At 48.3% G+C, this 68,906-nt stretch overlaps 5 protein-coding genes across 6 annotated transcripts; 4 read left to right on the top strand and 1 right to left on the bottom strand.

The window, feature by feature from the left end:
- The first annotated feature begins 3,423 nt into the window (after positions 1-3,423).
- MGAT3 (beta-1,4-mannosyl-glycoprotein 4-beta-N-acetylglucosaminyltransferase) lies at positions 3,424-20,902 on the top strand. The gene is made up of 2 exons (XM_041481572.1): positions 3,424-3,447; positions 14,189-20,902. Exon 2 carries the CDS (start codon positions 14,190-14,192, stop codon positions 15,696-15,698), a length of 1,509 nt encoding a protein of 502 aa, XP_041337506.1. The 5' UTR covers positions 3,424-3,447; position 14,189; the 3' UTR covers positions 15,699-20,902.
- A 7,368-nt stretch (positions 20,903-28,270) lies between these two features.
- LOC121361101 (MIEF1 upstream open reading frame protein-like) lies at positions 28,271-28,691 on the top strand. The gene has a single exon (XM_041481481.1). It carries the CDS (start codon positions 28,479-28,481, stop codon positions 28,689-28,691), a length of 213 nt encoding a protein of 70 aa, XP_041337415.1. The 5' UTR covers positions 28,271-28,478.
- A 46-nt stretch (positions 28,692-28,737) lies between these two features.
- On the top strand, positions 28,738-38,349 carry MIEF1 (mitochondrial elongation factor 1). 2 transcript variants are annotated; one of them, XM_041481480.1, is made up of 5 exons: positions 28,738-28,872; positions 30,213-30,361; positions 30,482-30,662; positions 32,694-32,956; positions 34,048-38,349. In XM_041481480.1, exons 2-5 carry the CDS (start codon positions 30,218-30,220, stop codon positions 34,852-34,854), a joined length of 1,395 nt encoding a protein of 464 aa, XP_041337414.1. In that variant the 5' UTR covers positions 28,738-28,872; positions 30,213-30,217; the 3' UTR covers positions 34,855-38,349. The 2 variants fall into 2 exon arrangements, with proteins under 2 accessions (XP_041337414.1, XP_041337413.1); XM_041481479.1 differs by lacking the exon at positions 28,738-28,872 and adding an exon at positions 33,387-33,449 and having other exon boundaries at positions 30,117-30,361.
- Positions 38,350-48,488: 10,139 nt separating this feature from the next.
- ATF4 (activating transcription factor 4) lies at positions 48,489-51,554 on the top strand. The gene is made up of 3 exons (XM_041481485.1): positions 48,489-48,947; positions 49,784-50,098; positions 50,617-51,554. Exons 2-3 carry the CDS (start codon positions 49,882-49,884, stop codon positions 51,462-51,464), a joined length of 1,065 nt encoding a protein of 354 aa, XP_041337419.1. The 5' UTR covers positions 48,489-48,947; positions 49,784-49,881; the 3' UTR covers positions 51,465-51,554.
- Positions 51,555-59,552: 7,998 nt separating this feature from the next.
- RPS19BP1 (ribosomal protein S19 binding protein 1) lies at positions 59,553-62,016 on the bottom strand. The gene is made up of 4 exons (XM_041481688.1): positions 61,921-62,016; positions 61,697-61,837; positions 61,315-61,412; positions 59,553-60,215 (listed from the first exon to the last, which is right to left on the bottom strand). The coding sequence occupies exons 1-4, from the start codon at positions 61,967-61,969 to the stop codon at positions 60,081-60,083; spliced, it is 423 nt and encodes a 140-aa protein (XP_041337622.1). The 5' UTR covers positions 61,970-62,016; the 3' UTR covers positions 59,553-60,080.
- Positions 62,017-68,906: the final 6,890 nt, after the last annotated feature.

Here is a 68,906-nt window from a genome sequence, read left to right on the forward strand (position 1 = left end):
GTGCTAGGTGCTGCTGTGGCTCACCTCCATTGGAAGTGCTCTCCACACTCTTGTTTCCAAAGTGGTTTTGGTGGCTGAGTTGCCTGCCTGCTTTCCTCCCTCCCTGAAAATGCTGGTAAGATTGGAAAAAAGTTGCCTGTTCGGCACGCAGGGATTGTCTTAGCAAGGAGGTCAAGAAGAGCAGGTGGAAAATAGTGTACTTGCAGGAATGTTAGCTTCAGCAGATGCTCACAGCTATGCACTTACCTGGAGCGCTTGTGCCCAACGTGACACAGGGATAGCTGGTCTGGAGGCTTGCTGTGGCTGCATGGTGAGCACAGATCCTGTTGAACCTTGGCCAGGCACATGGCAGACGCAGATCCACTCGCTGTGTTTGCCTGAGGAGCGTACCTGTGAGGTTTGTGTACTTGTGGGCTTCCTGTGTGCCTTGTGTTTACCTTTCTCCTCCTTCTCCCACGCGCATCTGCCTAAGTGCAGTGTGACACTGGGGCTTGCCAGATTGGTGTAACATGCTTACTGCATGCCTTTGAGGGATGCTCGTGTGACAAATGTGGGTGGCTGCTTGCTGGGTGCGTGTAGCAATGCACATGGGTCCTGCTGGATGCACTTATCATGGAACGCAGGCACTTCTGCTGATTTTTATGGCGGCAATAAATGTAGGGCATGTTAGCAGCCATGGGTATGGCAGTTATTCAGGGCAGTGCACTTAGATGTTGTTGTGCAAGTTCAGTACATGAAGGGCACCTTAGGCCAGACAAGTTTCCCTCTGTCCCTCTCTTGCTTTGACCTGTCAGCAAACAGTGATAAACCCTGTCTCATGGAAGGGTTTATAGCTGAGTTTTCAGCTTGCTGTGTCTGAGCTTCCTCCTCTCTTGAGAACAGCATCTTTAAGGTGCACCTGCTATCACAAATTGACACCCCTACACCCCCCAGCCTCTGTGCTGGTTCATAAAGGTGGAGGAAGGAAGTGGGGGAGTTTGGTGATGGATAGATGGGCCAAGCTGGGCTAGCGTTCGTTCCTAACGGCCGATTAGGTTTTAGGTGGGGTTGGTTGCTCTAAAATGAGCCCTTTGTACATTGTTGGAGTCTGTGACCCAATCAGTGGGATGTAGCTGGAGGAGGTGGTGCTAACGAAGACTGGTACAGCTGTCAGTAACTCTGTCAGAGAGGAGGGCGTACTGGCTGGCACAAGAGATGCCTTCATGACTTTAGGTCAGTGGAGGTGCCTCAAAGGGCTGGTTCATGTTACCAGCCCTGACTACAGAAGCAGAAAAGTGTGGGTAGTTGTGCTACCAAGTGTTTTCTGCTACTGTCACCCATCAGTTCTGCACAAAAGGTCAGGCTGCACTTCACTAGCACAAAATGCCATCAGGACACTACAATGAAACATTACAGTGGGATCTGAAATTTGGGGAAGGTAGGCACATGGGGCAGTGCAATCTGGGGAGATGTAGGGAGAGTCTTAGGAGTGCCTGCTGTTCCCAGTCGTGGATGTGCTTGGAAAGGTGGTGACGTATCTGCAGTGCACACGTGAACCGTGCTGGCAAGTCAGTGATGCAGGCTGGCCTTGAGGAGCTGTGACAGAGCTGCGTCGAGGGGCCAAGACTGGCGTTGTGGGCAGTTCTGGGTTGGGTTTGGGGTGCTTTGATAGCATTGGGTGACTGGGCTGTGCCACAGCAGCAGGGCTGGGTGGGGTGCCAGGACCAGCTGCTTGTGCCAGGGGCCAGGGCAGAGTTGCTGTCACAGAGCTGGTGAGTTCCCCCTTCTCCGGGGGAAGGTGAAGAGAAATGCTATGTGCCGGAGCAGTGGTGTAGGATTTACAAAAGCACTCTATGCCTGCATCCCTGTGGAATAAACTCCAGCTAGCTGCATATCTGAGGAAGACAGAAACATTATTTGCTTCCCTTTCTTTTTACTTCTTTGTGTTCCTTGGCATGCAGACTATTTACTTCCCAAAGCTGTTCCTGAAGTACAACAGGTACCTCCTGCTCTTCAGACCTCTGAACACCTGTAGCAGGGTGGGTGTATTTTTGTGCTCAGAAACTTGCTCAGTAGAGCTGATAGGTGAAAGGGAGTGCAGCACTGCACTTCGAGGTTTCATCAGGCAGGCTGAAGGGAGCTGGCTGCCTTACGAAGGGCATGGGCTTGTTCTAGAGTTATTTTGGAAGTGATTATTACCTGTTTTAGAACAGCAAGAGTTATGTGGGCTGCTCGCTGCTGAGGCCTTGGCCTTTTGTACTGAGGTAACGCCCCTAGCTGAACAGGCAGCTTGATGACCGTAGCTAAGGTTCCTTGTTCCCCACCAAGGGGAGGTCCCAGGTCTGTATTGAAATACGCTTTTTCCAAAACATCAGCTGTGGCTCTGGGGTATGGCCACACTGAGCATTGCCAGAAGTCTTTTTCAGCCTGTAATGCTCAAATTACAAGCAGGAGGAGAGGTGAAGAGAGGTGGATGTGGCTGACCGGAAGAGAGAAAAGCAGAGGGGTCTTCTCTTTCTGGGGATCATCTCTGTCTTGCATTTTGGCAGAATTTCTCTCCAAAGACCTTGAAGCAACCTGTTAAGCTTTTAATTAGGTAAGCCCTTACCCAGAGTAGAAAAGTCTCTTGTATTTCCCACACAGGGAAACTGAGGCATGGAGCAAGGCTGTGCTGTGCCCAGTGGCAAACGCAGGGCTTGTCAGGAGAGCAGCAACCAAAGTGCCACGCTTCCTGTACTTGCTTTGCTGCTGGTTGTCTTGGAAATCCTGGAGAACAGCTGGGTGTGGGTGCTGAGCCAGAGGTTATTGATAGCTGCCTAGTCATCACTTGGGTTCTGCAGCCCTTTTCACCATAGACATCACCTCCTTGATCTGCTGCCTAATCTATAATCCCAGCTCCCTGCTGCCTTTCCCTCAGAGAATCGTTCTCCCCTTGCTGTGTAAATCTGTACAGGTTGGGCTGGGGTTAGCGGCCACACTCAAACTCCATGCTCCCTTCAAGGCTTCGGGGTAATTTTTATCTTGGGGTAGTGCTGCATGTCTCTTGCATGAGGGCAAAGCTGTGGCAGGCAGGTTTGGAGCACAGCTGAGAGCCTGATGCAAATCAGCCCCGCTGCAGAGCGGCTCGCAGCTGTGACACCTGCGAGCTGAGCACAGGTATCCCCTGGCTTGGCGTGCGGATGCGGAACGGGACAGAAAGCCAGGGACACAGCGTGCCAAGAGTCGTGAAAGGGAGTCTTTCTCCTAGATGCTGAGCCCTTTAAGAAGGGGAAGGTAGGCTAGAGCCCTGAGGTTTTAAGCTGGTTGTGCTGAGGCTGAAGAAAGGGCTACGGTAGTGCTTTCAGTTCTTCCTTCCTCTGACACAGACGCTTCTAGCTGGGCAGCAGGGAAAAGGAGGAGGATGGAGGCCTGTGCAGGCTGAGCACGTTGGGCACGGACAGATCTTGGAGGCTGCAGCAGCTAGGAAAGGTAGGGTTTGGAAGAAGGATTTGGCTGTAGGTGCTGAGAGTGCATGGTGCTCACTGCGTGTGAGGAAGCTGTGTTTTTGTGGAGCTTGTGGCGTGAGGGCTGGCTCTGAGGCAGAGCGAAGGGCAGGGTAAATGAGGAGAGCAGTGCCCTGGAGTGATCAGCGTGAGCTGCACTCTGTTGCTTAATGACCCCATTTCCAAGGGAAACTTTGGACGCCTTGATATTCAGGATCTCCCGAAGGCAGAAGATTGGGGCAGCAGAACTGACCGCATTTCTCTCTGCTTTCAGCTTGGCCTTCCTTGTGTGTTATTTGTGTTAGCAAAACTCTTCTTTCTTTACCACTCCAGAGCTGGTTTTTTTTTTGTTCCCTTTTCTCCTTCCCACCTGCCCCAGCAGTCCTTTCTTCCCTGCCTCACTGTGCCAATGCTGTCCAGCTGCAGCTTTTGCCAGCTAATCCGATCCATGGAGGCAAGACTTACTGAGCAGCCTTGCTTGAAGGGGACACGATTTTCTACATTTGCTCCTGGGGCCACGTGAGGTCTCTGGAGAAGAGGTGGATTAAAGGAGCTGCTGTTCCCCCATCAGCCCTGTGTCCCCAAGTAGCTCCTCTTGTGCTGTTGCTTGGTGCGGGCCTGGCTGTGAGCAAGTGGCTGGTGTGCTCTCAGTTATGTGCCATTGGCACAAGGCCTCTGTGGCCTCAGAATCCCTATCTAGCAGCAACTTCTGGAGAAGGGTTGACCACACCTGCATTCAGCTTGGCCGGGGGTACGATGGGATTGCTTTTGCATAATTTAGCAGTCTCTTGAATTATTTATAGTGCAGTGGTGCTCTGGAACAGAGTCTTCCCGCTTCCCGTGAGCACTGGGGGGGAGGGAAGGGGAGTTTGTCAGGCATCCAGAGTCTATCACTTAGTGATGAGGAAGTGCTGTGGGCTTCCTTTCTGCTTGTGTTTGTTTGCATATGGCTTTGTGCAGCTGAACTGCCCTGAAAATGCAATTCTGGTTTCTGTATCATTCAGGTGTGTGATACTGCTGAGCGTTTCTGTGGCTTGGGATTGTGCGAGAGGTTCCTGAGTTCAGAGCCTTGTCTTTGCAGTAAAGAGAATGTGTCGAGCTGGAGACAATGAATCTGGTGCTTGGATTTGGTCCCTCACTCAATTACAGTGCTGGAATCTTCTGGACTGTTCTCTAAAATATTTAGATGCTTGAAAGCATTTTTCTTCTTTCAAAGGGCCATCTTGTCTTGCCAAAGTGTTTTTTTAGATTTGTCATGACACGGTCCATTGGACTTTGCACAAGATCATCGGGACCTGAGCGCTGGGTAGACCAGGTGGTTGAGTAGCAAACCGTGCATCTGAAATTCCCATCACTTCTCAGTGATTAAACTCTGAAGAGAAGCTGACTGGGGCAGTTTGTTACAGGCTCTTGCAGCAGTGGAACATCATGAAGATGAGCTGGGTAGCCGAGCTGTGTATGAGCTTAAGGCCCTTTGTCCCTCTGCCTCACTGTGGCAGGTTGCTGCACCACACGGGTGGGCTCTCCTGCTTCTGCCCTGCCTGTCCTGTTGACTTCAGCGTGACCACAGCTCCCCTCCTGCACTGCACGTCCTTCTTGTTCATAACTGATTTTCATAATGTAGACAAATTCTGTCTTTCTCCTTTCCTTCCTTTTTTACCTGTTTGTCGCAGCTGATTTCTCAGAAACACAGTTCAATATAAATGTTTGTGTTAGACCTGAAAGGGGAGGAAGAGGGCTGAGGGTGGAGAAGGAAAGAAACTGTATTCAAGTGATTGTGGTAGTAAACTGCTCTGTCTGTTGTGCAGAAATGCTCAGCTTCTCTGTTTTTATTTGCACGGTGTTCTCTTGTGGCTTTTGCATTTGGGGCAAAGTTGGACAGGTAATCACTGTATGTTCCTTGAACAAGCTGTGCTGCCCCATCTTGCCCTGGCCTGGCCCTTGGTCTCATCAGCCTGAAAAGAGCCCATTCTTTCATCAGATGGTTTTACCTCTTGTCAGGGGCATCACCATCTGGCTAAAACCAAAATTCCTCCTCATCTTTCTTAAGAAATAAGGCAACCTAAAGGAAGGATGTGAAGACAAGTGATCCCCAAATCTGTGTGATGTCCAGGATGGCATTTTATTTTGCTGATGAAGACAAACTTTCTCCTTCTTTCCCAATAGACCCGTTCCTAGTTCTTTCTGCTTGGATTAGTCTGGAGATCAGGGTACTGCTTTGCTTAGTGAAAGGGAATGTTTGTGCAGAAGCAGAAAACATATTGTTGAGACCCAGGCCTGCTGCAATGCCTGTAAACAAGGTCCAGTTGTCTGTGGGAGGCAGAAGAGAGATTTATGTGACCCTGAGTTAAGTGCATTAGGAAGCTTTTGGTTTCATTCTGGGAAACTGCCCCTTTTCGTGGTACCATATGCCTGTTATCGGCATAGAGCTGTGACTGCAGAATTGATTCGTGGGGATTTAATCCAAGGGGCTGCAATGCTGCAGTCAGAAGGATAACATAAGCAGGAGGTTCTCTCTGCAAGCCAGAGCCCCTGAGCTCTTGCCCTTTGTCCGCTCCAGAGGTGGGAGTCTGGGCTGACTTACTCCTGCCTCGGGGCAAGGCACTGAAGAGCTCTCTGCCTATCAGCCCTTTCTTCCCGAAAATAATAACAAAGTGAAGTGGCAGCGGGGGATCCAGGCACAACTGTGTCGAGGTCTTGCTTAAGTCTTGAAAGAGGAAATGAGGAACAAAGGCAGAAGAGACAAATAAATAAGGGTCTGTTCGTGGTCCAAGAAAAATTCCCATGGGCTTGTGTAACATTCTCGGGAAGATGTGACACTCCCTGGGCTGGAGTTAGTTTTGAGAAATGAAACGAAAGGGGGGGAAAAAGGCGAGAGAGTGAGCAGCGGGGGTTGGGGAAGGGGAGGAGAGAAGGAGGGAGAGACATCCTAGAGAAACCTCTCTGCATGGAGTCAGGTTTCTGCGTTTGTTCCTGGTGAAGAGGGGTTAATGCTCTTTGCATGGGATTGGCTGGTCACCAGACATTCAGAGTAGAGGGCGATCCGGGGGCTGCCAAGCAGGACCCCTGTGGCCTGAAAAGGAGGGGAGGAGGGGAAGGAAGAGGCTCTTCCAAACAGTAATAGATCGGCTACTGTGGGAAAGTGAGCACACTGCCAAACCCCAAGTAGTTGGTGATGGATGGGGGAGGAAGGAGGGTGGGGATGGAGGGCCAGCTCTTCTCCTGGCCACTAGGATCTTGCTGCTATTCCGTGGCCTCTCTTTATTTATTGTCTTCCTGGGGTTTAATTATTCTGCTCCTTGATCCATCTTGGAGAGCCTTTATCCTGGGCATGCACAAACAACTGCCACCCACTTCAAAAATAGCCGGAGTTAATGTGGTTTCTCCTGCCTGCGTGGGTCTGTGCGCTTCACCCATCACCATGGCATCAAGTGTTTCTTGCCTCTTTCCTCTTTTAAGTACCTTGCTCTGGGCTGACAGGGCATCACTTCACCTTCCTCTGGGCTCTTCAACCTGCATCTCCCTGTTGCTTGGGCTGTCACACAGTCCCCGCTTTGCTTTGCGCAGGGTTTGTGTGCCTGATCTGGTGCGTCTGCCATGTGCTCTTCACCCATGGACCTGCAGGTCTGAGGGTAATCTGGACTGTTCATCTTGGAGCTGTTCTCAGGATTTGTGGCTTGTACTCTACTTGCCTGACCTGCATGGAGTGCCTGCCAGGATCTGCACTGAAAGCAGTTGCCTGCTGCTGCTGGTTCTTCCACTTCCTTCCTTGAGATGTGCTCCTTCTCTGATGCTGCTGGGAAGAATTAGTGAGCTCATGGTGGTTGAATGGGGGCCTTGTTGGAGATTTGGTTAGATGAACAGCACCTACAGTCCTGTAATTTTGAGTGTCTGAGGATGTATCTACATCTATGTATTTTGATCAAAAAGTGAACTGGTGAAATAATTTAGAAAGTTTCTGCTGGTCATCTGCTTGTTCCCATGCCTAGGCGTTTTCTTCAAGTTTATTTTTAACCCAGTTAGATCTGCTGCTGGTATGGCTGTAAAAGCAGACTTTCATGTGATTGACAACTTGAATTCATACAACTGACAACTGAGGGATGGGTAAGCTGCGATGGTGGTGTGTGAGGGGGGAGAACCTCTGGCACAAAAGCCTGTGTTGTCACATGCCTCACTTGAAGTCTGTGAAAGCATGATTTGGTTTTGACCTGTCCCTCTTTGCAAGGCACCAAAACTAGCAGGGAGGCCTTGCATACTTGTTTGATTACCCCATGGTCTGTCTGAAGACATAAACAGCTTTTTTGTGTAGTGTTGTCCCTTTTCCCTTTCCTGTTCCTCATGATGGAGTATGTAAGACAGCAGAAGACCTAACCAGCTCTGTTTTGCAGTGACTGACTGCTGTGCAGTTGCAGCAGTGAGCAGCAGCAGCCCCGTGTTTGTCTGGGAGAAGGGCCTGGCATCCTGGGGGAGTGCAATGAGCAGTGCCTCAGCTCGCCCTCTGATGTGCAGAGAGGCCCAGCCTTGGAGCCAAGTGGTGACGTGAGCTCCCAGGCCATCACAGCAGACCTTGTGGAAGCAGATGTTTTGAGGAGGCAATAAGCAGGGCTGAGGAAGAGTCCTTCCAGGATATCAGGCATAAGTGAGGGAGAGAGGTGCCGCTTCTTCTGCAGCGGAGAGAGCGCTCAGACTAGCGATGCTAAGAAATTGAAGGTGCAGCTTCTGAGAACCTCTGAAGGATTAGAGTGTGCAGAAGTATCTCTGAAGCAGTGGAAATTCCTATGGTGAGACTGGATTTAGCTGGAGAGAGAAGATTAGGTACCAGAGAGCCCAGCATATCTGAAGGATACTGAGAAGAATATTTGATTGATTCCAGTGGAGTTGGAAATCTAGCGTAGTTTCCTTTAGTATGCAGTACTGCACCCTTGTGACGTCCAAGTTCTTCTTGGATAAAATTAAATTGGTGTCTTGTAGGCCATTACTGGATTTCACTAGAGTTTTCTAGTCTTTTCTGAGATCTTCTTTTAAATTAGGGGTTGGAGAATTATATAATTATGCTGCTATTAGTAATATGGTAGCTACAGTAAGAACAGTCTGAGTGGAGGGTTTTATAATGGACTCTGAAGGTGTTCAGATGTTAGTCTGTTCTGCTGACTTCTGGAAGACCAGTCTTGAGACAAAATCCTTCTCCAGGTCCCATGTGTTCTGTGAGGAGGGCTAAGAGCTGCTTTGTCCCACAGTGTGCATCTGCCTTGCTGCGACTGGAGATGTAGCATCTGAAATAACCAAGGCTTAGTCCACTGAAGGGCAGGACAAGACACTTGAGAGAACAGTTGAAACAATGAAGGTCCATGGGAGGTGTGGATTCTGAACATACTGCTTGCAGAGGTGAAGAGGTGAGCAAATACAGCACTTAAAAAGCTGGAGGCTTTGTGTTGCATCCATCTTAGTTTCTGTGTGCAGCAGGTAGTAGCTGCTAGTGTGGAGCACTTGGGTCTCCTAGAGGAATGCATAAAAGAGATACTTGGTTTTTTGACTGTAGATGCTGCAGGTTTGTTGAGACTTTAGCAAGGTCTTGCACACAGTCTGGAGGCTTGTGATTGATGTGTACATCATGTGCCTGCCTTCCTGGGGAATAGGAAGGCAATGCCTTTTTGTGCTGTGCTGTCACCTTTCCCTGGCCAACCTCAAACCTTAGTTTTGTGTAGATTCACCCTTTAGCTCTCTGTTTTCCTCAGTCTGGTTTTCTTTCTGACTTGACGAGCCCTGTTAGTGGTGGGTGGGTGGCAGCTCTGGGAGGCAAATGGGAGTCATGGTGGCACGCTGTGGAGTGGTTACCTTACCACTCTTCTCACCTGTCTGCAGAAATGGAGGGAAGGTGCTTAGGACAGAGCCTTGCTGTCCCTCAGCCTGACCTTGCCTGGAGAGTGCCCGTGCTGGGTGGCTCGATCCAGCTGTTTGGGCTGGCACCAAGTCAGTGGCACCTTGTGGTCAGTTGCCTCGAGGCTGCAAAGGAAACACAGAGTGTGAGGTATTGCTGTTTTGCATTAGTGCTGTGGGCAGCAGCTCTTGATGAAGGACACAGAAGAATGTTTTATTCTGTCCTTGGAACTTGCAGGGAAGCTGATACAGACCTGCTTACATTGAAACCACCTTGTGCTCTGGCTGCCAGAGCTTCTTGCTGACATCCTTGTAGCTTGCAGTCCCTGAAAACACCGTGGCATCCTTCATGTGAGAGATGCTGAGCCCTAGCTAACTTCTGGTACATCCTGCTTCTCAGATTTTCCTGCAATGTAGGATAATCTTCTTTTCCTACCCTTAAGCAAAGTGCAGTCCTGCTGTGCCTGAGCTTGTTTTAGTTGTTGACAAATACTAAGTTGTATGGTTTCTTCTTCTGTGGATGTTTGCAGGACAAAAGTAACTTGAGATTTTTAGAGTGTTGAGGTACTGTGGCTCTGATGCCTGCTTGGTCCTATGCTTGAGGATGGCAAGTAGACCTAGTACTCCAGAAATTTGGAGCCTGTTCCATTTGTCTCTAGCTGGAGCAGGGAGTTGGGCCCTCTGTGTGGAGTGGGGGGTGGAAGTCATACTGAGTTTTTAATCTGCCATGTGAAAGTGATTCTAATTTGAATCGCTGCTTTGTGTTGAAGTGTCTGAGTGATCTGCAAAGATGTTACTACATGGGTGTTATCCCATAACTTTAGGCAGAGGAGATGAGCAATATGGTATCAGGGGAAAACCAGGAGCTTCTGCTCTGACTTGTTCTCCACAGCTGCGTTTTCCCTGTAACCATGGGAGAGGTCTAAGGAGTCTTGAGTCCCATGCCCTAACAAGATGGGGTAACAAGCCTATATCCAGCAGCCTGTTGTGTGGCCTCTTGCCAGTGTTCTCCAGAAGAGAACATTGGGGCTGGTGAACTGCCAGCTCTTATCGGTGCATATCTTTCTCTCTGGATTCTTGAAAAATAAGTATATTATTTCAGGACGGTATAAATCAACTGGTCACTAAAATGGTAACAGGTGCCTGGGGACAACTCACGTGCATAACACTTCTAGCCTTTCTCATTTTTTGAAAGCACTTGCCCTGCATGGTAGAGACAGAACTTCAAGCAAGGAAATATCAAAGGGATCCCTTACAAAAAGAAGCTTTCAGCTTGTCTCTCCAGGACTGTGTGTTGCTGAAGCAGTCTATAACTGTGCACTCCCTAAAGAGCTTTGTCTTAATGGAGCTGACTGTCCATACTACTTCAGGCTTTTTCTTCTACTTGAACATTAAAGCTCTTCTTGCTGCTGACAGCAACTTGATCACTCTCCCAGCGATCAAGTTGACTTTTTTCCCCCCTTCCTCAGTCAACACTGTCACAAGGGAAATACCTCTTCTTGCTGTTTTCTGTGTTCCTGGTCACTGATGGCTGCTTTGTGTTGGAGCAGCTGGGCTCTTCTGTGACAAACTGGGATGTCTCCCTGACTGGTGCCTCCTTTCTCATTTCCACCACATGTAAATGTTTTGGATGGGTAGGGTGGGGAATCCTCCCTCGCTGGCCTTTGTCTCCAACTAGCTTCCACCAGACGTGTCTTTCACTGCAGGGCTGATCAGAGGATATGGGAAGGGATACATGATTGATGGTATTTAGTGTCTTGGCTCACCCAAGGGTGCATGAGTGTTCTCCACTCCCTGGCAGAAGAATCCCTGGCATGTGAGAATGAAGGTGGTTCCCAGGGAAGAGATTTTGAAAAGGACACACCTTGCTTCTTTGCTTCCCCTCTTCCAGGAGGGGTTAGGAATGGGTTTATGTTCCCACTCCCTAACAAAACCAGCTGAGCAGTGAAAATTGCCTCCTGGGCCGTGGAGCAGCAGAGGGTACTGCAGGGCCAGCTGGCTTGGCAGAGCAGCCGGGGAGGGCTGTGCACACCAGCCCTGCCCGCAGTCTGTTGTGCCCATGGCTGAAGAGCTGCAGAGCCACATGCTGAGCCTGACAGATACTGATGTGTGCTAATGTCAAGTGAGGAAAATATGCTTTGCTTCCTAAAACCATGCGTCCTGCTATGTTGACATGGCGTGCTACGTCTCAGAAAGCAGAGCAGTTTGTTGAATGTCAAGAGTTACGGCTTTTTGTCTGGGATTTTACTGTGGCATGCAGAGCACCACAGCCATCTGAGAAGGTGATGTGCCTTGTGTGATTCCTTCAGCACTTGCCTTCAGCCCCGGGCTGGCCCAGAGGATGCTGGTTGCCCTGCATTTGTGTGTCCTGTAGGAACTGGAGCGAAATCAGCATTACCTGGCAGTCATTGGGATTGCTGTATTGGAGTATTGGAGCAGGTCAGCTGTTTATTGTGCCCCGGTTTCAGCATCTGAGGGAGCAGCCTGATGTCTGGAAGTAATGCCTTGGAGAGGTCACAGGACACCTGACTGGAGAAAGCTGTACTCATTTACCAGTGAGGGACACTTCCTACTGACAGTCAGTCACTGCTGATTTAGTAAGGATTTGGCTTCCTTGTGCTCTTCTCTTCCCCACACTTCAAGAAAGACTAAAAACTGGTGATGTGCAAGGAAAAGGCGCTGAATATTCCTCTGCTTTACGAGTGATCCTACTGATTCTGCAAGACATTAACAGAGCCTCAAGAAAAAAAGGATCATGGATAGAAACAGATGCTCATGGTGTTTTCTGCTGCCCCTTGTTTTGCCCCCTTGAAGAAAGCTTGACAGCAAGCCCCAAGATGATCTTTCATGGCTTTTAACAGAAGAATATCCAGTCCCTTACTGGCTGGGCCACTACAAAGATGATGTCCAGAGCCAGCACCCTGCCCTGCTGCTGACTTGTGTTGTGGCAAAGTATATCAAAACCCCTACTAAACATTAACCAATAGAATCAAGCTCTCTTTCCTTTTTCCTTGTTTATTTTTCTTTCAATTTTTTCCCCTCCCATGGCCATGCTGTAACTTTTCCACCAGCTTCAGGCTTGCAGTCCTTCAGTCAGAGCTTAATCCAGGACTCCTTGCCCTGCCACCTGAGCACTGGGGACAGTGTCAGGGGATGGTGACTTCCACTAAAAAAGTGACTGCCAAGTGTCCAGAAACGCTTTGTTGAGTTGTAAGGTACAACTGTGGGCAGCCCCTCTACCAAAGTCCATGTTGGAGCCATCTGTAGAAAGCCAGATAGGTTTTCCTTTGGGCAGTTGCCATCTGTCTAAATGCTTTATGGCTTTTCACTTTAGTATTGAATTGTCCTCAAGTTACTCAGTAAACACACTTCGCTGTATTTTACCTAATGGCCTCTGAAGTGGCGGGAGCTGGTTGGGTTCTTCTTCCCTCTGCCCCCACACCTGCCCACGTGTGGGGCAGCTCCCCCATGACTCCCAGGAGCAGGGACTGCCTCCAGTGAAGGCGTTGCTGGCGCCACTGTGAGCCAGGTGGAACCTTTATAACTGATGGTGCCACTCGGGAACTTTGGCCCTGGCAGGGAGACGGTGCCAGGGAGAGAACGACCAGAATGGAGCATGTGGAGGGGGTGAAGTGGTACGTGTCACATGTGTGGGGATCTCTGCCTCTTTGTCTGTCACTGCAGGAAGGGTGTCATGCCCCAGGACAGCCTCTGCCTTGAAAAGTACTGTTGGATGACCTTTCTCCCATGCCCCCTTTTGCCCTAACTTGCCTTTCCCTGAACAGCAGGTGGTGAACACCTTTTCTACTTTTCCTTGGTGAAGCACTGTGTGAGATTAGTTTTTTCTTTTTTTTTTTTTCCTTTGGTCCTTTTTCAGAATTGTAGTCTTCAATCACTTCTCTGCTTGACAGCAGCTCTATGTTCTCTGCCTGGGCTGGAGGAGGGGAGGTGGTGGAGGGGAGGATGAAGGCAATGTTTTATGTTGTTTGGAGGGAAGGGCTCTGCACCGCTGGCTTCTTCCTGGCCTGACGTGGATCCATCATGATGGCACAGTATTACCGGCAGAGACAGCTAGGCATTTATTTTTGTCACCTTGATCCAGATGTGGAAAAACCTCAGCATCTGGTCCACAGAAAGTGAAAAGCAAATGGCAACATATGGAGATACAGTGGACTTGAGAATCACAGGTGGGAGAAGAGTAAATGTGACAGGATCTTAATTTTATTTTTGTTTTCCTGTCCTCCATGTGAACTTGGGTAGTATTTCCTAAGAACAAAGGTGGTTTTTTAGGGTGTGTGTTGTACAAACACTGTAAAGATCTAGAGAGTGTAGGCTGCCTCTGGCAGTCTGACTAATGATCTCAGTCCTTTAAAACTGCCTCTCTTGCACTGGTCATGTTTCAACCATGCCCCCCCAACTCTCTCACCCTTCCTGCTCTTTTCATTTTCTCCCAGCCCTCTGGTGATGCACCTCTGAGGAGGTTTACATTCATTTAATTTCCATCAGTGAATAGGGGCAAATCTGCCAAGTGCGGTGAGTTCACTAGATCATGAATTCCTGTTATTCTGGATTTCCTGTCTTTCTACCCCATTGCCAGTGCCTTTCTTGTCTTTGTGGATTTATGAGACTGATCTAGCAGTGGTTCAGCTTGGTGTAACACAGCTGAAGCAAAAGGCCCACTGAAGATGGCAGGGGGTGGGGGTGTAATTCTTGCAGTCAAGTCTCTAAAGATGCATGCTGAATTTGGACCAGCATTCCTGCCTTCCCCAACCTGTTTTCCTAACAGTGGTAAATTGTCTGCACTTCAGTGACTATTGAATGTGACTTTCCTTTTCGTGGCTCTTCCACAGGATGAAGATGAGACGCCATAAACTCTTTCTGACTCTCTGCATGGCTGGTCTCTGCCTCATCTCCTTCTTGCACTTCCTCAAGGCCCTTTCCTATGTCACCTTCCCCAGGGAGCTGGCTTCGCTTAGTCCCAACCTCGTCTCCAGCTTCTTCTGGAACAATGCCCCCGTCACGCCTCAGGTCAGCCCTGAGCCAGGGGGTGCAGAGTTCCTCCGCACACCCCTGTACTCCCACTCCCCCTTGCTCCAGCCCCTGTCTCCCAGCAGAGCCAGCGAAGAGCTGCACAAGGTTGAGTTTGTGCTGCCAGAAGACTCAACGGAATACTTTGTCCGTACCAAAGCCGGTGGCGTTTGCTTTAAGCCAGGCACCAAGGTGTTGGAGAAGCCACCCGTGGGAGGTCGGCAGGAGGAGCGAGCGGATGGCGCAGCCTCGGGGCGGCCGGCTCGGAAGCCGCTGAGCGCCAGCGGAGCCAAGCGGCGCAAGTGGGTGGAATGTGTGTGTCTGCCGGGCTGGCACGGCCCCAGCTGTGGGGTCCCCACCGTGGTCCAGTACTCCAACCTGCCCACCAAGGACCGCCTCGTGCCGCGGGAGATCCCCCGGCGGGTAATCAATGCCATCAACGTCAACCACGAGTTTGACCTGCTGGATGTCCGCTTCCATGAGCTGGGAGACGTGGTGGATGCTTTCGTGGTGTGTGAGTCCAACTTCACGGCCTACGGAGAGCCGCGGCCCCTCAAGTTCCGCGAGATGCTCCTCAACGGCTCCTTTGACTACATCCGCCACAAGGTGCTCTACGTTTTCCTGGACCACTTCCCCCCTGGTGGCCGCCAGGACGGCTGGATTGCTGACGACTACCTGCGCACCTTCCTCACCCGGGATGGCATCTCCCGCCTCCGCAACCTGCGCCCGGACGACGTCTTCATCATCGATGATGCTGATGAGATCCCAGCCCGTGATGGCGTGCTCTTCCTCAAGCTCTACGACGGCTGGACAGAGCCCTTCGCCTTTCACATGCGCAAGTCGCTCTATGGCTTCTTCTGGAAGCAACCAGGCACCTTGGAGGTGGTCTCGGGCTGCACCATGGGGATGCTCCAGGCTGTCTATGCTACCGACGGGATACGCTTGCGGCGCCGTGAGTACTACACCATGCCTGGGTTTCGGCAGTATGAGAACAGCACAGGACACATCCTGGTGCAGTGGTCGCTGGGCAGCCCCCTCCACTTTGCTGGCTGGCACTGCTCCTGGTGTTTCACCCCAGAGGGGATCTACTTCAAACTGGTGTCAGCCCAGAACGGGGACTTTCCCCGCTGGGGTGACTATGAGGATAAACGAGACCTCAATTATATCCGGGAGCTGATCCGGACTGGTGGCTGGTTTGATGGTACTATGCAGGAGTATCCCCCTGCTGACCCCAAGGAGCAGATGTATGCTCCCAAGTACCTGCTCAAGAACTACCAGCGGTTCCGCTACTTGTTGGAGAACCCCTACCGAAAGGCGGAGGGTGCTGGGTGAGGCCACCGAGGCCCAGGTCTGGGTGGGAAATCAGAACTTCACCACAAAGGGAAAGAGTCGGGTGTTTTCGTCTGTTCTTTTTCTTCTTTTGTTTCCTTTGTTTATGGGCAGGGTGTGCTGTTTTTCTGAAGTCTCTGCCCTCCCTCACTTCCTGTTCTTCCCTTCATCCCAGGATGATGCCTGGGAACCCAAATTCCTCAGTCACAGGAAGGGAGGCCTGGACAGGAGGAAGAGAGATGTTGAGGACCTGCTCTTTAAGTAGCATAAAGACTTCCTTGCATCTTCTGAGCCTCTCCTGCTGGCTGCAGAGAATCTCTGCAGCCAGCTGGCAGATTTTTCCTCTGGGGGAGGCTGAGAGGATCCCATGGGGAGAGAGGGCAGCTGTTCCCATCCACCCTCATCCTTTGTGGATTGGAGCAAGCATAGATGCAAGCCTGGGCTATTCAGTGAGCATGTGAGTCAGCAGGCACAAACTCCTGTGAGTGGTTGTGTGTGCAGATGTGTGTCACTGGCATTTTTTGGATGAGTGAATGTGCAAAAGCATCTCAGTATGCTTTTTTTTTTTTTTTTTTTTTTTCCTTTGAATACTGCTATATTCAAAGGATATTTTGGGGAAGGGAAATCCTTTGCTTCCAAGCTGTCCTTCTCAAGATGCAGCCCCTTGCACAGGCTTAATGCATTCTGTCCTGGGTTGGATCTTGCCCCAGTACTCCACCTATCCTGGAGCAGATAGATAGGAAGCAGAGGAGAAAGCTGGGTTTGAGGGTTTTTTCTGCTCATTTTTCCCCCTGCCCCCACAACACTGCATGGACTTGTCCTACAAAGCCAAAGCATCTTCCCTGCAGTACATGCTTCTGTTGGGGCTGGGATAAGCTGTGGGGGACTCAGTCAGATGGTGGGAGTGTACGTTTGCAAGTGCATGGTTGCCTGTGTGCATGAGTGCTCACATGCATGGGTTTGGTGTGCACCTGGGTGTTTATTACCAGTACTGGGGGGGAGGAGGACATAGTGGGGCTTGCCTGTGTGTGCTTGCAGGAAATGGCAGGATCCAGAAGCTGTGATCTCAAGTGTTGGCATGGATGATTTCTTGGGCAATTCACAGGAGAGGAGCAGGGATAGCATTGGATCTGCATAGCAGTGCTACACTTGTGGGACTGTTGCACGCCTCTCTGGCTGCCTCCAGAGCCCCACAGGCCGTGGCAGTAGCAGGGCTGCTGCTTACATGTGCTGGCTATTCCTTCTTACCATGGGTTAATAAAAGAGAGAAGAGGAAGGGTAGAATTCTGATTGTTGTGGGCAAACAAAGCCTGTCAAGGCACAGAATCTATCTGTCTGCCCTTGGGGTGTGAGGGGACTCATGAAGAAACAAGCCATGGGCCAATTCTTCCTGGGGCCAAGAGGCTGTTTGGGGACCAAAGTGCAATCCAGAGTGTGTGCAGCCCACACCTGCAGCCTGGGCCATGCAGACGAGACCATGGAGAGGAAAAGGGGTTTAGGAGTGTGCTAGCTGCAGCTGGTTGGGCTGGTGTCTGCTCAGGCATGGGCAGTGAGGATCTGGCCTGCTGTTGTATTGGATTGTTCAGCTCACTGAGGAGGCAGAATCTTGTCTCCACCCTTACCACCACCCTTCCTTAGCAGATGGCTTGACATGGTGCCCAGAGCCTGGGTCGTAGTGGGCAGAGGGTGAAAATTGTAATGAACTTGCTCTCTTAGCCTTGCAGTGGAAAGACTGACTCATGTTCCAAGCAGAAATTGTGGAGAAGGATAATTAGGAAGGCGTTGGCACAAAGAAGTGTGGCCCTTCTGGCCAGCTGTTCTAAAGCAGGAGGGCTTTCATTGCCCTTAACTCCATCAGGCTTCCATGGTCCTGCGTTGCCCAGCATGTGCCACCCTTGTGCTTCATTCCTACCTATGCCTCTCTCTTTTTTTCCTTCCTAGTCTCCTCTCTAGAGAAGAGAAAACTGTCAACAAAAACAACTTGCTTGCTTAATAAGGCAGAGACTGGAATAAAAAGAAGATGAATGTCTTTTTCTGATCAAATGGAGGTGCAGCTCGCCTTAGCTCCTTCCTTCCTATGTTGTGTGTCATAATGCCTTCTTAGAAGAACTGAAGCAACCTCTTTTTTGTTATAATTTTTGGTTTCTTTAAAGTCACTGTTCTCAGTTCTGTTGTGTCTTCCCCACAGGCAGAGAAACCCCTTTGGGAACTGGTGGACAGACAAACTTTGCTAGGAGAATGCTTTTCCCCCAAAGGGAAGCTGTGGCTTTTTTAAGTCCAGACTTATTGATGTAGCTGGAGAAACTCCTGTCACAGTCATGGGATTCTGGTGCTGAGCAACTGTGTGGAGGTCTTAGGTGTAGAGAGATGGTAGAGAAATGGGGCCCCAGCTGAGAAAGGAGGAGCCTGTACTGAGCAAGATGAAAGCCACAGCACTGAGGATGCAGCACGGGCAGAAGATGCTTTCCTCAGGGACAGCTGGAGGAGAGCAGGTGCGTTAGCTCATGCAATCCAGCAGCAGCACAATGTGGAAGGAAGAAGCCATTTCTCATTTTTACTCTGAGGGGGGAGCCTGAGGTCTGCTCTTGGACCTTTTGGCTTTGCTTTGTCTCAGTGATGATAACGCAAGGTCAGTGCCAGGCTTTGCTGGAGGCAGAGGAGAAGGGCCAGCCAGTCTTTGCGTGGGTGCTTTGCCAGCACCAGAGCCCCACTTCAGCAGGAGCTGAAGTTCACGTGTGCTGAGGCTGCACCTCCTTATCTCCCACAGTGGGAGCAGCCTTTCCTCTGATATCAGCCCTTCCCATGCACAGCCATCCTTGGGGATTTTTAGTGCACAGCAGTCACGTTTTCAGTGTTGAGGTGTGGCCCTTGTCTCTTGGGAGTTTAATAAGCCCACAGCTGCAGTATCTGCTTCTCCCATTCCTGAACTACAGCCTGTTGCTTTCTCTCCTCCATTATTTGCTCCACCATTCTCCTCTTCTCCCTCTGATTTGTGTCTCCCTTCTGCTCCCTTGGGCTGGAGAAGGTGTTGCTGGAAAAGGAATGCTGGGGCTCTTGTGCAGAACTCCTGCCCCGCCTGCCTCCTGGACTTACTCACTTCCTTATTCTTAGGAAATTAAATTGAAACCAGACTTCTGTTGTAGTGGGAGGAAGGGGCTTTACAGATGAAATGCATTCTTTATTGTTTCTCTTTCTCAAGAATTGTTTAAGCATTTTTTTGATTTAAGGCCAAACCAGTCAATGTTTGTCTAATTTGTCTGGCTAACCCTGTGTTTATTATCCTTAGGGAGCTAGAGTGCTTGTCATTAAAAATCTTCCTTCTTGTCCCTGGAGGGAACAGACTACTAAGCTGGCTTTCACACAGTGATTTTCCAAGGTGGTGGCTTGCCCTCTGCTCAGCCTTGCCTGTGCTGCCTGCTGGGACCTCTGCAGCCAGCTCGGTGTGGGACAGCCACCCCTCCAGGCAGCTGCCACAAGAGGGAAGTCAAAAGTAGGTGCGTGTGTGAGGTGGTGAGAGAGGCAAAGCAGGAGGCAGGCTTGTGTCAGATCCTTGTTTCCCAGTGCTGGACTCTGAGGTAAGCACTGAAGCTCCTTCATCTTATCTGAACCAGGTTCTGAGATTTGAGAAGGGAAAGACCAAGAACCTTGTGCTGACACTGGGCTGGAACTACCAGAGCCTGATGTCTGTGGGTTGTTGCAGCCCATGGGGCAGTGGGCAGTGAATCCTGCTGTCTCTCTTGGACCAAACTGTCCAGTGGATGGAGGGAATGCATCACCAGCCTTTTCCTGCAGCCCTCTTCAGCTTTTTTGTGCCCAAAACCTTTTTTACCTTCAGATTGGTAAAAAGTGGGGCCAGGAAATAAGTGAATAAGTGTGTGGCACACCCAAGCCTTGCACTTCTTTCTGTCTGACTGTGCTTCCCACCTAGAAAGAGATTGTGTGCTTATGCATGGCTTTGGACTGGAAAATGCCTCTTCCTCTTTTGCCCCAAGGGAAAGGAAGGGCATGGGCTTGGCACCTGCAGCAGGTGAGCTTGCTGAAGCAGAGGTACTAGGGCAGGTTAGACTTATTTGCCCATCTGGGGGTAATGCCACATCCAAGTGACAGAAAAGACACGGTGAGTTTGTGCCTGTGGTTGGTATGGAGGATGACATGCTCAAGCCCACTCTTGCTGTTGCTTTCTCTGATCCCTGTGTCCTGCTGAGGTGTTGTGGTTGTGCTGCCCAGGCCAACCTGCTCTGTGTCTCTGTGACAGGTAAACAAGGAAACCGAGATGGCATGGAGGGAGAGTGTCAGAGCAGAATGGGTGTTCATTCCCCTCTGCCTGCCTTGCTGTTTCCTTGTGGGGTGGTGTCTGTTCCCCTCCTCGGTGTCCCGGGGCTGTGTCCCTGTGTCCCAGCTCCTGCCGGCAATCCCTGTGGCTGCTATGCCTCTGCACTGTGAAGACGCGTGTCCAGGGTCGCTCCTGGTTCCATTGGTGAGCACTGCTGGTGAAGAGGGAGGGACAGCTCGTCCTCCCTCTACTGACCTCGAACCTTGGTGAGAAAGGAGGGAAGTGAGTGGGAGAATGGATCCTGTACCCCTCCATCATTGTGTTCTCTCTACCCTTCCTAATCCCCTCCTTTCTGATTCTGAGACATTGGACAAACTTACTCCTGTTATGGAATGGGAAGGGGAGCTGGAGGGTAAGGGGGTGGCAGGAGGGGCTCAGATCCAGCATTGAGAAAGAAGAACTGTTTCTAATGCAATACACTGACATTTTAAAGCTTTGGGCACTACAGGTAATGGATTAAGAAGGGATCTGAAATACTTTAAGAATTCAGACAGCTGTTTTTTCCTGCCTGTGTGGATGATGATGCAGTATCATCCTGGAGGTGGTCCAGCAGCACTTCTGAGCCTGGGGTCCACCTGGACCTGCTGCTGGTGTTGCTCCTGGAGGGGCTCCAGGACATCCTGCTTTGGAAAAAGAATGCGTGGACTTGCCAAAAACTAAAAAGAAAAGAAAAAATAAGAGCATCTGCAAAGCTCCTTTCAACTCTGTAATTTATAAACAGCAAGTAATAATGAACTTTTTGTAAGGATAAATCAAATGTACATTCTGAAATCATTTTCTCTGTAAATGGTTGGATTTCATTTCACCCTTAAAGGGATGCTTAAAAGGAGGAGATAATAATAAAAATTTAAAAAAAAATTTACAAAGTATGAAAAGAAACCAAGATGTGTGTGACAGCTTTTATTTCTGATTGCCTGGCCAAGGGGGCTGCTTGGAAAATGGAGTGAGGGAGCTTCCTATCTTGGCAGAACACTGTTCCCAAGAAGAGAGATGGAAGGGGAACCTAGCTGGTCTGGGGAGGGATTCCTGGTTTTGAAGGTCCCTGTCAGAGCTAATCTGCTCCTTAGGCGAGTATGAACGTGTGAAGGCACATGAGTGGGGAACGATGGCTGCTACGTGGCTCTCAGAAGAGCTAGTGGATGTGGGAACCGGCATCATCTCATAAAATGGTCCCTTGACACCATCTTTGCTCCTTTGGATGCATCCATTTTTCCAAGTAAAGTCCTGGAAACCCCAGAGCCCCAAATTAAACCTCCCCACTGCAGAAATGCCTCTCTGGTGGCTGACTTTTGGCACGGTGCATGAGAGAACATGACCTCCTTGTTTTGGGTTATTTTTAAACCTGTCTGCTGTAGTTTTGGCTGTTCCCATTACTTGGTATCAAAGCCTGGTCCTGCTCTGAATCCTCCAAACCATCTGGCCTCTGCAGTGCTTTTGGCAAGGGCCTTTTGCAAGCTCATGTGCCACCTACAGCTATTTAATTTTTTACCTTTTAAAGTGTCTTATGCTTCAGGTTCATTCCTGATTCCGTTTACAGATAGTGACTGTAAGCATCATAGGTTATTTTCCTCATAATTATTAGCTCCAGTGCCTTCCCTCATCTTTCTTTCATCCATACCAGTCTAATGTTCTCAATTCTCCTTTGTGGAAGGGTGTCATCAAACTAGAGGCTTGTGTTGTGCATTGCTGAATGCAATTCTGCTGCTTCCATCTCTGGAACAAAGGGCGTGAAAGAAACCTGCCACTCACAATTAACAATTAAAATTTTCTATTTAGAATTTTCAGCATTCTTAGTGATCACTATATTTTCGTGCCTGAACAGGGGATAATCTAAAAATAGTTGATGACCAGCATGCTTGAAATTTCAGTTTTTCAAGAGAGGAAGTATAAGTCTAAGCACAGACCAATGGCATCTTAGTGAGACAGCTTAAGAAATGAGAGTTGACTAGGTGAAAGGTTCTCCCCCATTATTTTTCTTGCCTCTAACACAAAATCTTTACTGACATTTATCTTATTTTTAAAAAGTAACATAAATGGCATTTATTTTGTTTATTGTGAGGTTTTTAAAAGACCTTTTTCCCTGGAAAGCATGAGCTTCTGCTGCAGGAGCTTCAAGTGCCTCTGTGAGCGAGCGGGGTTGACTCTTGGACAAACCAGTTTGGGATGGAGACTTTCATTTGCAGGAGCAGTGGGGAGCACGTGGCCCCAGTACAAGTCCCATTTACCATGTCAGAGGGTCCCTCAACACACCAATGCAGCGTGCATCCTGGCTGTGGATACGGAGCCTTAAGCACCATATGGAATCAGGAGCCTGCAAGCCATCTGATGCCAAGCAATCCTGCGTGTTTTGCAGAATTTCAGTAGCCCAGCAGGTGTTAGATGGGATGATACATCCTGGAGGGGCTCTGGCGTGACCTGCCTGGAAGTCAGTGGTTTCTCCCAAGCTGTTGCTCTTTGTCATGGAAGTCTGGTGCTCATCCTGGGCATTGTGCAACACTGCTCGGTGGGGAGGCTGGGAGGGAATCTCTGCCTCTGGCTCACTGAGGGGCTGGCTCCAGCTGATTCCTTATTGATGCCTATCAGGCTAGCTGATAATGGGAACTGATGTGCTGTTTCCAAACACCAGGGTGCTTGGAAACAAAGTGACTTCATTATAAACTTAAGGCACCTTTCAGAAAGCTGGAAGGGGGATTCCAGACCCCATTTTGCCAGCTGTTTGTTTGTGTTGCTGGGATACATTTGTTCCCTGTGTAAGGACACGTTTTAATGTGCTGCTTAGCAGGGACAGTTAATTTTCAAGTATTAATCCAATTGTATATTATGCTTCTAAATCTTGCTGCTTTAGCGGCTCAGCTGGGGAAGCAGTGAGGTCTCAGCTGGCTGGCAGGCAGCCCGTGGAGCAGCCAGGGAGAGGCACCCCAGCCCTGGAGAGCATCACCAGCAAATGGCTTCATGCTCACGTGCCCTCAGCTGCAGGCACTGGCTGCCCTGCTTTCCAGAGCACTGCCACGGAGAGGATTTGGCCACGGCCACGGCAGAGGGGAGGCATCTTCTGCTTCCTGGCAGCGGCGCGTGCTCCTGAGGCTCCTGGGCACGCTGAAGGCAAACCTTCACTGGGGAGTGAGCTTTGCAGGGCTTTGCTCTGTCACTGCACAACTGTCCCATCTAGAGGAGGGGCTCCAGATCACTGAAGTGAGAAGCTGACATAAGGAATATAACCCATGGATGCTTGGCTGAGGAGCCTGGCTTGGGGCCAGGTTGCTGCAAGCTCTGCCTTTGAAGCTGCAGCAGGGACAAGCATATCAGCAAAAAGGTAAAGGATCAGCCCTCTTCAGCTAATGTTTGGGACATTACTGTATGCATCTCTGAGATCCCCAGACATGAACCTTTACTTGGAACTAAGGAGCATCTGGCAATCCCAACATTTTCAGCATTTCTGTGTGTGCTTATTTTTTTTAAGCAAAGTGAGAAGTTAAAATAGTTCTTACTGTCTTTTAAAATATATTACAGCTATGTAAGAATACAAATCTTTCAAGGCCATATCTCTCCTCACCCTGCCAAATGAAACACAGTATAAAACTCCATTGTTTTACTCTTGTGTTTCCTGTGCCTTATGGCTTGAACAATGGATCCTCTTGGCTGAAGTCCATCCCAGTAACGATTTAATTTGGGAACACACTTCACCTTTCTAAAAATAAGGAAAACTGAGAAGAAGAGCAAATAAGCTGTGCCGAATAAAGATCTGAAATGACTTCTCCAGGATCTGAAATTAAAGAAAATGTTATCCAAGGAATGCATAAAATAAAATAACATAAGCCTGCCTCTATGCAGAAAACTCTTTCCTGGCATTTTAGCCCTGTTCTACAGTCTGGACTTTTTCCAAAGAGAGAGAGCAACAAATCATCAGTTATATATATATATATTTTTCCCCCTCAGACACTTACTGAGAACCAGGCATACACACAAAAATAAAAGAATGTAGAAAACATCTACCCACTTCTTTTTGCTTTGCAGTATTTTTAAAGCTTTTGTCTCAAACTGTTACCTAGAAGTGAATGTCAGACCATGGCAAAACCAAAACCAGGTAAATGGGACAAAAATAAATCTAAGGGCCTGTGACTTACTGGGGCAAGGTGTGCAACTGGTTCCTTTGCTTAGAAAAAGAAGAGAAGCAGCAGGATACAACAGCCATGTCCTTCTCAGGTGGTCTGTATGTACATGGGACCAAACCATACCTGATGCTGGAGTCCAGGATACCTTTACACAAACAAAAATCCCATGTTCATGCTGAGAGAGCCTCATCCCAGCACACAGCAGGTGAAAGCACAAGAAAGCCTGAGGTCAGCATGTGCAGCTCAGCTCAGGCAGGTGGTACCACCAGCTGCAAGCCCTCTGCTCTCTGCCGACACTTCCCCTGCAGAAAACAGGGGCTGTCGTAGGGATGCAGGATTGCAAGGACAACAGCACTCACAAAAGCAGGCTCTCTCAATGGCTCTGTAAACCTCCTGCAGCATGCAGCTGGTGCAAAGTGAAAAATGGAGTGGGGGAGGCTGGGGGATGGAATCTTACCAGTCAGGGAATAATGAGAAAAGTCCCCTACAAACCCAGCCATGGAGAAAGCTGTTTGAAGAAACATGAGTTTGTGCTGGGAGTGAAGGTGGGCACAGGCCAATTGTAAAAGTACTACAGAAGCAATTTCAATGTGTTAGGTAATAAAACAGCTGCCTCAGTGACTGTCAGTGCAGCCCCAAGGGGACAGCAGCTCTGCTTCACACAGGAGACCACTCGCTGCTGGCAGTGTTTGCAGCCCCCTGCACTGCAGGATGGAAGTCGGGAGGTCTGAAAAGCCCCACTTCAGCTGCAGCGAGGCTGGGACCTTCCCCTTTTTCCCCTTGTCAAAAACACACCCTGAGCATGGCTTCCCAGATCAGGTATTTACTGTCCCTACTAAAATGTGGCTCTCAGCTCTAAATCAGGAATGCTCCTTGAAAGGTGGCTGTGTCCCAGTGGTCTCTCCTCCCTCACCACCTGTATTCCCACATGCACTCAACATCAAAGCTGCTGGGGCTTCAGGGAATGAAGCCACGTGTGCCACCCTTGGGCCTCCGCCCCTCCTGGCTTGTCACATCTGGAGAGCAGGATCTCAAATGCCATTGATCCTCACGACTGCTCAAGAACAGTAAAGAGACAGAGCTGCAGCTACAGAGAGAGCTGTTGAACGGGACTGAGACTGCCAAAAGGCCTCCTACCAGGTCCATTTACTAGAAGATACTAAAGATATTAAGCTCACGCTCAGATACCATTGGTGGGTCACTATCCATCTTCCCCCTCACATTTTAGAGCTGCTTTCTGGCTCCTCTAAGAGACCAGCCTTCTGCTTTGAAGCACAGTTTGTTTCCCGTGCCTGCACAGCCCTCCAAGGTGTCATTTGCAGCTCTGAGGCTCACATTCACCTCCCTATTGACCAGGGAGGGTTTGCTGGTTGGGGACAGGCAGCACAGGGATGTCTCCCTGACTGGGAATGGTCCTGCCCTTGCAGAATGGGTGGTGGGAAGCCCTGGGCATGGCACTTTGGCTCCCAGGAGCAGAGGCTGCAAGCCGGGCTCAGAGGCAACCATTTGCTGGTTTTCGTGGCCATCAAAGCCTGTGGCAGTGGCTGCTGGAATGGGAGGACTGGCTGCAAGCATGAGAAGACCAGCAGAGGAGTGGCAGCTCCAGAGACCCCTGAGGAGGGGGGGGACAGGAGGGGACACCTCATTCCAGGTAACAGCAGGGGTTACTGTGCCCTGTCACACATGCTGCCTTTGAAATTTCAAGCTCACTTGGTCATTTCGAGAAACAAAGGTTGTTATTGTTCTCCAGGAGCACAGCAAAGGTCTGCTCCCTGCTCTGCCTGCACCTGGCCCTGTCAGAGCAAGTAAATTCCCTTTCACACAGGGATACAGGCTGGAATCACAGGGGGAACCCCATTCCCAGTGAGTCCATGGGCAACAGGATTCTGCAGGCAGCGGGGCCCTGGGGCCCCCAGGGCAGCACAAGTCTTTGGGCTGCCGGGTGGGTCCCAGCAGCTGCGAGCAGCGGCTCAGCAGAGTTTGGGAAGCCCTGGAGACGGGGGATCCTGCTTCACTGTCTGAAGGCAGAGCTCAAAGGTACAACCCCCAGCATGTCACCAGAGGTCGGGCAGTCGCAGGGCAGCTGGAGCGGGTCACTCGGCCCGGCGCTCGCCCTCCTCTTTGCACGGGAGAAGGGGCAGGCGGAGGCCCTGCCCGCACAGCGCAGGCCTGGGCAGCCGCGGCGGGGCTGAGGGCACAGCAGGGACTCCCCACAGGGCTGGGGCACCTGGAGACACTGCACAGAGCGGGTGGAGGAGCGCTCAACGCGCACACACCGCTGCTGGCGAGGGTACCGGGGACAGAACCGAGAGAAACGCCAAAACAGGCACAACCCAAGGTGGCACTGCTTGGCTGCCATGGCAGGAGCGCAGCAGGGAAGTCCATCACTGCGCATCACACTGGTAGTGCACCAGGGGTTTGCCACATGTGGCTGCTCAAGTTTTGATCCAGACTTGAGAGTTTTGGGGACTGGGCTCATCAGCACACCTGCCCGGGGGTGACAGAGCCCGCCTGTGAGAAGGGAGGTATTTCTGAGGATTAACACGCCAAGGAGGAGGCAGGAAGCCAGGAGGAAGGGTGAAAGATCGATTTTCATTCTGGCAGCAGGTTAAGAGTAGGGCATATGAATGCTGCCTCCAAGGTCTTGGATAGCCCAGTATAGGAACTGATGATCTGGAAACAAAGATGAGCAATATACCGAACATTTTTAAAAGTTGACTCAAAGCTATTGACTCTTGAGGAGATCAAAAAGGACTGAGTAAAATGCAAATGTGGCAAATGGGGAACACCACATATTTGCCAAGGATCAGCTGGGTATGTGCAAGGTCAGAAGAGGGAAACAAATTGCATGTAAGAATTACAAAGCTCCAGATGTTCTCTAGCAACCCAAGAAATAATATGGGTGTCACAAAAAACCTGGCTCTGAGAGTAGCTGCAAGTTAAAAAAAAAATAAGCACATGCAAAATATTAGCATGCAGAAGGAAGAAGGAGGGAATAATATGGAAAATATGATAATGCTATTATGTAAATGACTAGCGCAGCCTCTCAGGGAATACTGTCTGCAGTTCAAGTAAGCCCTTCTCAGAAAGGGCTGATTAGGGGCATGGCAAATTCGCTCACAGAGAGATCAAAATGATTGGGGTTGTTTATCTCAGAAAGGAAATGAACAAGAGGAGATTGGCACAGAGTGAGCCAGTCCAGAGCTTCTGTTTTTCTTCCTGTTCAGTTCTATCACTGTCATATCTGGTGTCGATGAGAATTGTGTGAAGTGATGTGGCTCTCCTCTGTTACACACCATTTGCTCTTTCCCTCACCCTCCCTTTCAGAGGAGGCACAGCACATTATGTTTTATATTTAGGCAGGACCTGGGGAGGAGGAGGTGACCAAGGAGAAATATATATGCCCCAGAGACACCTCGTAGTAGAGAAGGTGAGAATGGAAAAGTGGGATTTATACCTGGACAGTGGAGCAAAAAGTTCTGGCTTAGGGAGTCTCCCTCCATCAGCTCAGGCAGATCCCAGACAGGCTGCCAGCTACTGCCCTTCTCCTGGAGCCTTGAGGCTTCCAGACCAAGCCCTGGCATCTGGGGTACCTTGGAGATAAAGATAAGGAGCTTGAATTTGTTAAGTTAGTTCGTCAGAAGTACCTTGAGATGCAGCCTTGACCCACTGCTCCCTTCCAGAGGAAGGTCAGGTTGGACATTAGGGGAAATTCCTTCGCAGAAGGGGCGATTAGACATTAGGGACGGGCTGCCAGGGAGGGAGGTGGTGGAGTCACCGTCCCCGGAGGTGTTTAAGGAAAGACTGCACGTGGCACTCGGTGCCATGGTGTGGTGGACAAGGTGTTCAGCCACAGCCTGGACTCCATGACCTCAGAGGTCTTCTCCAACTTAACGGAATCCGCGATTCCGTGACCGTGGCGCACGGCAGACACGCTGCCTCTCGGGGCCGGCAGCCCAGCGCGCTGTGCTGCAGCACACGGAGCCGCACACGGAGCCGCACACGGCACACGGAGCCGCACACGGAGCCCCACACGGCACGGGGTCCCTTCCCCCGGGCGCGGGCAGCTCCCCTCCCGGCCGCCAGGGGGCGGCAGCGCCGCGCCGCCGCCGCCTCAGGCCCGCGCGGCTCGGTCCTCCCGCGGGGCTGCAGCGGCCCCGCGCCCCGGCCCGGCCGTTGCCCCGCGCCGTTGGACAGGCGGCTCCGGCACCGAGCGGGGCCCGTCACGGAGCGGCAGGCGGCGGCCGGCCGGTCTCTCGGGAAGGGAGAAGCTGACCCGGATCCCGCCCTCGGTCACTCCTCTGCAGGTCGCCCGCCCGCGCCGCACAGCTGTCCCCCATGGCCGCGTGGTCCCGGGAGGCGGTGCTGACTCTGTACCGGGCTCTGCTGCGCCGCGGCCGCGGCCTGCGCTACACCGACCGGGATTTCTACCTCGCCTCCGTCCGCCGCGAGTTCCGCCGGAACCAGGGGCTGCAGCGGCTGGAGGACAAGGAAAGGCAGCTGGAGAAGGGGCAGGCTTTCCTGCAGAGCAGGCTCGGGGGCCTGGTTTAGCGATTCCCTGTAGCTCCCACCGGTCCCACGTACCTCCCGCTTCTTTCCAAAATCCTCTCGCCAGGCAGAAGAGATGATTAACACTCACTACCCACCACTTTCTTGAGGAAGTGCTGAAGGTGCTTCCGCAGGCACACCAGGAGGGCTCTCCTGTTCTCTTCACAAATGCATTAGGTCACAGGTAGGTCATTTGCAATGATATAACCACGTTCTTCATGCTGCTGTTAGAGTGAGCTTTGCGAAAGTGCGGGGTTTTTTCTGCTTGGGGATGACAAGTGAATGTATTCTTGGTTCATCCCGGCAGGAGCATTCCCGCTGGCTTGGCTTTAGAAAAAACAAAGGGCAGTTTTCAACCACCCCAGGCAGGCAGGCGGGCTCAGAGCCTTGGACACTGACTCAGAAAACAGCCCTAAAGTCACAGTGCAGGAGTTGCTTGATGTTTTCATGTAGGTTCACTGGGGATCCCCCTGTGGCTACAGGGATCGTAAAGTGTGTTTTACAGGATCACAGAATCATTTAGGTTGGAAAGGGCCTCTGAATCCTGTCATTGAGTCCTGTCTTTGACTGGTGACCACCTTGTAACTGGAACATGGCACTGCGTGTCACCTCCAAGTTAAACACCCCCGGGAATGGTGACTCCATCACCTGACTGGGCAGCCCATTCCAATGTCTAATCACCCATTCTGTGAGGAAATTCCTCCTGATGTCCAGCCTGAGCCTTTGCTGGCACAGCTTGAGGCCATGTTGGCCTGAGAGACTTTAAATTTAAATCTCAAGGTGGTTAAATGGACATTTGAGGACACACAAGTACACACGTAAGAAAACATTCACGTCAGTGTTTTACATGATTTGTCTGAGAGTCAAACCCACCAGCCTCGAGAGCAAGAATAAACATCAAATGAAGGCAAGGGAGCTGTTCCTTTTATGATGTGTTGCAGTCCTTGCTGTTCATTCTGGGTGTCTTTGAAGTATCTGGGATTGGACACTGTTCAGAAATTTGTCTGTGAATGGAAGCTCTGACACTGCCTGTCAGTTCTTGGGGAAGATTCCACTTTGTGCCAGAGAGTTGACCAATCCTGTATTGCCTGGTCAGTGAGCAAAATCACAATTGTTACATTAGAAATTGCAAAATAAATTGGATGTGCTTTGGTTGAGAACCACAAATTGTAAGAAAAATATCTGAATAGTTAGAGGGTTTTGCTTAATATACAGGATTTTATTGCAAAATACTGCAGAAGTAAATTCTTCTTCCTTTCATTAAACCTATTCGATTATTAGAAACCTCACATCAAATATGGATGTGTTTCCTCAGGCACTGGACGTTGCTTGGTCAGTGCTGTCCTGGCCCTGCTGGGAACAAGCAGCTCTCTGAGGGAACAGAACTAGAGAGGGTGCAGCGTTGGCTGGTCCCTTCCCGTGGTAAAAGCCGGGAGCAGCAGCGGCCGTGAGGTGTGGGGGAAGGCGCTGAGCCGCCAGGGCCGCGCGTTCCGCCCCGCCGTGTAACGCTCCCGCTCCTCGCAGGTAAGATGGCAGGCGCTGGGCAGCGCAGAGGGAAGAAGGATGACAACGGCATCGGCACCGCCATCGACTTCGTGCTGGCCAACGCGCGGCTGGTGCTGGGCGTGGGCGGCGCCGCCATGCTGGGCATCGCCACGCTGGCCGTCAAGCGGGTGAGTGACGGAGGGAATGCCGCGGCCGGCACCGGGCACGGCTCCGGGAGCGCGGTGCTGGCGGTGGCCCGGGTAAAATGCCAGCTGGGCCCTCGGTGACTCAAACTCTTGCCGGTTTAGATGTACGACCGGGCAATCAGTGCTCCCAGCAGCCCCACTCGCTTGAACCAGTCGGGAAAGAGAAGTTGGGAGGAGCCAAACTGGCTGGGCTCCTCCTCGCGCCTGCTGACCCCGGACATGAAGACCAGCATCAGCCGCTCCCTGCAGACCCTTCCCACTGATCCTTCAGCACCAGACAACGGTAAGAGGCATGGTCATCCTCCTGCATCAGAGAGTCATCCAGGCCTATAAACCCTGTATTTGTTTGATGGAATGCAGGCGAAGGAAATACCCTGTCTGGCCTGGGATTTTTATGTTTTTCTTTTAAGCAGGTCCGTTGGTAACTTCAAGAATCAGAACTGACATTGGGAACTAGTCAGTAATGGTCATCTATTTGCACTTTTCATTCCTCTCCTGACTTCATGGTGTTAAGCTTTATTCTCCCTAATTTTTGCTCTTTCAATCTGAATATCTAATCTTTCCTGATAGGAAGCTATTCCATTCGTTTCAAGCACTCTGCTGCATTTCTTTGGGTCACTCTGGTTTGTTTGCATCTTTTTAAGGGGGCAGTATTCGAGCTCTGAATGTACTAGCAATTTATAACAGTATTTCCTGTATTATTGTTACCATTTTCCAAATAATTTCTGGATCGATGTTTCCCTGTTTAGTGCTTCTTATCACTTTGTTTCTCTTTAATAGTCTATAGGAAGTGTCCTGTAGTTCTCTTTCTGGGTAGGATAATCAGTAATTTAGAATCCAGCCACATTTCGCCACATGTGGTTGGTTCTTTGTTCTCAATGGTTTTACTTTCTATCCCTGATCACTCGTTTCAGGAGATTTATACTTGGAGATTTAAACTAAAAATCAGAATGAAGCTATTAACTTGATTTCCAGGTTATTTTAAAGGAAGTTATCTTTGGGATGGCAATAGGTTTTCTGCTGAGGAAACATTAAAAACTAGACAGCTGTGTTAAAGGGGGTCTAGATCATTTGATTGGAGTCCCCAAGCATATGGGCTCAGTAATAAAAACATTGATGATGGTGTCTTAAATTCTTCAATTAGAAGTAAATTAAAACTCAGTATGGAAAAATAGTTATTTTAATAAATAGGCAATGAAATACAGTTCCATATGGTTTAGTGCATTATTTCCTTTACACAAAAAAAGCTCAAATCTGTCCAAAAGAACCCAGTGGGACAAGAGACAGCAGCTGCTGAGGCTGGGATAGATGGCTTTGTGTACAGCTTGGTCAGCCATTCCTCCTGTGCTGTGTGGCCAAACCATCAAACAAATCATCAAACAAAAATTGGCAACAGCCAGTTGCTTTAATGGGGCCACTAACTTGGGGATTACTCCTGATCCCCTTAGGTTAGCCTTTCCAAAGTTCTCTTAGATCTGCAATTCCCCTTTAATTCTCATTGTTAACTTCTCATACTCTTTGTCCATGTTAAGTGAAACCTGAAACGGATGGGAAGCATTGATTTATTCTTTTGGGAAACCAGTCAGAAAAAAAAAGGGGACTCAGAGAATCTGTGCAGGTCAGACATTGTTTAGTAATGCAGATAGCAATGTAAACCTTGTGTTGTTGCATTGTGCCTCTGAGTGGGCTCTCTGGTCTTTTTCCAGTGAAGGTTTCAGGGGGGTATCACTGGAGCTATGATGGCCTGAGCTGAGATGGCCCCAGGATCTGTCAGCTCATCATCCTGATAACTGTGCTGATCAGACTCCCCACAACTATTTCATTTCCAGGTGGCACAGTCTCCTCTGATCTCCTATGCTAGTCAGGACTGGGTTTCACTGGTAATTTGTAATAATCTGTTTTGATGTTAAAAACTCAAAGAGATCATGGTAGTTGTTCAAAAGTGTTTTATTCACTGATCTGGCATCACACTGAAAGCTTTTGAACTGGTAACAGCACTGAGTTTTTGATGAAATTGAGCTGAGATGAAATTGAGCCCATGTAGCCATTAAAATTACATCCTTGCACACAATATTAGTCTGGCTAAATTTCAAATCTAGTAACTTGTTTTCATCCATTTTGATGCTCTTACTAGTACCTTTTGAAGTTCCTCAGCACACCCCTTTGGAGCGGTACCTGCGTCAAGCCTGCAAAATATGTGCCAAGGGCTTTTTGAGGCCTGGCAGAGCGCAGTTCCACGCTGCAGATTCTGTTCTGCGCAGTGCTTCGCAGCGAGGTCAGCTGCAACCTCAACACTTTTCCTTCTGTCTTGCAGACTTCTTTCGACCCACAAAGCCCAAGCCGTCTGCCAGGAGGAGTCAGGTGGAGCTGAAGAAGTCGCGCCTTCGCCTGTCCCTGCAGGAGAAGCTGCTGGCGTACTACCGGCGGCGGGTGGCGATCCCGGTGGAGGAGCAGGCTCGGGCCAAGCAGGCGGCCGTGGATATCTGCGCAGAGCTGCGCAGCTTCCTGCGCGCCAAGCTGCCGGACATGCCCCTGCGGGACATGTACCTCAGCGGCAGCCTCTACGATGACCTGCAGGTAACTCCTGGCGACGCTCACGGCTCCTTGCTCAGGAGGCTGACCACGCTGGGGCGTTTCAGGCTTCCCTGATGGCACTGCTGGCTCGGCACAGCATTCCTCAGTAATAAGGCCCCTGGTGTTGCCTTTCCCACTGTGGAGCCAAGCGTTGATTTCCACAGTGCTGTTTGAACGGGCATGACCAGGCTGCTCTGTCATTGTCTGCAAAACCTTTGCTTTTTGCTGGTTAATTTGTCCAAAATATCTCAGTCCTTCTTTGTTTCCCCTCTGTCTCTTCTTTTAGTTGTGTTTTACTTGCCGTATCTCTGGTACATGTCTGTTTTCTCTTCATCCCTCTGTAACCATCCAAATACATTCCCTTAGAACTCCCATGTATTCATGTAGGTCTTTCCTACCCTTTTTGTTTTTTTTTTTTTTTAATGCATGACAGACCTGGATTGGACAGCAGTCCCTGCTACAATATCTCCCTGATGGCAAGATGCCCATGGCTATAGTGAGTGATTCAGAGGCACACTTCTTTGTTTGAGTCAGAGCTCTGGAATGGAGCATGGAATGTCCAGTGAAACTTAGACCTGGGGTCTTAATCACATTGATGAAAAGGGATCTTTAACGACCTTTTTCCAAACAATGTGGCAGACCAGGTGAGGGCAGTGTACCTAGCTGTAGCATTGGATTATTAAACCACGGCAACGGAAGCTTGTCAAGAAACCTAATGCTCTGTCTGCTGTTTAAATTGTCCTGTGGTGTTGCCGTGCCCTAGGCCAGCTGCACCTCACAACCAAGGAGCAGACTTAAAGCAGTATGTGGCAGAATGATTCATCCGTATGCAGTCCATGTCAGGTCTCTAAATAGTACATACCACATGAGCACTAGCTTCAGCTATACCTTGGAATTATCCCACTGATGGCTGGAAATAGTCCTTCAGAATGCCTTTTAACAAAGGGAGGCTGGGAATCCCACACAGAGAGGAGAGTGAGACAGCTGAATCCTTATTCCAGGTTCCTTTGGACAGAAGGCTATCTAAAGGTGGTTAATAAAATGAATGTGGAGAGAGGAAGCTTATTCTTACTGACTTTTCTCTCTTGTGAAAGGTAGTGACAGCTGACCACATCCAGCTCATTGTGCCTCTCATGCTGGAGCAGAACCTGTGGTCGTGTATCCCCGGGGAGGACACTATCATGAACATTCCTGGCTTCTACTTGGTGCGTCGAGAAAACCCAGAGTACTTTCCTCGCGGGAGCAGCTACTGGGACCGCTGTGTGGTGGGAGGTTACCTTTCCCCCAAAACTGTAGCAGACACCTTTGAAAAAGTTGTAGCTGGGTCCATCAACTGGCCAGCAATTGGGAGTCTCTTGGACTACGTGATCCGTCCAGCAGCTCCCCCAGCAGATTTGACACTGGAAGTCCAGTATGATGCAGATCGGCATCTTTTTATTGACTTTCTACCATCCCTGACACTGGGGGACATCGTCCTCGTTGCCAAACCTCACCGACTGGCCCAGAATGACAACTTGTGGCGACTGAGCCTGCGGCCAGCGGAAACGGCTCGCCTCCGCGCCCTGGACCAGGGGGATTCTGGCTGCCGCTGCTTGTGCCTCAAGATCTTCAAAGCAGTGTGCAAGTTAAACCCAGCTCTGGGACACCTCACTGCCAGCCAGCTCACCAATGTCATCCTGCACCTGTCCCAGGAGGAGTCCGACTGGTCCCAGGACATGCTGGCTGATCGCTTCCTGCAGGCACTGAAGGGGCTGATCCACTACTTGGAGGCAGGTGTCCTCCCTAGTGCCCTGAACCCCAAGGTGAACTTGTTTTCAGAGCTCACCCCTGAAGAAGTGGATGAGTTGGGCTACACCCTCTACAGCTCTCTGTCAGAGCCAGAGGTCTTGCTGCAGACGTAATGGGGCCTTACCTAGGGAAGTGTTGATAGGGTTTAGCCAATGCAGACTTTGATTACTGCAAATTATGTCTCCTCCACTTCTCCCTATCTCCCTCTCTCTGTCTCTCTTCACCACTCCCCCCTTTTGGTTCATTAGTAATTCCTGCTGTGGAGTTGGTGCTCCCACTGAATTTCTTGGTGCTACTGGTCCATTTCCACCATCTCTGCCCCAACAGGTACCCATTGGCTAGGGAAGAGAGGCTAAAACTTCAGCTCTGAGATCTTTACATAAATTCTGATGAGTTTTAAGTGTCTACCAAAAAAAATAAACCAAACTATGCACTTCTTTCTTCTGTAGTACACTTACTGCAGCAAACCCTTTTTGGTCTGAAGAAGGTGGAACTGGGCTGGTAAATCCAGTGATGATTTTAGCAGACTTGCACTGAGGTTGTTTAATTTCCTTCAGCCTGACTTTGCCTCATGTTTCTTTATCTCTGCTGTCGCACACTGTCTCACTTTCCTTTCTTTTGTGTCCTTTTGGCCCAGTCATGCAGGGCAGACTGAGTGAGATATTTTGGGTAGAGAATTCTTTTTGTATTTCTGAGTGGATAATGATTACACTGGCAATATTTAGGGCTGTAGAGCTTGAATTTGGAGAATTCCCACAGCTCCTGCTCCCATGGAGCCTTCTCATCCTTTGCAAGCTGGGTTCAGGAATAAGGGCCAAAATTTGTCCAGTCTGCTGCAACACAGTGTCTTGTACAGGCAATTCTTGTTGAAGCTGTCACAGGGGAGGAAGGAACCTTTGTGGTCTGGCTGTGTGATGAAGCTGAAGGAGCAGAGCTTGCTGTTCCTGCCTAGCCAGATCTGCTGGGAATGGCCTCAGGAGTGGAGAACAAGGCAGCTCTTCAGTTGTCTCTGGCCTAGAGAAAGAGAGGGTGATTATAGGGGAGGGTGGGAGACACACATGGGAATGGGGATTGTTGTTTTTTTTTTTCATCTTTCCCCCAAGAGCTTATGGCTGTTTTGGTTTACCAGAGGTGGAAACAAGACTGCAGGCCTCAAAGGGCTTTGGAATAAGCACACACAAGCCAGATTCTCACCAGCTCTAAAGGCTGTGAAGGTGATAGAACTGAACTGGTGACATCAGCAAGGTTCTGTCCCATACACTGGTATGCACTGGTACATATGCAAAGCTGGCATTTAGGGATATATTAGCTTTGCCATCTGCTCTGTGTGCTTTAGTCTCCTCCCCAGAACTGAGGCTGTCCATCCCCTTCCTCATTCCCGTGTGCTGACTTTCCAGTGCTCCCATTTTACACATAATCTTAGAAAGCTGGTGAGGGCACACCTTCCCATTCCATCTGTTTGGATCTGTTGGCAGTGCAGTTCTGCTCACTCCTGTCTATGGCTGCTCTCAGGCTGTAGACTCTTTATACTCTGCATTTAGCCACCTGCTGTCTTCAAAAAGTGGGAGAGAAGGTGTTCCCCCAGGTTTGGAGCTCTGTGTGTATCTCAAAACATTGGCATAACTATTTTTTCAGAAACATGTTTGCCTTTTCCCTGCTTTAGGAGCTTTTTTCATCCTTGCTGTCCAGCCTCCTTAGCCAGTGGAGAGAAGTACTGTAGCAGCAGAGTTTGGAGGGAGCAGGAATCCTTTTTTCCTTTTCTCCTCCCTTTCTTTCAGGACTTTCCCCATCTTTGACAGAGAAGTTTCAGGGTGAATTTCAGGAGTGGAACCACGGAGGGAAGTCTTTCACCTTGGGTTTTTTTTTTAGAGGCAGTGCTGGTGAGGTGAGGGAGGGAGCATCTTTCTCGGACAATCCGTCCATTTTAGCCAGTGTGTCAGATAGCATTCTGTATACAGTGATAACGCAACATTGCATTTTAAATTATTTAACCCTTAGGGTATTGGTATTTTCTAGACTGCCAGATGTGTACTTTGGAGTCTGTGTGTGTATATAAAGTCTATAGTCTATCAGAGGTTGACAGGAATCCCATTTGTATGACTTTGTGTTTTGTAAGTTTTGCAGCAGTCAGTGTTGTTCAGCTGTTGATTGCTCTTCACTCTGGTTCCTAGATTTTTTCCCCCTCTTCCTTCCCTTGCCCCCCACTGCCTTTCTGATGTCAGCCTTCCTACCCTAAAAGCAGACAGATGAGACTTGGAGTCTATAGGCTGTTAGGGGGAATTCCCCTTGTTTTTCATTACTTGAAGGTCAACAAAAATATTAAAATATCTGGGTTGTCAGGAGTCCCCCAAAGCTCATTTCTTCAGTGTGATGTCACCCCTCACTTGGTGCTGACTCCAGCACTGTGATCTTCGCATTTTAACAGCAGTGTGGTTGGAAATTATTAAAACTCTAGATAGAAAAAAGAAAAGGTAAGATATGACTTGGGAACAGTTTTCACATACATATCTGTATATATAACTTTTTACATGAATGATTTTACTTCTTCCTGGCAACCTAATGAATTAATATTTTATGGCCATTTTTTGCTGCTATTGAGCTCAATTTGTGTATCAAATGGAGACTGAAGCTGCCTTTTTGCCTTTTTTGTAGACTCTGCTCCACTTCACTTGCATCAACCATCTCCATCATTTCTTCCCTTCACTTTTGCCCTCCTCTGAACTAGCCATGAGCCTGTTCTCAGGAGGCAAATGATCATTCCCTAGAGGCAGCCACCACAGCAGGCAATAGCTGCCCTGGCAGTGGCAGTCTTGACAAAGGCCAAAGATGTGATGGGTCACAGGGACGCTGCAACTAGGAATATTTTAAGAGCAGGGTCAGGTATAAGAGGCAATAGAAGCAAGGAAGAAGGTGTAGGGAAAGTATGCAGGAAACATCCAGTAATGCTGCACCCAGCCTGTGGGTCAAACAGAATGTTGCAGAGTCTCTCAAACTGGCACCTTTCAGTATTAAATGCAGTCCATGTGTTGATGTACAGCCTGGAGGGCTGGCTTACCTGCAGGTATGCTACTTGCTGGTCAAATCTGTAGCACAGAGCAGAAGAAGCTAAAGCTGAATGTGAAAAGGGCAGCTCCAGGCCACCTTCCTGGCCGAGCAGCTCAGACAGATTGATTGTAAGAGGCCCAGGGCAGGCATTGGCCTGGTGGCTGCCTCAGCTCCAAGAATGTCTCCGTGTGTTCTGCTGTAGCTTAGCTCACACAAGCTTCCCATGAGATTGTCGTCTTATTCCCTGTAAGCACAGGGTGAGGACCAACTTGCTCAGCTGTGGGTTTCACTGCTGCTGAGCTCCACTGCTAATCTTTCAAGTCAGATGGATTTCTTTTCCCATGTTTAAAAGCAATTATGGAAACAAGAGACTGCTTTCTGCCCCCTGGCAAGCTGCCATCAGGGCCCTCATTCTTAGCATGTGGGCACGCAGTGAGAAGTGAAGAGATGATGCCTCATCTCTCCCAGGCCTGGAGGCTGTGGATTTGCAAAGGGGAAAGTCCAAGTGCATGATCTGTGACGGAGTGTGTGGAATTCTGAAATAAAATTACTTTCCACAGTAACCTGGTTGTCTCTGGTATGTTTATAAACAAAGGAACATTTCTCTCTGCTTTCATCTCGGTGCATCGCCTTCATGCTGATACAATTCTGCACCACAGCAGTGCTTGGGGACTGACTTGCCCCTTGCTGATTCACTTGCTTTCCCTTTGCAGCTCTGGGCACTCAGCACTTTGCAGCTTGTCTCGAGGGAGCGTTCAGCTCGGCGCAGCAGCGTCCTGGCCCCTGGCAGCTCTCACACCAGTCACAAGATGATGCGTAATTGTGGCGCTCAGCCTCCCATCCTCTCTCCGACAGTCTGCGTGCCCAGACAGGGAACTGCTCTTCATGTGGCTCCCCAGACTTCAGAGGCTTCCGTGCCTCTGGAATATTAAACTTTCCTGTGCGGGCTTCCCCACCCTTGTGCAGTCACACCCTGGTTTTTGTGTGCCAGGCCTCTCCCCTCCCAAGTGCACTCCTCTCTTATCCAGGCATCAGCCTTGAGGCAGCGAGGAAGCTGCTTTGCCAGGGGCCTGTGTCTGGTGTGGTGGAAATTCTTTACAGTAAGACCCAGTTTTATGTGCCTGCTTGGGAAATGTTGGATGTCAAATAACGTGTGAAGTCGTGCTGCTTTTGATGGGTCCCAGGCTTCTTCATTCTTGGAAGACAGGCTACAAGTGGCAACATTGTCCTGTAAGGCTTGTCTTAATGAGGACTCTGTAATTAACTGTTTTAGAGGGTATTTTATGATACAAAGGAAGTCTACATCTCCAACTTTTTTCCTAATATCCCTTGCCTGCATTGCTTTGCTTTTTTTTCCTTTAATCTGTTCTGTAGAAACAGATCAGATGAGATCAAGCACATTTTGTGCCATCCAGAGTCTTACAGGAGCAGCTAAAATAAGCTGCTCTGTGAAATCTGTGACAGGTATTGCCCCCTCAAGTTAAAGCCCCTGGAATGCCTGGAGCCTGCAATACATGGCTAATAGATGCAGTGGTTTGCACCTTTGCATAAAAGCTGTCCTGGCATGAACAGGGAGGAAAGATCAAAAGATAAGTGTCTGTTTAATGTAAAGAAGAAATAATTGAGGGGAGGGATGATAATTATTGCAAGTATGGAAAAAGTTACTACAAAGAAGAAGAACACAAGTAGTTCTCCAGGCTGCAAAGACTTAGAATCTCTTTTGTTCTTAGCCTAAGGAGCAAACAGCTTCGGAGCAAAGTGAATATTGGAATAAGCAAAATATTTTGCCCACTTTGTTATATAACCACAGTCCTGTCCTGGATATTAATGTAGCTGAGTTAACATTTTACTTATTTACTTTTGCATCTCTTAATTTTAAAAATAAATACATAAATTCTAGCCTATTTTGTATCTAATCTTAAACTGGGGAAGAAAGGATGACTGAACCCCAAATTTGAGATTATGCTAAACTGTTGAACTGCATTAATAAGGTTTCTTTTTTGTTCCCAAATACTTACTTGCATCCATGATTTTTTAAGGTTTATTTTAATATTCTAAACTTCAGAAAAGCTGCAGACAGCTGCTGTTTTTTAAATTTAGTCTTGCAGGAAAAAAAAAATAAGCTCCTCTTCCAACTTTTTAGTTTCACAGAAAAAAAGAGGAGCCTCTTCCAAATGAGGAATTTTTCTTCCAGATAAGATATGTTTGCTCACTACCTGCACTATTCAATGGCTCCAGCATGGCTCACTGAATATGGGACTGGATCTTGAAATGTGGGGCTTTGCCCACAGATGCAGCAAGGAAGATTCTACCTCCTACCAGTAAAACCCAGTATTGGCTTCCAGCCCTGGGAGAACTGCTCTGTCCAGACTATAAGGGAAGTGTTTGAGATATCTGGATTTTATCTTCTTTATCCTTGTCAGGCTGAGTTACTACCTGAGTTTATGATCTGAGGGATTCAAGAAATAGCCTCCCCTCCCTTTTTTATTTTTTTTTTTTAATAAGATTTAACACCTTTTTAGAATAGGTTTCATGTCCCTTACACAATCAAGGATAAAATTTTTACTAGCATACTTTGAGAAGGACAGCATTACTCACAAGTCAAGGACCCAGAAATGAGCTGGTGAGCAGGCTGTTACTCCTTTCTTTACGATATGTGATCCTGTGGAATAATCTGCAAACAATAACGCAAAAGAGGATGGTAAGACAATGCGTAAGGCAGGGAAGATCTGAAATCATTCTGTAGATAGGAAATGTTCTTGTCGTTTTACAAAAAGCAAAGAGAGTGGGACACAGAGTTTGGCTCAAGGAACTCAAACTTCTCATGATCTTAAGCTTTCCTAAGTACTCATGCAGAAGTCAGTTCTGAACCAAGTCACATTAAACACACTAAAAGTCAGATTGATTTTTATTTTGCTGCTCTGGTTCAATTTCCCTGGCTCCTGTGGCTAAGTAGCTCTTTGATCTGTCTGTTAACACTCAGTGCTAAGCTTCTCAAGGGAAATATATATATATATTTAAATTCTAACCACATTCTTCATGAAAAGCCTTCTCCATACAAATAAAGGACAAAAGTTTCTCACTTGTGTAACTTGTTTTGTTTAGGATTTTCTTTTGTTAGGCAACAACAAACAAACAAACAAACAAAAAACCTGGCTTCAGTGCAATTCCATCTTTCCCCTTCCTCTCTCTGTGGTAGAATTTTCACTGTTCTACAGAAGCACAGGGGTGATACTGTCCCATAAGACATCCCACTACAATGATCCCAGTCCTGTACAACCTTCTTGTCTCATTCTGCTCAGCACTGACAGGCCTCAGAGGCAGCAGACACAAGGGCACAGATGGCAAATGTTGGACTGTGTTGGCTCTTTACCTCTCCCACAATGGGCATTTCTTCAAAACCCGTAGGGCCCTGGCGGCTCCTTACCTCCCTCGAAAGGCAAGAAGCAATTGTTCCTGGAAGCAGTATGGCAGAATGACATTTTTGCCTTCAGATTCTTGAATTTATTTAGCACAGGGGACCTTGGAGGCAGTAAGTACCAGCACTTACACGGACAGTAAGATGTGACTCACATTTAGCTGCTGCTTGTTTGCAGCAGCAGCGCAGCGCTGTCAGAGGTGCGCTGGAGCCCAGGCAGTGCAGGGCACAGCAGTCGCAGAGCTGCAGCGCTGCAGCTCCCACGGGGCTTGTTAGAGAGCACGCTGCCCAGCTCCCTGGCACTCACAGGGAGGCTGCTTTCTGCTGAGGCAAGGACGTGACCAAGGCACAAACCACCTCTTTGCCAAATTGCTGCCTGTGGTCATGAGAGAGACGGTAGAAAGCACCTAGTCTGGTGCCTTTTCTTGAACAAGGAGCAGTGAGCTTATGCTTTAGGCTGGGAGTCTTTCTCCTCTCTCTCTTTTTTTTTTTTTTTTTCCCTATGTGAAACAAGATAATGAGGGTGGAATAATGCATCTTCAGTCCATCACTTTGCACTGCCAAGGAGGATGTTTGGTGTCACCAGCAGACTGGTGACTCCCAAGCTTTGTGCCCTGGGACAGACTTACCCTTTTGTGAGTCTCCCCAGCCTAGGCAAGACCTGTATTTCTGGTAAGTGCTCAGCATCCAAAGGCATCTTACTGAGACTGCATGACTGAGGTGAATGGCTCAAATGTTACCTTCCTGAATAGCACCAGCATTGCCTCCGACCCACAGATGTCTCCTCTTGAAGCCAGGACATGGCCTCAGCAGTCTCACCCTCTGAGTGCCAGAAGAGCAGGCCAGCTGTGCCTCCCCAGCAGAGCTGGGCTGCTGTGGCTGGCTCCTGACAGACCTGGGTTAGGACTCAGACCGGTTCTCTCATCAGTCAAGCACAGAAACCTCCTCCCATTAAGATAACTGCAAACCTCCCTCACCAGGCACCACAGCAATGGCAGTAAGAGGGAAGGTGGGTTGAGAAGCCACAGCACCTACTCAATATGGTACTTTGGCTGCAAAGTCTTCTTTAGGGACTATAATCCAGCCTGCCTGTGGCCAGGCCACCTGTAACACACCTGAGGAGGCTCTACTGAGGCCACCCCTCAGCCCATGTATAAGTGCAGGGAGCAGAACAGGCTCAAAGTCTTCTGAAAGAATCCTTCTGACATAATTTGCCTAATCCTCTAACACAGAGACCTTAGGAGGAAAAATTACATTCCTTCAGGAAAAGCTATAAACTCAATGGTATCACGATTGTGTCAACATCCACCAGGATTTTTTCTCTCCTCCTTTGTAAACAAATATGTTTTAAAAGAGTACAAAGTCTGCTGGTAAATCACTGAGCAGCTGCTGCCTATGGAGAGTGGAAAATTATTACTGAATAATGGCTGCAGCGTTCCTCCCCAGGGACCTGGGCAGCTACAGCCTCAACAGTGACTTATCCTCAAATGAGTTTCAGAGCTTCATCTGAGCACTTGTTGTGTCAGTGTTCTTGCTGAAGCTGCCTGCCAGCACCAGAATCAGAGATCTCACACACCCCCAAAAGATCCCTCGAACCTTCCCAGCTGCTTGAGCCGAAGCTGGTTTCGGCACTGTGTTCAGGAGCGCAGGGTAGCTGCTGCTGGGCTGGTACAGCAAGGAGCCCTTGTGGTGACTGCTCTGAGGGGCACTGGGACACTGAGAGAGAGCTCCACTCTCTCAGAAGTGAGAAGGTAACTCACTCCCTGGTGTCTGGGCTGAGATGCTGCAGTCTCATAATCCGTACCTGCTTGTCAGGCCTCAGCTCTTGCTAACTTCACACTGGCAGAAAATTGTCGGAACCCAGGACACCCCTCTGGGTGCCCTGGATGACGCGTGCCCCTGGCAGGGGGCTGGGGAGTCCTGCCAGGAAGCCAAAGACACTTGGGATTTTGATCTTAACCCATGTAGGAAATTATCAACCTCGTATGAAGAATCACAAGTCACAGAAGTTTAAGTAGAGTAATAATGAATTAATCACCGGGTGAAAAGTGGAATTTTGGAGATTATTACTATAGGGGTCTAGGAGGCAAAATGAAGGGACTTGGGCGTTGTCCTATTCTTCTTCCTTCTTCTTCCTAGCCTCCATCTTCTTGGTGATGGTGCCACATTTAGATTGGTCTAGAGTAGAAGTAGACAGTCTAACATCAGTGATAGGCGTTGTAAAAGAATGATAAATAAAGTACATATAACTCGTAGTATAAAATGTAGACACCAGCCCAGGGGCGGGCAGTGTGCCCTTGACAGACCTGCTGAACAGACCTCTGCGGGTCTGAGAAAAAAAATTTTAGATAATAGATAATAAACAACCTTATGAACCAGAGCCGAAGAATCCCGACTCTTCCTTTGACCATCAGGCTGGGAAAAAGGGACTCTTGGGTCATCCTGACAGCAGGAAACCCGAGAGAAAATAAGCAATGTGCACTGTCACTGTACTCTTCATCCTCTTGCACAGAAGGGCACAAGACACCTGGCACGTGTGACTCCAGCAGATGCTGATAACCTACAGGTACATTCATTTTGATAGACACTGAGCACACAATCTGCAGGGGGGTCACATCAACTACGGGCCCATGAAGAACAATAGTTGACATGAAATGTGTTTCTGTTCTTTTATTGCTTGGAGAACTGGAAGGCTTTTGTTTGTGTGTTAAAATGAGCCCACATGTGCTAATGCACATGAAGGATTATTCTTGACCCCCAAGTCCTTTCATTATAATAAAACAAGGCTGGACAATGAGACAACTAAAAATATCCCCCAATGGTCTGAACAAAAGTCAGCACCCCCTCCTCTCCCTCCTTCATGCATATTTTTTACTAAACATCATTTTCAGCCAGTTGTAGCTTTGCTTAGGAAACTCATGCTTGGGCAAGTTACAACTCACTCCCTCTTACCAGATTTGCACAATGTTTTTACTTGTGGCAGCTGGCCACAGCCTGGCTGATTCTGAGTAACTAAGCCTCTGGAGACACGTATTTTGTGAGCTATCAGCATGTGCTTGGCATGCCCGAGTTTGTTCAGTAAAAAAAATGTAGGTGGACAACCAGGGTTGTTTCCATAACTGTGTGAAATAATTGAACTGTAAGTTGCAAATGTAAATTGCAGATTTAATCCTCTTTTTTATTAGTCTCATTTCTAATGTCAGGGATATTTACATAGCAGGATGGAAACAGAAGACAGTGAGGGAATGGGTAAGCAGTGAATGATTTATTAGAGATTCCATTCAGTGTACTAGTCCAAAACAAACGAGGCAGAGCATATGGATAACTTATTTTGTATGTAATAAAAGATGGATGTTAATACCTCCCAGCCTGATCTTTAATCATATATATTTGCTTTTTGATCTAGTTTTAAAATGGAACATCTATAAAGCAATCCCTAAAGAACTTACATCGAGAATCTGGCAGAAAAGATCTTTCAGATATCTATTTGTACCGCATGAGGAAAGAAGCAAGCAAGCACTGTGAATTAGTGTGTACCATAGAGGTTGTAGGTAATTCTCCCTCAAAATTGCTCAAAATGTCTCTCTGCTTTTCCTCATTCCTCCCCTGTGTTTTCCTCAGCACTCTGTCTCCAGGAAAAATTCCTGCTAGTCTCTGGAAATGCTTTGTCCACTGAAGTGCGGGGTAAAGCTTCCTGTCCCTCCTGATGGAAGGTTCAAAGGACTCAAGTTATCCCTGCCAAGAATCCCCCTGGGGTTTGCCCTCACATTCACCCTCCTGCAAAGCAGGCAGAGCTCCCTCCTCCCCAGCCAGCCCAGCCACGCCAGGGCCAGCAGAAAGCCCATGTGCTCCCTCTCCGGGCCACTGAGGCTCAGTGGGAGCCCCAGGCTGCCTGCCCAGTGCCACCACGGCCATCATGCAGTGCCACCACGGCCATCATGCAGTGCCACCACGGCCATCATGCGCTCTCCCAGCGCAGGGCCAGCCCACCCTCCCCCTGGCCGCAGCTTTCCCAGCACTCCGAGCAGAGCACGCATCTGTGTCGCTGTTACTTTTGCTGGTTCCCCTCCTGTCCCCAGCCATTCCCACCACCCTTGCTCCCCTGCTGGAGAGGCCCACCAGCTTCCCTGCCACTGCCAGTCCCTGAGAGCATCCTGTGCCGCCGGTCTAGACTGTGCGAGTGGATGTTACTATGGAAACATTTACGTCCCCTCGGTCTTTGGTGTGCTTACTAACAGCATTCGGCATGTTTGTCTCCTGTATTCTTGCTGGTGGAAGAAGAAAACCTTTTTTCCTTTGCAGTGTTTGCTTTAAAAAGAAAAACAAAACAAAACAAACCAACAAGCAAAAACCAAAGAGGTTTTTAAAGCCCAGATATTGACCTTCCATCCCAAGGATGGAGGAGGGTCACTAGTATTAGTTTTCCAGCTCCTGCTGATGCTGTTTGGCCGGAGGTGGCTCTCTGCAGTGCTGGATTTTTCAGGGCACTTCATTGCTTCCCAGCCAGGCCCTTGGCCTCTCTCCTGCAGTGAGCTCTGGAAGAGCAGCTCCTTTCTCCTGCAGCTGGCCCCTCCTTTCTGTGTCAGGACGGACCTTACTTATCCCAGGAGTTCCCTTTGCTGAGGTCCCCAGGGCAGGAAAATAACATCCATGGTGATAAAGCTGTTAACATGACAGCAGGACTTCACTCACCATGCACACAAATTGGCGTTCCCTCAGAAGCCACCTTTTTGTGCTGGGAATTAAATTTTCTTCAGAGCTGCTCAGTCTCTGAGCAATAAATATATTATGCAATATTGGAAAGAAATTATTTTTTGACACTTTTGAGTTAGTAAAGAATAGCTAGCAGTCCTGTGCTTAGAAAATACTTGTAATTTCTTTTGTACAAAAATTCCCAAAAATTGTTATTTGTGCTTAAAAAAGAAGTGTCTTCTATCTTGGTTAAAAAATCTAGACACGGTGGAGATATCTTTGACATAATATCTGCAAAAGAAAAAATTTATGAAGGAGTTGGTGTTGTAGGTCATTAAATGATTTAACAACAGTTATTCTGCAGTCCTGCAGCAAACAGGGAAAAATATGCTTTTCTCTGTCTGGAACTCATAACACAGACAAATTTCCACCTCAGTTCACACACAAAAGGGAAAGCAGGCAGCTAGGAAACAGGCAGATCTGGGTTATGTTCCTCATTGCATACTTCATTTTTGCTTACGTGATTCTTGCGCACGCATTCCCAGAGTCCTTTCAGAGTAATCTATAATTATCTTTTCATGATGAAGGATTGGGTGGATAAATATTGGGTGCATTTCTGTTTGTTTAGCTGCTATTATGGTCATACAATCGCCCTTTTCACTTAAAGGAGGGGAAGGCAGGCAGGGCAGTGGATGGGAGAGCTCTCCCTTAGCCAGTGAGGACATGGAGTGCTGTCCACCCATCCACACAGCAATCACCCACTCGGCTTCTTTAAAAGCTGCTGCATGCTCTCAATTTCCCTTTGAGGCAAGATTTGCCTCCTCCGTAGTGTATTTATCAGAACAGTTATCTCAGACTGCTCAGCTGCTACAGTGGTGTTTTTTTGGCATTGGAGGACATTTTTCTCTGCCTCCTCTATTTTAATGAGTCATTTCAAATTCCGTGCTTGCAAAGAAAGAAAGAAAGAAAATCAAAACCAACCAACTAAAATAAAATAGCAACAAACCAACACATAGGGAAAATTGTCTTTTTAACTCAGCAGCCAGTGTTCACATTAGAGATGTCATACAGTGACATACTCTGCTTTGTAGTGATGGTGCTAAGACCAGACTGCTAAAAGTAAAAATTGGGTCACATGCCATCCTTGAAAATCATCAATCAGTTTTTAAAGACATTCCAGGCAGTTAGACCTGAGCAAACAAGGTGAAGGCTAGGCTTTACCCAAATACTGCTGAGGCTTTAACTGGAAAATAGTGAAGCCTTTTGCAGAAGTAGCTGAGAGCAAGCTGAGCTGCAGGATGATGATGTTTGAACAATCAAGGTCTCACCGCAGCTCTCAGAGCTGATGGTGCTGTGAGGCTGGCAAAGTGGAAAATCAGCCTTTTGAAGCTGGATGACTCTGACACAGTAAGGAATGACACAGGTATTGGAACTCCCAGCTCACCGGAGCTGCCCAGTGCTTGTGTGACCCGACTGAAAGGATGATGAAGGAACTGAAGCCAGTGGGAAACTGATGACTCCTGTGAGTTTCTTGCTGTGAGCTGTCTCAGTGGGGGCCAGGTGAGCTGGTGGAACTGTTTAGGTGGGGGAAGAGGTCTGACTTCTTTCCTAGAAGAAAGTTGATTTGGATCAGATAAAATGCAAAACCGCACTTTGAAAGCTACCCAAGGTGGCACTGCCCTTTGTAGCCGCGAGGCTGTAGGTGATCAATTAATGCTCACGCCAGTCCAGAGATGTCTGCACAGAGAACACGGAAGCAACTGCATCACCATGAAACTGCACGACAGGAGACGACATTTTTATTCCTCAGCTGTGGAAAAACCAACTTAATTTTCAGCCCTTGCATGTGTGTTGAAGGCACTGGTTAGACTGATGCTGTCGCTGCCCGGCAGCGCGGCTCTAGCCGGGCTCCTCAGAAGCCTGGCAGCGCCGGTGCGGCGCCATGGCCGCTGCGAGGCCGGCAGGCTGCGGGCAGACGCCCTCCTGCCCGCACACAAACATTGCGGAGAGCTCGTAATCTACGCGCTCCATGTGTGGGGCAGGCAGGGAGGGAAGGCAGCGCGTTATCTAAGGGAGCAGGGAGCCATGGCGGGCTGCCGCCGCCTCAGGGGCGCCATGGCAGCGCCTCAGCCAGGGCCGCAGCCGCCAGCTCCCGCCTGACCTCAGCGGGGCTTTGCGAGGCGAACAAAAGGAGACGTTGGAAATCGAAGTGAGGAGCACACACTGCTTCGAGAGGGGCATGTCAGGGGAAACGCACGGCTGCCGGGGGCAGGCGCCATTTCCCTGCCCGGTCGCTCTTTCTCGACCCGCTCCCAGCATCACCCTTATTTCCCCCACGGCCGCCATTTCCCCTCCCCATCCCTCTGCTCCTTCTTCCCCCCCTTCCCCTCCGCATTGGTCTCCTCCGAGCCCTGGCCAATGACAGCTCAGGGGGCACGTGAACGACTCTCCCGTAGCCAATGAGCGCCACCCTTCCCACGTGGTGAGCTGCGTGACGTCTTCCGCGCGAGTTCCAGCGTCTTTGTTGGCGGGTAAAATTCCCCCCCACAACGCTCCCCGCGGGGGGAGCATCCTCAGTCGCTCTGGTCACGTGGCACAGCCGCGCATGTATACACTATATAGTCCCTTCTTGACTGTCCTGTCGTGAAGCCGTGGTGTGTTGTCGGTGGCTCCTGTGTTTAACTCGTAGCGGAACAGCAGGAGAGAAACCAACAAAGACAGGCCAAAGATCCCGAGCTGCTGGTAACAGGCAGGTGACGCTTGGCGGAAGGATATCTCATCGCTCCAGCTTGTCTGGGAGGTGTCTCATATATAAGAGCGGAGCAGCGCCGGTGCCACCTCATTGTTTCCTGTCGCCGAGAGCGGAGGTTGTGTGCGTGGCTCTGTCAGTCTGCGCAGCACCTCCCGCGCGGCGCGGATACGAGCAGCCCCCCCTCCCCTGGCCGCCATGGCTCTTTAAGGCGGCAGGGCCAGCGGCGGCATCGGCCAGTGCAGCAGGCGCAGCAGCAGCGGCGGCGGCCTCAGCACATCCCCGGCATCTGCAACCATGGCGTGAGTATTGTGTGTGAGGGACGGCTGCTCCCTCTCTTGTGTGTTGAGAGGTGCCCTCTTACCCTCTTGAAGTGGGTTTTTGTGGTGGGTCTGTTGCGCGTGTGGTGTTAGTTGGTATCTCATGAGGAACGGGGGAAATACCTAGGTATACCAAATTAATACATTAAATACCTAGTTACGCCAAAGTGGTGCGAGGTGGGGAGATCTTTGTAACGCTCAGTACCCCCGGGTGCGGCGAGTCCCAGAAATAGCAGGAAATGCCATTTTGAAAGAATTTACTAGGAACGTCTACGTTTCCTGTCGTTGGAAAAACCTTGCTTTCGAAAAAATCTGGCATTTTGTTACGTAATACTTATTTTCTGGTGTTTTCATGGGACTAAGGGGCTTTCCCAGAGAGGGTTTCTTAGCTCTCGCGAGAGAAAGTGCTGTTGTATGTGGGGGAAAATGGGGCATTAGACGCTGTAGGGTTTTGAGTCTTCAGGACCACGTGCTATAATCGCAGATAAACGAACGGGGGTTTTTATTCATGTGGCTCCACTACTAATGTTAAATACTGTAGTAACGCAGCGTTAAGTCTGCTCTGGCCATCGGGCGCCCAGCCCTGTGCGGTGCAGCCGCGGTGGAAACGTGGCAGGACACAAAATGGCGGTGGGACCGCGAAATGGCGGCGGGTGGGCGGGGCCGGCCCCTGAGGGAGGCGGGGGACGCGCAGCAGGGCAGAAATAAAGAAGTGAGATAATCTGTGAAGTTCCGCCGTACTCCCTGAGGTGCCCCTGCTAGAAAAGGTTACTATGTTGGCCAAACCAAATACTGATGGGTGCAAGTTCTGTTCGCAGGTTTTTCACGGCACCGCACAGCAGCATTGCTGTAGTCGACGAAAAAACCTTCTACTTGTCTACATCCTTCGACGTCAAAGCATTAAAAGCTGACGAAAATGAGCTTCTTGAACAACGAGATGCTGTTGGGGGATTCAATATCCCCCTTCAGCCAGCCGTGTTCGGTGGCTGAGGAAAGTCTGGGACTCCTAGATGACTACCTGGAGGTGGCCGAGCCCCTCGGTTCGCATGGGTTCTCCAGCGACAAGGCTAAGGCAGTCTCCTCCAACTGGCTTGCTGTGGACAGTTTAGGCAACACCATAGATAGCAGTCAGGGTAAGGTATTACTTATTTTCATAAAGGGCATCAATTACATAGTACCACAACATTCCAGTTGAAAATAAGTTCCCAGGTTTTCTTAAATATGAGGGCAATGTCACATGTGTTATCTGGGCTTGGAAAAAGTCTGTGCTATGTGGCTTACCCTGTACACGGTTGCTGGTTATGGTAAAGTGCCTCTTGCGTTGGCCTTGAAATAAGACACCAGCTGCCAATGGCACTGTTTCTTGCCAGAGGGAGCAATAAGAAAGCGTGGTTGTTTGCTGTGAATGTCCCTGAGTACTTCTGGTGTTTAAATGAGAGGGTTGGAATGTCACAAGAGCTGGTTACGTTGCACCCTGCAGTTTTTAGGAGCTTAATGAAAAAGTATTTTTTCTTGATGGTTTATTCTTTGTGCTATAATACATGAGAGGGGAAAGATGCTGAGATGATAAACTGATAGATTGTTTTCATAAGCTTTAGTTGCACTGTGTGACGGTTTACTGAAGTGGTAAATTACTTTCTGTATTGTGCAGAGGATGCCTTCTCTGGCATGGAGTGGATGGTGGAGAAGATGGATCTGAAGGAATTTGATTTTGATGCCCTGTTAGGTATGGAACATCTGGAAGCCACCGTCTCACCAGACGAGCTGATGGCCACGTTGGAAGACACGTGTGATCTATTTAATGCTACCATCCAGGAATTTCACAACAAAGAACTTCCACTGATGAATAACATAATCACCCATCTCCCCGAATCCCCCGTTGGAGCAGATCCAATGGCTCCATTGTCTTCCCTTTGGTCTTTCCCCCTCTCCCCAGGGTCTCTGACTTCCACTCAAGACCACTCATTTAGTTTAGAGCTAGGTAGTGAAGTGGATGTTCTGGAAGGAGAAAGAAAGCGAGAGTACCCCACTGTTGTGGTGGTGATCACCAAGTCTGAGAAAGAGGACGAGAACCACTCTGATGATAGTGGAATATGCATGAGCCCAGACTCCTACCTGGGAACCCCCCAACACAGCCCCACCAATTCAGTTGGATCCCCCAATGGCAACCAGTTCCCTGCAGATGCCCCTTGTGGCTCTGTGCGGTCCAAACCATACGATCATCCTGCAGAGAAGGTAGTGTCAGCAAAGGTGAAAGGAGAAAAGAAAATAGATAAGAAATTAAAAAAGATGGAGCAGAATAAGACTGCTGCCACGCGTTACCGGCAGAAAAAGAGGGCAGAACAGGAGGCACTGTCTGGGGAGTGCAGAGAGTTGGAGCAGAAGAACCAGGCCCTGAAGGAGAAAGCAGATTCCCTTAGCAAGGAAATTCAGTACTTAAAAGATCTGATAGAAGAGGTCCGCAAGGCCAAGGGCAAAAGAGCTAGAGTCCCCGAGTAGGGTAGTCAGCCGTGTTGTGTGCATGTATATAAGCTTCCTGCTAAAGCTGTGTATTGCTGTCTAATAAATAATTTTGTAGTAAATGTGCAATGATGGCGTGTGATGAGTGGTGCCTGTAAAACCAGCCTGACTTGAACCACACCTGGGTGTCAGTACAAGCTCAACAAGCTATTGTGTGTCTAGTGAGTGCGTGTGTCACTTGTGCTGCTCGTTCTGGGTGGTGGATGCAGTGCCAGTGCACAGAGTGCTTGGAACTGGAGTGTGTGTGAAGTGTCTCAATTGAGCTGTCTCCCTCCATAATTGGTGTACTGTAGGGGCATCACACTGAGGTGCTTCGGGGTTTTCAGCAAATTTGTAAACTTGTTACAACGGGTGAGATTGGAGAGATGGAAGACGAAAGGTCATTAGTACCATGTGGTGGGAGGTGCTTATTTTCAGACTTGGATATTTCTCTGAGGGGAGGAACAGGGTCCAGGGACAAAATAAAGTGGGCACTGGCTTAAGAAAGCTTGCTAGGAGACAAGTGCAGGGCCAGCACCAGTGTGCACTGCCCTTGGGTTGCAGTTATCCCATGTGCCTTGGGTCTCCCTAGTATCCAAACCAGAGCCGGAGCTGTTGCCTGGCCCTGTCAAACTGCTGTGAACTGGGCCAGGTAGATGGGGTTACTGAAGTGCTCCCACTGATGGTTCACGTTCCTGTACCAGTGTGAAAGTCTGCTGCTTCAGCCAACCACTGAGGAGTCAAATTTTAAACTGTAAAGATAAATTTGCCTTCATTCAGCCAAGGCAATAGCTGAGTTGGTCCATAAAACTAGTTGAGCTCTAGTCCTGCTTCAGCTGTGCAGGGAAGGTGTGCTGGAGCAGCACCTGTGTTTGTGGGGGGGTGTTGGGTGTTAAGGATTTGGGATGTGCTATTTTTAACTACTTCATGCATGCTCAATTTGTTTTTTTTTTTTTTCTGCTGATACCCACATTTAACGTTGCTTAATCCTTTTGGCATGTGGACACGCCACTAGTGCGGCTTCCTGAGCTGCTGGGCTCAGGTGCTGGACATCGGAGCCTGGCTGGCACGCATATGCAGTGCAGTGACATCAGGGCTCCAGTCTGTGCTGGAGCGGGGAGGGAAGAGGTCCTTAAGGGAACCTTGGAGAATGGTTTCTCCAGTTGCAGCCTGCTGGGGGTCGTGGTCTCTGACATTTGAGCTGCTTGCCCAAGCCGTTATGTGAGGGGGGATAACAGCTGTGTGCTGGGGGCCCGGCTGTGCGAAGGCTACTCCAGCCGATGGATGGTGCTGCTGGCAGCAGGAGCTGCTTGCTGCCATGGAGGGCTGAGTGCGCCCGGCCCTCAGTGGTCTGTGCTTTCAGCTGCGCCTGGCTGCTCTTTAAATTACAGCACAAAGGTTCCCCATCAGGAGTTAGGGCCTGTGCCACACTGTGGAGGGGGTGGATAACGAAGACCCTCCCCTGGCCTGGGTATCATGAGGCAATTTGACTAGTCTCAAACCTCCTGGGTAAGAGCACTGGTGACCATGTACTGTATGAACGGGATGCACTGCAAGCAGGGACAAGGGACTCTGTTGTGGTTTAGGAGGCAGACCAATGTAATAGGTTTCCTTCAAATGAGCTGCATCAGCCAGGTTGGGGATGGGGATAATTAGAGGCAGAAAAGCCCCAAAGTTTTGGTCAAATTTGCACCTGCGGTGACATTGTGCTTGGTCTCAGCTGAGCCACAGAAAAGTGGCTGAGCCTATCAGCTGGTGGCTTCCCTGTGCAGGGCAAAACCCTCCTCTCCTCCTCATACTGATCCCCCTTTCCCACCACAGGGCAATCACCTCCTCTTCCCTTAGAGCCATAGCAACTTCTGCTTACACCTGGCTGCAGCCAGGGCTGAGGGAGTATCTCCTGTGTTCAGCTGCCCTTACTCAGTTCTCTGAAGCCTGGAAAAATTTGCAGTACATTTATCATCTCCCCACCCCTGTCCGTGGGGTGGGGAGGGGATCAATGCCCTGGCAGGGCTGCCCTAACAGCCCTGGCAGGACTGTCTGTGAGCCACTTGTGGCTAAAACCAATTTTTCTCCACATTCATGGTCTTCAGGAGGATGAGGCAGTGTCTGAGCTGGCCAGTAAGTACATGATTCTGGTTTCTACAGCCCTGCAGAGGGTATGCAGGTCCTATTTACCAAATGACACTCACTCCAGGAAAGGAAGATCAGAGCTGGAACAGGTGAGGAGGAATGCATGATGCATCCATGCTGCTTTGCTCTCTGCAGCTGTGTGTGTGCTTTGCAGAACTCCTTGCAGGAGAGTCAGAAACCTGCCCTTAGAGCAGTCAGCACTGTCAGTGCTTGCCGAGGCTCCGAGCTTGTGGCTTTGCAGAGGCAGCCCATATGGCAATCTCCTGCAACGCCTGCTGAAATGACGCTGTGTTTCCATAGTTAGTAGCTTAGTTAAGATTTTACAGGGGCTGGAGATCAGGGCTGACTCTTCCTCTGCATTTTTTATCTAGACTTTTCCTCCAGGCTTCAGTTAGGCGCAGCAAGCATCACACCACTTGGCTCTGCAGCCCAGCAGCTTGTCCAGCCTGCAGCAGGAGCCAAGGAACACCCAGGACACTGTCACAAGCTCCAGCCCACAAGGGTAAAACGTCTGATAGCCTCCTGCCTAATAACTGATTTTATATTTTGCAAATTGCAGGACCTCTTTCCTTTTTCTCACAGCCTCACAGAACAAATGTCCTTCAACTGATTCCTTGCAGCTTCCGTAGAGCATGTTACCATGTCCAGTATTAGATTGTAGTGCATGAGATGCAGGCTTTACCTTCCCCTGGAGGAGCCTAGTTCTTCTGCATCCTTGGAAACAGCAGAATTCCCCTAAACTGCGTTCTATAAAAGCAGTTTGAATCTGAAGTTGGCACAGCTGATGGGATTTCTGTCTCAGTTATTTTTCCTCTGAATTAAGGGCAGCAAAATAGACTTCACACGCACAGTGTGCATGAACCTCAGGCTCTGATCCCTCAGCCAGTTTTGTGCTTCATGGTAAACAGGAGTCCAATATTCCCTCACATAACCAACCAACCTCTTACAGTTCACTGCTTGCAAAGCCCTTTCTCACAAGCTTGTTTCTGCTGTTATCATAATATTTATAACTACCTTCCTCTTCACCCTGCCTTTAGAGAGACCCAGGTGCATGCCCTTCTCTTTCAAAAAGAAAAGGGGAAACCATCACTGCAGATAGCTTCTTCACATGCGTGTGTGGAGAATCAGATGCACCTTTGCAGCAAGCTTACAAAAATAAATCCACAGCTGCAGTGTTGGGGAATGAAGAAAGAATGATGATAAAATCTTTCAAATAGCTTTTGCCCTGGCAGAAAGCCCAGAAATAGCTGCAAGGACAGGCTGTCCTCTGGGAGATTAATGCTCCTCCAGTGCTCCCAAGCTGGACTAAAGAAAGAAAATGTGGCTTATTCTGATGCAGTTTCACATAGTGGTAGTCTATTCACAGCCTTTTTTGGGGAGTGGGAAATCTATACATTTTTGGCCAGAAGAATACCAGTTTCTTTGTCATCCCATACACTTAGGCCTTCAGAAAAACAAATAAACAAACAAACAAACCAAACAGGATCTCTATTGTCCTTCTTATAGGCATAATTTCCATCTTGTGCATATTAATTTTTTCTCAGTATGGTCCAAGTAGCTTCTGGGGATATCCTACCTTCCTCTGTCCTGCTGTATTCACAGACTTGCCATGCAGTGCTGCTCATAAACTCTTGTTACACTTCATTTCCAGAGCAAAGGTCAACTTGGGTTCTTAACATGAGCATCCCTTGCTGGGCTAGAAGTGCTCACCTTTGCTGACTTTCTCATTGAAATGCTTCAGGCCCTGTGAATTAACACAGGAATTCAGTCCCCTGACCAAGGCAATATTATTTTGGCTGCTCAGGTATCTCAGGTATGTAGTCTTTGCATTATTTTCAGTGCACTCATGCAGTGTCAGAAGTGAATAAAGTCACTGAATGGAGGAAGCTGGCTGCACCCACAAGCTCCAGTTTCCCTATTACAGAGGTGCATGCTCTCCAAGTGATGGCCAGCCACCTCTCACTTCTCCTTCAGCTGCTCTCTTCCTCTCTTTTGCATGTACACACCCTTTTAAGGAATGGCAGGAGCGAGTTCCAGGCGCAGCAGATGCGTCAGCTTAATTTATATAGGGCAGAGAATCTCCTAGTCCTGAAACTCCTCTGCATCTCCATTGCAGCGTGCGGACAGGTGGAGAAAGAGCCCTGGTCTTTGCCTCCCATTAAAGGAGATAAATGATCTTGCTGGCATGCAAACACTGCAGCTTAGGACAGACCAGCTTGGTTATGTTACTGCTTAGCCCTGCCAGCAGCTTATTTCTTCAGAAAAAGGTGTGAGTAACCCTCTAGACAGCTGCAGAGCAACCTTCAAGCTTTTTGTGTCCCCCACCCCCACCAGTTAGTGGTTGGCCCTGTTAATCCTATTTAACATAACTACAGATAGACATGCAAACCTTTAATCCCTCTCCAACCTACCCACCCTTCAGCCTGCCTTGCCTGGAGTTCCACATTTTGAGCTGTAAGCAGGCAGTAGGCAGTCTGCCTTCTTTCACACTCCTCATTTCGAATTGAATTGATGGGTCTTTATGTCTCAAAATAAGGAACTTCCTTTCATGAGGTATTCAGGGCCCTGCTGCTGTGTACCCTTTTTTACATTAACCAGTCCCCTTCCTGAAGCATTCAGGAGCCTGTGAGTGCTGTAGGTGCTGATCATAAAACAAAACTGAATTGTAAGGCAGTCATGGAAAAAAACACCAGAGGGTAAGATTGGCTAAGGCTTTTAGGACTCTCCCCCTAACCCTTGATTTTCCCCTACTGCTTTTTCAGTGTTTTCAATCTCATTAGCCTGAGCAAGTTCATTGGCAGCCAGGTTACTGCTATGTCATGTCAAAGGCAAGAAGTTGGTGTCCTGAACAAACGTGTTTTCTTGGTTTACATTTGCTGTCCTCCCCTCTCTGACACTCACATAGTGCTGGTAGTAGCTGTTGTTGCTTTCTGTGGCAAGGAAGTGGAGAGTTGTTGATACAGCAGAGGCTGTATGGGCTTACATTAGTTTGTACCCACTGGAACAAATTTCCTTTTTTTTTTTGCTTTCCATTCACATAACAAGGGAGCAATAGGCCATTAAGAGGCTTGATGAATCTTATTCACACTAAGCTAGCTCAAGGCTGAGTATCTGGGAACTGTTCTAAACAGTTTCCTGGAAAGGTTCTACCACACTAATAACACTTCAGAGCTTTTATTTGCATTCATATTAAAGCTGCTGCTACTGCTGCCCATTCTGACTCCCTGCTGCGTGTGGGTGGAGATGCCCTGTAAGATGGCACCCTCCCCATTCCCTAGCTCAGCTACCTCTATTTTCTGCTGCAGGATGCTCAGCTGGTGTCGCAGAGCTGGGAAGGGAGCCAGCAGCCTGATGAGCTCAGCGAGCACGCGGCGTTGGCCCGGCAGCAGTGGGACACGTCCCTGCGCTGCCGCTCGCAGATGCTCGGGAAAGAAATGCTGTCCAGCAGGTCCAAAGGTTGCTGTGGCCGGCAGCCCGTCAGCTTCCAGCGTGGGAAACAGGTTGGAGGCCAGCTAGGAAAAGCAGCTATGGCAGCTGCTGTTTCCCTAACCCCTTGTCTCTTCCATCGGGCAGAGAATCTGGCTGCAAAGAGCAAAGATTATGGAATCGTAGAACGGTTTGGGTTGGAAGGGACCTTAGAGATCATCCCATTCCAATCCCCCTGCCTGGGACACCCTCCTCTAGAGCAGGCTGCTCAAAGCCCCATCCTGCCTGGCCTCAAACACTTATAGGGATAGGGATAAGGTAGCCACCTCCTGGGGTCCCAGCACAGCTGGCATCCTCTGGGCATGGCTAGACAGACAGCTGGGACTGTGAGAAGGTGCCTGGATTCAGCTTACCACCAGGCACGTGCAACAGGCTGGTACCTGCTCTTCCCTCTCCTTTGAAGACATTCTCCTCACAGGGCACTACCTGACCTTACCTACTCTGTATTCAGGTGGCACTGCTCTTCTTTCCTAGGAGCTCATACCCTGCCAGAGAGGGGGAAACTCAAGGCTGCAACATGTTAGATCTTTGCCCTTTGGAGATGGCATCTCTACCAGCCACCATTCACTTCAGCTTATTTTTCTTCTTCTCACAAATTAAAGGTTAATTTCTTTAAGGATACTGTTGACTCTACAATCAAGTTTAGTTTCAAATGGCAAAATTCAGTCTGTCAGGTAGCTTTACTCTCCTTGGCAACATAATGCCTCAAGAAGTGTGTTGATTACTTGTATTGGCCTTAATAGTCTTTCCAGCCAGTAATGAGAACTGCCACCCAATTTTGAAACTCCACTGATCTGGGTGTTACTATCCCCAAGGAGAACTGCTCTGGGCCCCACTTTAAAGTTCCCCATTAGCTTTGAAAGAAGAGCTTTCCTGTTGCTTACATTTGCAAACAAACAGGCTGGCTTTTGCACAAAGAGAGTGAACCGCATTACCCTCCTGCCCTTTTCTGGAGCAAGGAAGGATGGTTTTGCTTCCCTCAGCCTGTGGGAAAAAGGCCCAGGAGCTGAACAACCGCAGAAAAAAGGGTGCGTAGGAAGAATGGGTAGAGCAGGAGCAGGACAGGACATGAAGGACTTGTGTAGGGTCATAGGAAATGCCAAATACTGAAGAAGAAGAAGATTAAAACAAAATAACACTCCAGAAATCTACCTCCTTCAGCCAAGTTGTGGCACAGCCAGCTTTTTCCCCACAGTTAATTATCCTCATGACAGCTCCACACACAGCTGCTTGTGTTAGGCCAGCTCACATGCACTGCAGCAGGCACACAGTGCAGAAGAAGTTTTAGGGAGATATGTGCTGAATACACATTTTGCTCAACTATTTTTTTAAACAGTAGTGTTTCCATTCTTTTAAGAAGCTTTTTTTTTTTTTTTTTTTTTTTTTTTTTTTTACATTTTTTAAATTTTGGAAGTAAGAACAAACTAAAAACAAAAAAAAAGGGAATTGTTCTTTGAACTGTTCTATACTTACCATTTTTGGCTGCAGATAGTTGAACCTGATCCTGTTACAAGAAATCCCCTCCCACGTGCTATTACCCAATTTCCAGTACACACACTTCAGTACGGTCACTATTTATTTCCACTGTCTGGATCTCATATATCCAAGTGACCTTTCCTCCTATGCAGACAACAGGAAAAGAACTCAACAGAGGAAGCACAGAGTTAAAAGAACAGCACCAGGAGCTATAATCAGAGGGCAGGGAAAGGAGAAGTGAACTCCTGCCTGTGCTGGCATCAAGCAGCTGCTGCTTGGGTCAGACAGGCCCCTTGTAATCAACTCCTGAGCTTAACCAAAGCTTGGCATTAGTCCTTCTCCTTACTTGTTTTTTTTTTTTTTTTTTTTTCTCCAAGATGAAAAAAGGGAACACATTTTCCATCTTTTTAGGTAAGGGGCAGGATAAGGCAATGGGAGAGCCACCCAAGAAGCACATTTAGAGTGGTTTAGTCAGGAAGTTTCTGAAACAACACTCCCACCTGCAGGGCCTTCTGTTTGTTACAGCTGGGAACTTAGTGGCAGTCGCAGAGAAAACAACTTCCCTTCAACCCAGCACCACAAGCCCATGCTCAGATTTTAATTTGATGCCAAGACTAACATCTGGGACACAAGCCCTCCTGGCTACAGGACCTGGACTACAGGACTCAGCAGCGGTGCCCCGATGGCATGGGTAAATCTCATGGGGACACTCAGCTATAAACATTCAAAGGATAACTTTCTCCGTGTGAGAACTACTCCTTGGAGAAAGGGAAGATTGTGAGTAGCCAAAATGGAGGAGTCATCTCCATTCCAGCCTGCATTCTTTGAAGGCCTAAGCATGTCAGAGAGATGATTTAATTATGTGTTAACATGAAATGGAGAGGCCATTCACACAACTGAGTCATCCTAAAGAGAGGAATGCTTGGATCACAGCAATGACACAGCTCATCTTCATCACCTGTCACAATAATCACTACTACAAAGGCAAAGAGAGACAGTGTCTGCAACAAGTATTTAATCAAATGACTTATAAAAAGTTTTTGCAATGACTGACAGACCTGACGGGCTGTAATCAGAACCCAAACTGCAGGGTTACTCAAGTTTAACAGTCTTTCAAAGCATCCTTCCCTTCTTAATGCTGGTTCAAAACATTTCTCCATTCAGATACAGTACTTTCAATACTCCTGGCCAAATAACACAGGTAGCAGGAGCCTTATATCCTGTGGAAGGGGGAAAAAGGTTTTTATTTGGCTTGGTCCACCCTTCTACATCAAGAATGCACGACATGCTGGCTGCAGGAAGATAATTATAAGGATAACACACCTCAGAGTCAAGAGCACCTCTGTGGCTTTAGCTGGCCAGTGACAAGCTCTGCCCACATGCAGAGCTGCTCTGCAAGTCCAACACAGAGGCACATCCCCCGTGTGCCATCTCAAACACGCCAAGGAAATGCCCAGGCCTGAGAGCCAGACTGGAGAGGCTGCAGAAAGACTGGAGCTGCAAGAATCCCTGTCACGATGTTTATGGGATCCCAAAGTATTCCCTCTCAAATTTACGGAAATCTTCCTCAGTAAACACAGTGCCTTCTGGCTTCTTCTTTTCTCTCTTCTCTGGAGGCTGATCTTTGGACTTCCTGCCTCTGTTCTGAGCAAGAACCTTCAGACAATACAGAAATGGAAAAAACAACAGTCATTGTTATCCAGACCAAATCACAAAACAGTGATTTTCAAGCTCACCTGCAGCATCCCTGTTGTTCTACAAGAGCCCTGCTATTTTCCAGAGTGCCCCCAAAGAAAAGTGAGAGGCAAACCACTGACGTTAACCAAAGCAGGTCACTGGGACAACAGCAGATACCAACTTGTTATTCAGAGTCAAATATGAAAACTATTTTCTAGTAATTGTCACAGAGATAAGAATATGGATTTCAATTCAGAACTTTCTGAAACTATTACCTTCTTTTTTATCTCCTCTCTCCATGACACAAACCCAAACCCCAACAAGTTGGTGGAATTTCCTCAGCATTTTCTTATACACTGTCACCTCCTGTCACAATCTCCAGCCTCAGAAACACTGGCCTAAACCACTTTCTCTGTTTATGTAAGTTAACAGTCTATATCTCATAAAAACAGCCCAAGATTCCAGCACTGTCACCTATTCTTCTCTTCAAATCCTGGCACGAGACTACCTTTTGGGGAAGACCATTCAAGAAATTCTCAAGTTATGAGAAAAACCATTTAGGAAGCTGAGTAATTCCCATTAGATGAGCCAGCAGCACATCTGCTTCCTCGTTAATCAGCCTCTAGCTACAGAGAGGCCAGTTTGATCGACAGTAATAAGAAGGTCTGAACCAGGGCATCTTTGCCAGCTGAAACTATGAAATATTTTTGGTAATTAAGAAAAGCCAACAGCTGTCAGGATATTTTGAGGAACCTGATGTAGTGGGTGGCATTCCTGCCAATGGCAGGGTGGATGATGAACTGGATGATTTTTCAAGGTCCCTTCCCACCCAAACTGTTCTATGATTCTATGATTTTGACTAGTATCAGAGAACATCATAGGGGGCAACGTATCAACAACAGTTTAAAGCTTATTTTGCCAGGGCACACAGAAATTCCTCAAGGCCATCTGCAGACAGAAACTTAACTTGACTCTCTTGTGTAAGGCATAAATCCGGAAGATCCAGGGATGAGTCCCATTCCCCCGTGTTTCAGGGGGAAACAGACGCCCCCACCACCAAAAGAAACTACAGTCTTACTTGTTCTGTGACGGCTTTGTCTGCAACACGTCGTCCCTTTAGCATGTACTGCAGGTTTTCTCTCAAGTGATTCACAGGTTTTTTCTTATGGTACTCCTCTGGGGCAAAGCAGAAAGCGACAAAACGCATTAGCTGCTCATCCAGGCAGCTCACGAGAAGAGATAAAGGAGGATCAGCAAAGCCCCGGGAGAAAGAGGAGGAAGACACGGCTACAGCTCAGGGACAGGAGTGCGCCCCCGAATGAGGCTGTGTTTGAAGTGAGCGACACCAAGAGGGCGTGCAGGAGAATGGGACGGGATGGGATGGACACGGCCACCGGCAGCGTGGCCACGGGACACCACAAGGCCCCCGGTGCGAGGGCTGTGGAGGGGTCGGGACTCACCTATCGCCGACTTCACCACCCTGCCCTTCACCGTGGCCTTGCTCCTGCCGGGCTCCGGGGCCCTCTTCCTCCGCCTCGCCGCTCCCGCCGCCCTGGGGCCCGCCCGGCCTCGCTGGAGTCCCGGCGGCGCCTTCGCCCGGCCTGCAACGGGAAGAGGCACGGAGTCACTGCGGCCGTACCGGGGAGCCCCCCGTGCCCGCCCAGCCCCGGCCCCGCGGGCTCACCCGGCGGCTCCAGCAGCTCCAGGCCGCGGCGCAGCAGCGATGCCGACATGGCCGCGCCGCCCCGCCCCGCCCCGCCCCGCGCGGCCGGCGGGAGCGCGGCCCGCCCTGAGGGCCGGCTGCGGGGGGACGGGCTCTGTCCGTGACGCGGCACACGCGGCCGGGGCCGGCTGCTGAAACAGGCATTTTCACCGCAAAACGAGACGGAATTGCTCCGCGGTTAGGGCGGCAGAGCGCCGGAACAGGCTGCACGGGAGAGGTCGTGGAGTCTCTGGAGCCATTCAAAATCATCTGGATATGTTCCTGTGTCATCTGCTCTAGGTGACCCTGAGTTGGCAGGCACTGGGGCTAAATTATGTGACTGTCTTAAGCCAGGATGTTCTTTGATGCAAGATCTTTGAATACTTTCAATGCTAATCAGCAAGAAAAAAGACTTAATCGGTGTAACAGGCAGCGGCCAGCGCCCCTTAGTGAAGGACATCCAGGAACTAAGAGACTTGAAGGATGTAGTGAGTCAGGATGTTCTGTATCAGTAGAACTGATAGCAGTTAGGATCCCTTACTCAAGGAACTATATCCTGGAACTAACAACCTTTTAGGATGTAGTAAATCAAGATGTTGATGTATGTCTTGGTAAAATACTCAAGGTCAGTTTATGTTCTCTATAATAGTAAAAGTCATGCTGAAAGGTCAAAAAGACCCTTCCCAGGTGAAGGCCCTTCCCCTGAGCCTGCACAGAGATTAACTGGGGTTATGGAATTACTCCTACCAACTCGTCACAACACAGGGGCTGTAACTGGAAAGTTACAAACCCTGAAGTTCTGTGTATAAATGATGGTGTGGACAGTCTGGTGGGTGTGCTTGGTTTGGGGAATGTCACCGAGCACCTGGGTTCACACAGCTCTGAAATAAATAAATCAAGTCTCTCCTAAGTGTGTAATTATTGGCTTGTTGCACCCCAGGCAATGAATCTGATTTTGTGGACAACACAAGGAGTCCTGCCATGTCAGGAGTCATCACAGGCCAGGATGAAAGGGGATGGTGTCATGTTTTGTCTCAGCAAGGCCCCAAAATCCAGCTTTAACTGTGCTAGACTCATCAGGGCGAGAGGTTGACTCTGCCATAAATTGCATATATTATTCAGGATTACTTTAGTCTATTTTTTTAAAGCTCTCTTCTCCAGTTTTCACCCCTCTAGAGACTTCATGCTAATATCTGCTAAATTTAGCTATCATTTGAATAAAGCTTATTCAATTACAGCCAGTGCTGCCAGTAACGAGCTGACACTGGAGGAGGAAAGCGGTTTATTCTCCCACAAAAGTGTCCTGCAGGGAGAAGGGGATACAAATGGCTCTCATTGTTTCTCATAGTCATGGTCTGTAACAGGGACCAATAACAGTTAAACCTCTGTGTATTAAAAGACAGTAATTCTCTGGAAATTGTTCTCCAGCCCCTGCAGATGTCGCCTCAATGCCTGTCTTTTATTGTTCCTTCTGAATCCCTGCCTGGATGGGTGTCAGCATCCTGTGTCAGTTTCTGCTAGAGCTGCTAATTCATTTTTCTGGACAGGATGTACATGGTGCCTATTCCTGGCTCCAGAGCTCGGGAACCGTTTACTGCTTGTTCAGCATGTCACTTCTCACTCCTAGTTTTCCCTTTAATGACCTATATTTTTTTAAATTGATTTGGAGGGACGGTCACTGGATATGTAATGCAGAACACTTCTCCATTTTCTTGTCTTCTGTTAGTAGCTGGTGGAAAATTGAACCGGTTCAGCTCTTATTCCCTGCCAGATTTGTCCTTCCAGTTGTGTGAAAGTTCACAAAGTTACAAATAGGTTATTGTAGCTTTGTGAAGAAGCTGAACAAGCCATGAGTTAACAGCCTATTGCTGAAATTGAAGAAAGCAATAAAGAATATTATAGTCAGCAGAAAAGTTGTTTCTGCTTGTATATGCACATTATCTTCATCTTGGTCAGAGTGAGATAAATGATAGCTGCCAACGCCATAGGGAAGGTATTTTCAAAATACTTCATCAGTCACACACTCTCTTTTAGCCCCTAAAGTACAATTTACAGGTTCTGTGAAAGCTGTTCATGGTTTTATATCACACGGTATATTCAAGACAGCTTATTCTACTGATTAAACACCGTGTTTGTATAATTTATTAGGAACACCTAATACATTGTTACACGTGCTTTGTGTCAGAATGGTCAACCTCACAAATGCCTTATGCAGGCATCTGATGGAAAAACATATGTTTTGCCAACACTGCAAAACATGTTTAGCAAATTAGTGTGATAGAAGCTGCACCGATGTGTTACCCTGTTCATGGAACACATATTCCCTTTTCTACCTCAAAAGTAAACCATTACCATCTAATTTCCATTTCTGTTGTGCCAATTAATAACACTCTCAGTTATGTAGGTGTCTCAGAAAGTCTGAGTCCCTTTTTATTAAATACCTTCAGTAGCAAGGACCCATAATGCAGACAACTCCTCCTTTGACCAGCAAGGCTGGGCGCAGACTTGCTGTGATTTTAGTCAGCAATTACCTGCAGAATAAAATTTAATGAGCACACAGGGGTCACTTTGCTGAAGAGGGAAGGCAAGGCACTTTCTTTAACTGCATCCACAGTCAGAGTCTGGTCAGGCTCTTGAAACTGGTTAGTTCACCAAGAGGTTAAATGGACACACACTTTGTGGTTTGACATATTCCCCAGGCTTGCATCTGTTGCCAAAGATCATGGTCTAACATAGGCTGTGGGACTTTTAACACTTGGCGAAATCACGTACCTATTATTAATACATTATGTTTCTTCATCTCCTTTTAACAGGATCTGACAGCTTTTCTTAGGGCATGATTGTTGCTGTTTCTCCTGACTGTGTTCTGGCAGCAGCTGTGCTTGGTCTTACCAGACGTGGTGATTTCAGCATCTGTCCTGTTCCTGCTGGGTGGCTCTGGTACAACCAACACCTGCCACACTCATGCAGACAGAGGTGCAGAGTCTTCCTTTGCTCTTTGACCTTAATAGAGAAGTATGCTCATATCTGCTCCCTGCACTGCAAAACAAGATAAATTTGTTGGCTTATATTAGGAATGTAAAATCATCTCTTAATATGAACTGGGTTTTGCCTGTGTAGTATATGTTACTTCTACTATAGCTGTAGAATGTAGGCATTTGGATCACATCATGTCTTCTCCATGTTGCAAACTGCAAAATATCCTCTGCTGACTTCAGATTAAGTCAGCTGCCTGTTTCTGATCAATCTGCTTTGTGCTGAGCACAGCATATGAAATGCTGTATTTCTCTTTGCAGGAGCTTCCATGGCTTTATCAGTCTCTCAGTGGTGATATACTCCTTGTGTCATCATGATATATACATTTAACTATGCCTTTCTTTTACTCAGTCACTGTTGAAAGCAACTGAGTAGGCCCTACAAATAGCTTTTTCCAGACTAGTATGTACCATTAAAAACTTAATGTTATAAGATTTTGTCTGTGTCAGTACAAAAAAAAAAAAAAAAAAAAATCAGTATTTCATTATACTATTTTAAGGCCTCTGTTCAAATTAAAATTTCATCCAAGATGAATAAAATTAAAATTTCACTGCTTTGCAATCCCTCAAAAATCAGTTCAGTTAGCTCTTTGAAGCACTTTGGGGACAGAATGAATGCCAAATGGTCTTCATTTAAATATATAACATCCAAATAAATCACTATCTTAGAGCCTGAATAATCTGAGTTCAGACGGCAAAAGCCACAGGTGCTGCATTTCAGATTGAGAATGCCTTTCTTTCTGAGATTTAAGATGTCTTCAAAAGCTTCCTGGTGCTAATGTTCATGTTTTATTGCTTCCTTTAAATCTCATGCCTCACTGGGTAGCTGGCTTTTCAAGTACTAAATAACCCAGCCTACAGATCAGTTGGGAGTTTTAAGTAACTTCCATATGTGAATATTATCAGTTCACTTTCTGCTTGCTTTCTTATGGCACTGAAAAATGGTAATTTTTCCTGCTTGAACATGCGGATAAAATTCCTGGTTCATCTTGGAACAGCTATTATTTCCCTGTTATTCTGGGCTTTGGAAGACATCTGATTTAGCTCGTTCCACCTTACTATTCTGTGTCACATGCTAACAAAGATGTACCTGATATTTATGTCTAATCATACTGCTGTCTGTGGCAGTTCATAATAGCTGTCTGTTTGCTCTTACTTTATGTTCCAGCTTCTGGATTCAGGGGGTTATGTAGGAGTCTCAGTCTGAAGGAATGTTGTGAAGGATGTGAGGAGACAGAAGCTAAGGGCAGCATTAGAAGTAAAATATAACAAACACAAGCATTTATTTAGTTTAGGGCTTTTAAAAAAACCACAGTTTTATGATTTTGGGAAATGGGATCCTGATGTCTGAACACTTGGTACAGTCCACACTGACACATATCTCTGTATTGTCTCTTCCAAATGAATAAGATTGATTTTCAAGCTCATTCATAGCAGATTTTCACCTCAGCAAGTTTTTTCATATGTGGATTATGGAATGTGCTTTGCTTTAAGCAGCTGTCCAGTTTTACCACTTCCCATATTCTGTATTTTCTCTTGAACAGTAATACCCAATGCTGCTGTCATTAATATTTAGCTGTGTTTGCTAACTTGAAGCAGTTTGTGCTGTGGCCACCGTTCCTACAAAGAGCCATGGATCACTGTACCTCAAGTGCACGGGAACCTTTGTCCTTTAACAGTGTGACATGCCTTTGAAAAGCAATTTAACTTTCCAGCCTACTGAATTTGAACAAGGGCTGGGCAACACTTTGATTCATACACTTGCATGGATAATATCTAGTTATTTTAGACTGATACAAAGTCTTTTATTCTGTTGGTTTTATTTTTTTTTTTTAATTTTAATTCAGTGCAGACATCTACCTCTTCTATTCACTTTTCAGTGACCTGTTCCAGTTCACCAAAAATCTGGCTCTGCCTTGCATGGGCCTGTGGATAATGTTGGAGCAGGTTAAGATTAAATCAGCTTCCCACTGTACAAGATTCTGTAGCAAAAAATGAACTCTGCCCCTGAAAGAGACATCCTATACAGAAGAGATAAGGAAGCACAAAGATTAAGCAACTCTCGATGTCCTTGTCCTCTATCTGTTGTTTTCTTTTGCCCCAAATGGAAAGAGAACAAGTATCAGTAGCTCTGCTGGTACTGTAGGACCCCACTTTATAGATAGAGGAAATATTTTTAAGTACATAAAATGTTGTGTTTGGAAAAAAAAAGGGCTTAGAATACCAGAAGAATACTTTGCTAGTAATACCAGAAATATACTTTGCTAGTAATAATTTATATAAAATACAGAGTTGATGTCACAAGGTTTTTGTGGCCAGAAAAATGGGTTTGGGCATCCAGACTCACAAAAATGCCTGAAAGTCCAGTGCCCTCATACTTTCTATTTTTCCCTGAAGGGAAAATTCTCTTCAGAAGAGCATCTGCTGGTCTTGCACACCTCCTAGAGTGGAGCAGGCAAAATAGTTCTGCAGCTAGAGGGGAATGATTTCTCTCTCTGTTTCCCACTGCTATCCTTAAATGTCAAAAGGATGAAGGAGAAGAAGGATCCTAGGGCTCAGAGGGATTGACTTTGCCCTGTTCCTTCTGTGGGCCATGGACATGGTTTCTGGGTGTTCCTCCTACCCTCCCCCACCTTCTTCATTCCTGCAGAATTGGCTCTGGGAGAAAAGGGCAGACCTCACTGCCACCATTTCCCTCAGTTTGAAAGACCTAAACCTACCCTGCTGTAGTTGCTTTTCTCTTTCCCTAAGAACCTAGGAGAAGATGCTAAAGATCCTTAGAAGCAGGGATGGGCCTAAGTGAACAAAATATACGGGAGCTGTGGAACTGCTAAATGCTGGAGAACAGGTGTGACAGATGGCAGACACAGGAAGGGGCAAAGGCAGGGCTTGGAGAGAGTACAAGTTTGGTTTATAGACTTTCAGGCTGAATGAAAAGCATTGTAGACAAGTGAGCAAATTGTGGACAACACTTACTGCCACGTACACATTGGGAATGATTGCAAACTTGAGAGATTTAGGTCCCTATCTTGCTTATTGGGGATCTGGCTTGTTAATTTTTGTGGTTTTGTGTCACTGGCACTGTTGGATCAGAAGTTTAGAGCTGTTTCATTCTGCTTCTAGAATTGATCTTTCCTTTTTAAATTGGAGACTGACCTCTCTGGTTGACACCTGGCCTTCTTTTGTTTCACTTTTGGCTTTCCATTTACTCTTTATTTCTTCCTTACTGTGTTTGTTTCCTGCTTTGTGACTTTCTTTTGTGTTTTAGTCAGAAATACAGGTCTTCTATGCCAGAATCTGAGAAATTCACCCCATAAAAACTCCCCACTGAATACAGAGAAAATGGACAGAAACTGAAATGAGGATTTTGTGGCAAGGTTCAGTATATAACATTTTTAAACTAGAGGATTTATAAAAAGGGAGTAGTGGTTCTCTGTTCTGGAAATATTGTGGACTTTGATGAAATAACATCTTGTTTCCTCCAGGAAGGATGTATTTTGTCCTGGTTACAGCGGAATTAATGATTTCTCATGTAAAGAGCTTGGAAATACACAGAGAAGATGTTGCATTAGAGCTGAGAGCTTATGTGTCCTCATGCTCTGTAGATGCGAAATTGGGAATGTCAGTGGCTGCTTTCAAAGCTGTGACAGAGAGGTGGAAGGCTCTGAGTTTTGTTCCCAGCCTCTCTGCTCCTTAGAATGTTTACAAGCCCCAGAGCTGGCTCAGAATGCAGCAAAGTTTAGCTAGTTATGCTTGTCATCAATTATTAAGGGTTTGGAGACAGGAGGTGGGCTGGGGCCATCACGGGTTTTGCTGCCTTAGGCAGGCCTTGTTAGAGGATGTCTGTGCTGCTTGGTGCAGAGCTGAGCCAGGGGAGCTGGGGCAGCATTGCCTGCTCCTGCTGCAGCCCCTGCCTGCTCTGTCCTCTGCTGG

The sequence above is a fragment of the Pyrgilauda ruficollis genome, unplaced genomic scaffold (assembly GCF_017590135.1).
Source record: "Pyrgilauda ruficollis isolate IOZ18807 unplaced genomic scaffold, ASM1759013v1 scaffold56, whole genome shotgun sequence".
NCBI classification, from domain to species: Eukaryota; Metazoa; Chordata; class Aves; order Passeriformes; family Passeridae; genus Pyrgilauda; species Pyrgilauda ruficollis.

Bases quoted from the DNA above. Each gene is read 5' to 3' on its own strand.
- MGAT3 (XM_041481572.1), top strand. From the start codon at position 14,190: ATGAAGATGAGACGCCATAAACTCTTTCTGACTCTCTGCATGGCTGGT.
- LOC121361101 (XM_041481481.1), top strand. From the start codon at position 28,479: ATGGCCGCGTGGTCCCGGGAGGCGGTGCTGACTCTGTACCGGGCTCTG.
- MIEF1 (XM_041481479.1), top strand. From the start codon at position 30,218: ATGGCAGGCGCTGGGCAGCGCAGAGGGAAGAAGGATGACAACGGCATC. The intron at 30,362-30,481 runs GTGAGTGACGGA...TTGCCGGTTTAG, and splicing joins CCACGCTGGCCGTCAAGCGG to ATGTACGACCGGGCAATCAG. The intron at 30,663-32,693 runs GTAAGAGGCATG...TCTGTCTTGCAG, and splicing joins TCCTTCAGCACCAGACAACG to ACTTCTTTCGACCCACAAAG.
- ATF4 (XM_041481485.1), top strand. From the start codon at position 49,882: ATGAGCTTCTTGAACAACGAGATGCTGTTGGGGGATTCAATATCCCCC. The intron at 50,099-50,616 runs GTAAGGTATTAC...TGTATTGTGCAG, and splicing joins CACCATAGATAGCAGTCAGG to AGGATGCCTTCTCTGGCATG.
- RPS19BP1 (XM_041481688.1), bottom strand. From the start codon at position 61,969: ATGTCGGCATCGCTGCTGCGCCGCGGCCTGGAGCTGCTGGAGCCGCCG. The intron at 61,838-61,920 runs GTGAGCCCGCGG...TTCCCGTTGCAG, and splicing joins GGAGCTGCTGGAGCCGCCGG to GCCGGGCGAAGGCGCCGCCG. The intron at 60,216-61,314 runs GTAAGACTGTAG...TATTGTCTGAAG, and splicing joins ACAAAGCCGTCACAGAACAA to GTTCTTGCTCAGAACAGAGG.